At 33.0% G+C, this 72089-nt stretch overlaps 4 protein-coding genes and 1 long non-coding RNA gene across 5 annotated transcripts; 2 read left to right on the top strand and 3 right to left on the bottom strand.

Annotated features, from left to right (window-relative positions):
- Nucleotides 1-21379: 21379 nt before the first annotated feature.
- Nucleotides 21380-22271, bottom strand: LOC136783766 (uncharacterized). The gene is made up of 2 exons (XR_010824318.1): nt 22030-22271; nt 21380-21621 (listed from the first exon to the last, which is right to left on the bottom strand). It is a non-coding gene; the product is annotated as an uncharacterized lncRNA (long non-coding RNA).
- Nucleotides 22272-26330: 4059 nt separating this feature from the next.
- LOC136783736 (uncharacterized) lies at nt 26331-29056 on the top strand. The gene is made up of 4 exons (XM_066743994.1): nt 26331-26723; nt 26857-26991; nt 28298-28399; nt 28690-29056. Exons 1-4 carry the CDS (start codon nt 26654-26656, stop codon nt 28872-28874), a joined length of 492 nt encoding a protein of 163 aa, XP_066600091.1. The 5' UTR covers nt 26331-26653; the 3' UTR covers nt 28875-29056.
- Nucleotides 29057-29205: 149 nt separating this feature from the next.
- LOC136783735 (trypsin-like) lies at nt 29206-35377 on the bottom strand. The gene is made up of 5 exons (XM_066743993.1): nt 35339-35377; nt 30471-30853; nt 30297-30411; nt 29869-30077; nt 29206-29786 (listed from the first exon to the last, which is right to left on the bottom strand). The coding sequence occupies exons 2-5, from the start codon at nt 30783-30785 to the stop codon at nt 29613-29615; spliced, it is 813 nt and encodes a 270-aa protein (XP_066600090.1). The 5' UTR covers nt 30786-30853; nt 35339-35377; the 3' UTR covers nt 29206-29612.
- Nucleotides 35378-50924: 15547 nt separating this feature from the next.
- On the bottom strand, nt 50925-52933 carry LOC136783686 (uncharacterized). Its single transcript, XM_066743938.1, has 6 exons — nt 52782-52933; nt 52359-52710; nt 51853-52053; nt 51430-51793; nt 51074-51331; nt 50925-50953 (listed from the first exon to the last, which is right to left on the bottom strand). The coding sequence occupies exons 1-6, from the start codon at nt 52931-52933 to the stop codon at nt 50925-50927; spliced, it is 1356 nt and encodes a 451-aa protein (XP_066600035.1).
- Nucleotides 52934-53573: 640 nt separating this feature from the next.
- LOC136783685 (uncharacterized) lies at nt 53574-55462 on the top strand. Its single transcript, XM_066743937.1, has 5 exons — nt 53574-53725; nt 53797-54148; nt 54454-54654; nt 54714-55077; nt 55176-55462. Exons 1-5 carry the CDS (start codon nt 53574-53576, stop codon nt 55460-55462), a joined length of 1356 nt encoding a protein of 451 aa, XP_066600034.1.
- Nucleotides 55463-72089: the final 16627 nt, after the last annotated feature.

The raw sequence follows: 72089 nt of genomic DNA, 5'->3' as shown, positions 1-72089 counted from the left end.
TTCGGTATGACCCCCCAATCTCCAAAGTATTCAGTTTTATAAAAGTTTTTGGTTCTACAGTTGCGAGTTCATTAATCTTAGTTAAATCCATTTCTATAATAATAAAATAATATTAAGAATAGAGAATAACGTAAAAAAGAAAAAATAATTCTTACCTTCTAAAGATTATCTACGACAATTACGTGACAATAAAAAAATATTCTATCTGCAACGTGAAACTGGTACTTTGTACTGCTTGAAGCTTCAATACTGCTATTACACCACAATAAAATATTATGACTGCAGCGTTACAGACTTGAACTTTCGACTGCTTCACGCTTCTAATCGAGACTGAATGAAATTTCCTAATTGCTAGCGTGGGTGACTTTGAATAATATCCTAGGAGGGAATAAGATATACACACTTGGAAATTGAGAGTAGGGGAAGTGTTGCAGGCAAACGAAACTTGGGTGGCTTTGAATAATATCGTAGGAAGGGATAAGATATACACGCTTATTGGAAATTGAGAGTGGAGGGACTGTTGCAGGCGAACGACATTTTTGATGGGTTACTCACTCATGATTGTAGATTTCAAAGAGAATTCATTATTTTAAACCTGTTGATACATGTATTCTTTAGATCAAGTAGTTGTTAATTAAAATAAATAAATCCATTTAATTATATACACGTTCCTTATATAAAGTGACATCAGTCTAGAATATAAACTTTTCATTGTTTAAAAGCAAGTCGTGAGATACACGTTCTTCAGATCAAATAACCGTCATCTAAAACAAATATATTTAATTCAAACGTGTCATAACACGTACTAGATGGTGCAGATAGTCACGTTCCTCAGATAAAGTAATGACAGTTTAAAATATAAACTTTTCATTATTTAGAAACGAGTCGTGAAATATACGTCCATTATTACTTGGGTTGGGAATACTAGCATCTTAAGGACATATCCTGAGTGCAGCTTAAAATTTACGAGCGCATCAATTGCTTTTCGACAATCTTACGTCACACTGTGACTCTGTTTAGCACGTGGGATCATTTGTCTGCTCTGCTTGTGAGAAAAGTCTTGAGAAAAAAATAGCTAGAGGCTGAATGATTTGTCTGGTCTGCTTGAGGGAGGAAAAGTCACGAAAAAATAGCTAGAGGCTGGTTTAGAGGGTAAAATATGGTCAGAAAGTATCGAGCGCATCAATGGCTTCTTGACAATCTTACTTCACAACTGTGACTCTGTTTAGCACGTGGGCTCATTTATCTGACCTGTTTGTGAGAAAAGTCTCGAAAAAAAAATAGCTAGAGACTGGTTGAGAGGGTAAAATATGGACAGAAGGTATCGGGTCAGTTTTAGAGAGCCCTGGGAAAGCTCATAGGAGGAACATTGGGTGGTCCCTAGAATTTCACTCCCCATTGTTTCGCAAAAGGAAAAATAATGTCTGTTAACTATGTAACATGTAGAGCATGCTTACAGGAAGATGTAATGAATAATCTATTCATTTATAATATGCTTACAGTAATTTTTATTCAATATTCAAAAGATTTAACATATAATACTTTTATTCAATATATATATATATATATATAACTAAAAAGAGTTTTAACATATAATATTTTAAAATATCAAGCTATTCTTCTGCCCTTGCTACCTCCATCGTTGTCTCCTCCTCATCCTCCTCCTCCTCCTGCTCCTCCTCCTCTTCCTGCGGAATTATCCCTGCCTCTATCTCAATCATTCTGATACCTCTCATCAACAGTTGTATACAGCGTGTTACTGTAAAAAATCATCAGATTTTAGAAAAATGTATGATGCAATCTCATTCATAATAACTTACTATTTTCATACTCCATTCCATGCGTCTCGATTGTTTCTTCATTTACCGCTTGTGATAAATTTTGCATAATTTCATCTATTATTCTTGTAATTATATGAATTACTGGAGAATTCTGTCTATACGCTAAATTAATAATCACTTGATACTGCATATTTTTTCACTTTATATTTATCGACAGCTTGTATAAGAAAAAAGGAATCTGTACCCAAGGTTCAAAAAAGGTATAATGTGAAATTAAAAGAAGGACCCAAGGAGGAAAATAGTAGGAGGGAATAGAATGGGTATGTGGAGGGAAAAAGACCCTTCAATGGTGTAGAGGTAGATTGAGAGGGAAGAAAAATGGTTAAATGTGAAATCAAGTTAAATGGCGGGTCCATAGTAGGAAAATAGTGGGAAGGTCTAGGATAAGTATGTGGAGGGAGAAAAGACCCTCCGAGGGCAGGACTAAGAAATCAAAAATGGCAGTCCGTAAGATGCTTAGGACCCCTAGCGGTGTAGCTGCCCCAGTAATTTTCGTGATCGCTACCTAGTGGAGAAAAAAGAAACTTTTTCCTCCACCAACTAAAATACAAAAAAAAGTTCTCTGGGTAACTGTCAGGATAACTAACCATCCGGGCCCTAGGGTGATGGGAGAGGGGTAACCCTTAGGGAACTAGTGGACCCGTAGGATAACTAACCATCCGGACCCTAGTGACATGGGAGAGGGGGTATGCCTTAGAGAACTAGTGGACCCGTAGGATAATTAACCATCCGGGCCCTAGGCTGATGGGAGAGGGGTGAGAGACTCTAAGAGAGAAAGAGAGGGTGAGAGGGATCTCTCTCTCTCTCTCTCTCACTCCCCATAGCCAAAGCATTTCCTCCGCACACCCGCACCCTCCTCATCACCCAATAAACCCTAGCTCTTAAGAAGACACTTCCCCCCGCACACCCGCACTCCCCTCACCACCGTGTCACAGGAACCCAAGACACTTCCCCCGCACACCCGCACTCCCCTCACCACCGTGTCACAGGAAAACCCAAGACACTTCCCCCCGCACACCCGCACTCCCCTCACCACCGTGTCACAGGAACCCCCTAGCTACCACTACTATCGTCAGAAGAAGAAATTAGCGGACCTACTACGTCACAAGAGGTACCGCTTCCAACCAATCGTAAAAGAAACGCCAGACCATCGCACTGGCTACGCGATTTCTATACGTTTTATTGTTGTGAAGATGAACCGCTTACCTACAGGGAAGCTATGCAGAGAAGCGATGCAGACAAATGGTCAGAAGCGATCAATTCTGAATTAAGTTTATTAAGGGCAAATAATACGTGGTCAGAAGTAGATACACCGAAAAATAAAAATGTCATTTCGAGCAAATGGGTGTTTAAAATTAAGACTACCGACGACTGTAATAAACTATATAAGGCTAGGCTCGTTGCAAGAGGATTTCAGCAAAGGGACTTTATAGACCTTGCTGAACTTTATGCCCCTGTGGCCAGATTGTCTACACTTAGAATGTTTTTAGCAATTGCAACGAGGCTTTCCTTAAAAGTGTATCAAATGGATGTAAAAGGCGCATTCTTATACGGCGACATTAAAGAAGAGGTATACATGAGTCTGCCCGATGGTATAGAGCCTAGGAATAATAAAGTTTGTAGATTAAATAAATCATTGTATGGCCTAAGAAAATCACCAAAATACTGGTACGAAAAATTTAATGATGTAATCGAAAAACTAAATTTTATAAGATCGCGAAGTGATTATTGCCTATATAATAGACTTGAAAATGGTGAAACATTCCATATTTTGATATACGTGGATGATCTAGTTATGATTGGCACAAATGATAGGGAAATAGACAATATTAAAAGGAAATTGATGATTAACTTTAAAATGAAAGATTTAGGTCCAATCTCAAACTACTTAGGCATACGTATCGAACAAGATATAAGTAAAGGTGTAACTACGTTGAGCCAATCAAACTACCTAAAGGGTATTTTGTCTAGATTTAATATGTCACTCTGTAAACCAATGAGCACACCAATTGACAAGAATTTCGATTTTAGGGCTTTGACTTTACAGGAAAAGGATGAAAAGTATGTGAAATTATGTCGTCAATTAATAGGATCGTTATTGTATGCCGTGTCAAGAACTCGGCCAGACTTAAGTGTAGCTGTAAATTTCTTAGCCAGATTTCAGGATCGTGCAAATGAAACACTTTTCAAGGCCTTAAAACGAGTATTGCGATATATAAACGAGACAAAGGATTTAAAACTAGTATACACGAACAAAATTGATAGAGTTCTAGAAGGTTATGTAGACGCAGATTGGGGAGGAGACTTCATTGATAGAAAGTCTACTACGGGATATTGTTTTAAATTGTTTGGCTCGACAATAGTGTGGCCATCACGTAAACAGTCAAACGTTACTCTCTCGTCTACAGAATCCGAATACGTAGCATTAGGGTGTGCAATAACTGAAGCATTATGGCTAAAAGAGTTGTTCAAGGAATTCGGTTTAAATTATAAGATAGAGCCTGTCAGGATCCACGAAGACAATCAATCTACAATTAAAATAGCAAAGGCTCCAGAAAATAATAAAAGATTGAAACATATAGACATTAAATACCACTTTATAAAAGAAAATTTAACTGCGGGGTTAATTGAACTAGTCTATATTAAAAGTGAAGACCAAGTAGCCGATGCCTTGACTAAACCTGTACCTAAAGATGTATTAGTTAAGTTCAGGAAAAGTATTATGCTTTGTTAATTAATTAAGTTTATCTTTGTATTTAGTTATACGATAGGCAAAAAAAAAAAAATTGCCAAATTGAAGGGGCGTGTTGGTAACATAAGCAATTTGGCCATTTATGCCGTTAAGTTGTAAGCATTGCCTAGGTGGCGCACCGATCTGCGCGTATGAGCATAGAGCTGCTCGTTGCTCTTCCTTCTTCTCGTTCCTGCACCTTACCTGATCGTACGTAAGGCTACTTGTAACGTTTTGTGCCCACTTAGATACTGTGCAAATACCTACTAATAAAGATGGTTGCTACCATTACTATTCACTTAAATTTATAGTTTATTACCACCTAAATCTATAACAATTACATTACTATTGACAGTTAGCAAGTCGCCGGATTAGTTATATCGATTACATCGATTTATTTGCAAGTTCACAACTATAGTTTCGTCGTTGAGTATAGTTTGTTGGAAGCGATGTGAAAATGACGTCACTTTCCTTAGCAGCCAACTTCAGCCCGAAACATACAGAATCAGCCTGGCACATACAGAACACGGGAAGAAAGAAGGGAAAAGAATTTCAATTTCGGCATATATCTAGCTCAAAGAGTATGAGATCTCTGGATTGCGTGAACCGATTTTAATGTTTATGGGCTCAAATGGAAGGTTTTTCAAAACCATTTTAAGTAAAGCTTTACTTAAATCATGACAATTGATCATTCATAGAAATAAATCGGTTTGAAAATTGGGACGGCTAAACTTGCTGTATAAGTTACACGGTAGTGCTCGGCGGTATAGACATGTCATTATCTACTTTTATATGTACTTGCCGTCGAGGCATTACCGTGTGTCTTGATTGATTTAAAATAAGAGGGTAAAAATTTAAACCAGTTTTTAATCAATTGATGATTTTTAAATTATTTTGAATTCTAGCAAAAAGACCAAAAACATTTTTTATAAATAACTGAAAGTCTTTTACTGTGAATAAAGTAAAGAAAATCACTCGCGAGTAATTTACAAATTGTGTTAAAATTTAAAACATCTCCATTATCTATTTATTGTTTTCTATCTGAAGTATGTTTGATAGTGATGCTGATTTTCTTTGTTCTCGGTGATGAATCTCCTTTAGGAATCACCGTTTTTTTTCTCTCATTTGGTTTATATTGTAACGTTATTCCCGTCAGTGTGAGGGGCCACTCACACTACGGGTTTTACCATTACCTTCGCCTGTCCTTATTTATCGGTATCAGAGCGCCAGTTGGTCAGTTGGGTGGCCAACAAACCTACGTTATCATTAGAGTCTTTCGACTCCCTTTCTCTATGTATCTTATACGGCCCTGTGGCCATGCGTTTGGACGGTAGCGGTAGCCAGGGTCGCTCAGTATGCTAGATCATGGAGAGAGGGGAGGGTTCCTTGCGGAAGTCCGAGCCTCGCAGACCTATCTGCTGAGGGGCATACATACCACCCACGTACAGGTGGTGGTGAGGAGTGCGGGATCATGCGGTATCTTTGCCAAGCATAGAGTTTGCCAGGAGCGGACCACTACGGAGGCAATGTTCACGGCCCGTCCAGCCATAGCGCAAGCCTATGGGATTACGAAGGGCACCGAGACACATTCCAACGGGCTAACTACGCCCCTGCACAACCCACTATGCATTGGCCGACATTTTGTCGTGACGTACAATGACCGGCTGGCCTATAGCACACGCCTCACGTACGGGAACGGAGCCATAGCTGCTGAGTGCCACGTCACGCCGCACGCGCTCACCAGCACGCACGGACACATAAGCATAGTCCCATGGTCGCGTTCCGACTGCCTGCTATGGCTGCTATGGCAGTCTGCGGCCTGCGCACGACATTCGCGCAGCCTGCTTGAAGCGCGTAAACAGCTTTCAAGCCAGACTCGATGTTCTATCTCCCCTCCTCGTGGGGAATTATAGACACGGTCATTCTTTTTAGGACTCCCCGAGGCCGCTTCTCCTTATCTCAGGTTGCCTGGGTTGTTTGACATGGCCCTGCCTTACTTCCCAGGACAACCTGGACATCGTTTCCTGGAACGCCGGTCTTTTCATCCGGGCCTCTGCCTGTCAACGAGGTCTATCCTTGACTTTAGCTATAATCCACTCGTGAGCCTATCTCACGAGTCGGTAACGTAGGGATTAATAATATCCACTGTTCGGTAGCTTTTATATTCTTTATTCGGTATCTCGTATACGTAACGGGGAACTTCGTTACAGTATGAATTATGAATATTTGTCAAATCTTCTGTATTGAAAGGGTTCCATCCGTAGTGTCATGCTGTTGAACATAAGGATGCATTATATATCCAGATGTGTCATGATGTGAACCTAAAATATGTCCAACTTCGTGTAGTAAAATCCAGTACAAATTATTTAAATGTGAATTATACGGTCATAAACCAGAATACCATAGATGTTTATCCAAATATAAATGAACTTCTTTTCTCTGCTGTAGTTTATCGGGAAAGTATGCATGTCCTACAACTTGACCTTCTAATTTAGCATTACACTTTGTTGCATTATAGACAAAGTTATGGTTAGTTTCTCGAAATGAAATAATTATATCTGCTTTTTTTTCTTGTACTTCTTTGAAAGTTAAATTTGTCACAACTGCCCATTGACGAAACACTTTCTCTAGCAGTTGCCAAATTAGTTATACTAGCTAAATTAAAATGCCATGATATTTTATTTTTATTTCATCTGTTTTCTCCAAACTCATTATTTTGTAAAAAGCCCCCTAATCCACATCGAGGCTTTTTCATTAATTCAAGAATATCTTCGGTTGTAGCATCCTCGAATAAGTTAAAATTTTGTTTAAAAACTCTTAATCCATGTTCATAGACTTCAATATTCGATAAATTTAACAACATGCCATCATTATTATCGATGTTTTCATTATCAATGTAACCATAGTTCAATAAATAATTTGAAATAAAAGTATTATGAATATTTTCACAAGACATACAACCCCTAGAGAGATTAAGGATATATCGACGAATTTACGTAGGAAATTCGTTTTACAGACACAACAGCAGCATATGGAAGTAAATAATAAACTAAGATTGTAGCAATAAATTTTTTTATTCTTATACAACGTCAAACGTGTATTGGTATGTGAGCGTGTGTGTGTGAGTCACATCAAACACTGATTATGGATCTGATGAGTAAGACGGGGGAGGGGTGACTTTAATCTATAAAGAGAGAGGGAGAAAAAGAGAGTGAGATAATAAAATTATTTGAAGTTTTAAATTAATATTCATGTTTGTACAACTTACTGTAAGTTTTAACTTCATACATCATATTTAAAAATCTTTATTCCTTCTCCTTCTCTATCTACTCCTATTTCTCCTTTTTCTTCTCCAGAAGCTCCACGTCCTTCTTTATGTTTTCCAACTTTTTTTCTTAATATATATAGAATTTAAAATTTTTTCTCGTCAGATCTTCAAATTTGATATTCACTTTTTTATATTCTTCAAGTGTTTCACAGATCTCATCAAAGATCTCTGGATGATTTTCCAATCTGTTTCTACTTATTTTCTGTGGTAATCGAAGGCATTCTGCAGTGTTTAACATTAATTGTATTTGTTGACCATACCTCGTTATAACCTTTGAAATTTTAGTTAACTGATATTCATGGTACAGTCGAATATTTACTACGAATATGATTCTTATTGTATTTACATTTAACAAGAACAAATCTTTTTTGTTTGTGTGTGTTTTCACTCATTTTTCTCTTCTTCTTTCTTCAATATCGATGTCTCTCTCTCTCTCTCTCTTATGAGTAGATCTTTAGACTTTTTTCAATCGACTCAATCGTTTATATCTATGTATATTCGTCTTACTCAAAGTCAGTTATAACGACAACTGATGCTTAATTATGAAAATTGAATGGTTTTAGGGGTGTTTGAACCAGACAAGAAACGGGAGATTGCTCATGCGAGGTCCCGAGGCAATCCCTACCGGTAGGCGGCGCTGGTGATGGCAAACGCGTCTCAGGTCCATCTAACCCCTAACGCTATCTATCGGAAGAGACCACGAAGCACGAGCGTTAAGCTTAGAATAGGGTAAAACAGATATGCATTGTTGCCCAGAAAGCGGACCGTCGGTCTGCAGAATTTTCCCCTCCACTTACAACCACTGATGCAGGCTCGTTTGCGTGAGCCACCCTCGCTGCTACCGCCAGTGATGTTAGATTGCGGACGCTAGCACTCCCCACCAAGCGTCCATCTACCCACCAATACATGAAGCCGTTCAGAGCGTCCATGTGAAACCCTGCTACTCGCTGCACAAACACCATTACTTAGGTACATCTATGTTTCGGCCTTCGTCGCGTAACCTCGGTATGTCTCGACTGCGAGGGAGAGCGGTATAGTTTTCTCGGACCTCTCTCTCCCTCTCTCGAGTTCGCTTGTATGTACGGTATACCTATCCTAGCTTGAGTCAAATGACATAAGGTAGCGAGAGAACAACAATTATTATTTTGTATTTTGATTTGATTTCACGTGTTTGAAATTTGTTAGATTGTAACATATGTGTATTTATATTATTTAATATGTAGATTTACTTTAAAATTAATATAAATAATTGTAAGAATTGGAAGGTTTTAATAAATGCTAAAATAATCATATATATTTAAATTACTTAATTTATTATTTCTTATACATCCATTGAAAACCTGAAATACTAATTAAAAAGTTGGAAAAGGAAGAGAGAAAGATAAAATAATATAAATATATAAGACACGACTATTTTTAATTATTTTTATTAAAAATAATTAAAATTAAAAATAGGTTGCGGATTTCCGCCAGTACCACCAGCACTATTATTCGGTGCGCGTGTTACACCTCTTCCGCCCCTTCCACCTCTTCCTCCTCTGCTATTAACTTGGTGCCGACCCAAACTTCTTTCAGCATTCGGAGCAACCCAAAATCTTCGTGCCCGTCCTCCACGTATGCCTCTTTCTGAAATGAAAAATAAGTGAGTTACAGAAATATGCATATTTATATTTGCTATGTATTTAAAATAGAGTCATTAGAGTCTACTTACGATTTACATTGGGTTGGTCCTGTAATCCTACTCGAAGTCTGGATCGGCCAAGAATAGCAACCTGTTGTTGCCGTTGCTGTTGTCGTTGCTGCTGCTCCTGCGGCTGCTGCTGTTGTTGCTGTTGCTGTAGCTGCTGCTGTAGCTGCTGCTGTTGCTGGGGTGGATGCCTGGCCATCCACTCCCTCACCTCCCGCGTAAACCCCTGCTGCTCCCTGAGAATGGGCCCATTGGTCTCCATTGCCTCCTCCAGCCTCCTTAGGCGAGCTTCCAGGCTAAGGGGTTGCCTGTTATAAGCTGTAATAAATAAAAATTTATTGTAGATGCCTATTGCAAATGTTATTAATTAATTAATAAGGTTTCTATTTACGTACTTTCCATCGCTTGTCCTTCATTGGCCATTCTGTAAAATATTTTAAGAAATATTAATACAAAGTAGTTCGTTGGCTCTAAGTTATAGTTTTGACAGTTATTGTAGACGTAATCACAATTAAGTAAAGTTTGAAGTTATTTTAATGTAATGAAATATAAACAAATTTTTACACAAAATTTAACAATACATAATGTATGTTGTAGGTAAAATTACTTACATTGAACAAAAATTTGCAAACCCTGTGATGCGTACAAACGTAAGGACACTGATCGACTGTGACTTTAAACTTGTGACAGGGAACAAGTCAAGTTAAATTTTTTTTCATACTTCGGTTGCTGTAGCTTCCTTGGAGTTGCCAAGAAAGTGGTAGATAATGTTTGTTATTGTTAAGTAAATTTAATTGAAGCAACAATAATTAATTTACTTGCACATCAGTAAGGATGATTGGTGAAGTGGCAGAAAGCACAACGACAGAATTAGCGTTCATTGGATCGATTCCTACTTTTCTTTTTATTTTTTTTTTTAATTTCTGCTTTTAATTTGCAGTAATAATTAATAATATTAAGGAATTTATTCAAAATGTTCATGCAAAAATTGTTTTAGATCGCTTTTCTCTTTCTCTCCATATCAAGAGTTATATTTCTCTCTCTCTCTCTCTTATTTATATAGCTACATGGTTATCACGTTCTACACAAAGTCGTTTATGATGTATATTAGCCAGTATTGCTAATAGTGACAGGTACGAGGAATAAATACACAGTTCTTTTCGTTCAAAATAGAAGCAAGTGAATTCGTGTAATTAATTGGTGCATTTCTTTTATTGGTGATAGAGAAAAGAATTTATCGTGATAAGGGTATATGTCATTGTTTGAGTGATTCATTTTCAAGTGAATTTAAACACACTACTTGAAAATTATCTGTGTGAAAGTTAAGCACTTTTTGTGCTTTGGTGGCAGTGACAGGCGCGCTTTCTTGTTACAAAGGATATCCGCTTCTTGTTTGGCATCTGAACTGCAAATTGTGAGTACTGCAATATTGTTCATATCGTATTTAAATTATGAGTTCAAAGGATAAGGTCTCAAAAAATAGACCTAAAAAATTTAAATACGAATGGTTTGATGACCATCCTGAGTGGAGAGTTTGGTTGCAGGAAGTACCAAATGATGCCGATAAGGTGTTTTGCATTGCCTGCATAAAACATTAGCGTCTGGCAAATGGCAAGTCGATAGACATAGTAAAGCCCAAAATCATGTTGAAAACATGAAAAAATTAAATATTTCAGAAGTTCGGGATTTTACAATTCCTAGTACTTCTTCTGCGGAGGAAAAGCTTAGCTTTAACGATAGAGTTAAAGTGGCCGAAATTAAATTGGCAACATTTTTTGTAGAGCATAATATTCCTTTTTCTTATAGTGGAGAGTTATTAAATATCTTTCAGGAAATTGGTAAAGAGCCAGGCATTTTGCAATCTATATTTCTAGGGAGATTAAAATTATCAAATATTATTAATAATGTTGTATGACCCTATGAAACGAGACGAATAACTGGTACTTTGAAGCACCAAATGTTTTCAGTTTTGGTAGATGAAACGTCAGACAGTAGCAATGAAAAAAAGATGACTCTGCTAACTAGATATGTCGACAATAAATCATTGTGTGTTCAAAGTGATTTGCTTCAATTAATCAACTTGGACGCAAGTGATTGTTCAGCGGAAAAGATATTTAATGCATTTTCCAATGAACTTATTAAGAAAGAAATACCATTATCAAATATTATTGGTCTTGGTTGTGATAATGCTTCGGTGATGATTGGAAGGAATGATTCGTTCAAGACGAAACTTTTAAAGAACTCTCCACTATTGGTTACAATGCCATGCATTTGTCACTCATGTGCATTGGTAGCCTCAAATGCATCTAAAGCTTTGCCCTCTGCATGCAGCAGCTTCATACAAAATTTAGTAGGTTTTATAAGAGGAAGCCCAAAAAGAACTGCGATTTTTAAAGACTTTTAAATGTCTTTTATGGGAGAAACAAGTAATATACACGGAAAGAATTTTCGAGTAAAAATTACCGTTAAATTCACGGTAAACGTAGGACAATTGAACATTTTCTTGAATATTACATATATATTTAGTAAAAATTGTACTACCGAGTATTATTTCTTACTAAATATTCATGGTAAAAATTATTCAGTTCAAAAATTACTGTAAAGAATAAATATATTTACCAAGACCAATGGTAAAAATTATCTTTCACTAATTAAATTTTACAAAGTACATATATAATTTTTACCTAAAAAAATTGTAATGTATAATAATAAACAGCAAAAATTCATGTATACCCATTCCACTTAAGCATGAGGTCAAAACACATGCATGATGTGTTTACATTTTTTTGTCTTCAACCAACGATAGAGCGATCGTCAGCGCTCCACACGACGTGTTCTGCGTGCGCACATAGTCATTTGTTACGTGCGCATTTCATTTGTGAGAACCAATAATAAGTGCAGTGCAGCGCAGATGAAGATCCTATTTGTCTTTAGAAACAAATAGGAATATAAGTAAATCTTTGGTCTCAGAAAAATATAATGCACGGATAAAATTAAAAATGGACAGTTCTGAAGACTTTGTAAGTGCATAGCGGACTAATTGCAGATTAATTCTTTTCTTGAAAGCAATAATGTAAATGTTAAATCCAGATTTAAAAATATTAAAAACTAAGTTATTAGTTTAGCTTTTTCTATAAATATTTCTAATTATTCCTATAATTACTTTATATTCAATTTTAAATATACTAAAACAAAATAATATTAAAATATTGAAGGAATTAGACAGGTTATTAACAATATCACCCACTATTGTTGTTTCATCTCAAGCAAAACAAGAGAATGTAAGTATCATCCATTTTGAGATTAAATCATTGTTTTATGCTGCATAGATTATTAATGGCTGCGAAGTAACTATTTCTTCATGAATATTTTCACAGGAGATATATAAAATTTTAAACAAGACTGCTTATGGTCAAGGTATTTTGAAGCTGTATGAAGCCAAACAACATTTAGATAAGAAAAATAGAAGCCTTTTATCACGTCTAATTATACAAGAGGAAAGGGATATAGCATTCAGAGATGTGCTTGAAGAATTAAATGGTCAACTAGAGAGTTTCATGTAAGACTTAGTAGCAATTTACTATCTGTTATAATATCCTTAAATTTAATTTTCATTAAATAAATTTTTAGAATAAAAAGAGAGAGATTTGAACAATTATCCAGAGGGATTATAAGTTTGTTTCCAAGAGAGAATATAAATACTTATTATATTCCTTACAAACGACTTGGGAATAGGTCAGTTAATCCACAAGGAAGCTTGTATGACCATTACCTGTATACAAAGAAATTATTAAGAGAGAAACAATTGCTGAAACTTAGTAGGGCCCAAAATGTAATTGCTACAGTGGAAACACATGGTGAGTTTAACAGTAAATATTTATATGTAATGTAAAATTATGTACTTGTATTCCTACAGTAACATTTTAACCTATCGAATGGAAACTTCATAAAAATCATATAATAGAAATCTATGATTTAATTTTAAGTTTAATTTTGACCAAAAATTGAAGCAATATTATATGGTAAAAATCTTGTTTCAGACATTAGTTCATGTGAAACTAACAGTATTAATTGGCTAAGAGATCACAATGGTCCTGATAATGAAATTTGTAATGCTTGTTGTAAAACCTATGATGTCAGAAAACAATTATTAAAATCAGGGTTACCTATTCATGAGTATTATGAAAAGTTTCCATGTTTAAATAGGAATCTTGGGGCAAAACTTGTAAGCACACGCTATTAGATTATTTATTTTCTTGATATATTGATATTTGTAAAAGAATAAAATTTTAATTTGAATAGATAAGATTTGATTTTGAAAAACTATATCCCTTCAAACAAAAACTATTTTTTAAACCGTGGAGTACAATAAGGGAAGTATTTGAAAAGGAATTATCTGTATATAATGGCATTAAAAATTTGCAAGATAATTCTTACCGAATTATTTTACCTACTTTATTATCACGTTAGTATTAAATATGATATTTATTTCTAGCACAAATTTTATTTTTGTTTAATTAAACTATAAATTTCAGATAATAAAGATGCTATTATAATTTATTTATTACCGTATTTAATTACAAATACACAGAAGCGGAAAAGATCTGCAGACAAGTCAGGAGAATCAATTTTAAAAAAGGTTAGCCTGCAGGAACAACGAGACTGCATACTTATTCATGTACATGTAAGCCTTTCGTTTTTTATTTTAACGACATTTGTGTATATATAATAAAGACGAATTTATTATTTTTAGGTAGCAAGTGAAATTAGTGTAGCAATAAAGAAGCATAAAGAGCGTCTCCAAGCTGCTCATCTTTCCATGCAACCTGTGATAGTTGTTGTTGGACCATTGCCTGCAATCGAAGCATCATATGTGTATGTAAATACACACTGTTATAAAACAGAATCTGTAATAGATGCAGTGAACTTGTGCTTTAAACTTTATTTTGCATTAGACTGCAAATATCCAGAACGTGCGAAATCAATTTTTCCTTTTTTACAAATTGCTGGTTACAACATTAATTTGAGTAACGATTTCTGTAATCGATCTCTGAATACTTTGTTAGGCGAATTTAACTATTTACTCAAATTACGTAATACGGTTGAAACAGGATTAGTTGATAATGTTTAAGTGCAAAGAATGTAAAATCAATTTTGAAAATATGAAAGCTTATTTAAGCCGTATTTACTATTTTCATAAAAGTAACATTTACAGCTGTGATACGTCATCGTGTGGAAGAACTTTTGCATCATATGAATCATTTCGTAAGCATTTTCGTAACAAACATAATGCATTACGAATGAAACACCCAATTATTTCTGAAAATTGCCTACCTTCTAATTTAGAGAAGCAAAGTTCTGCAAAGGTACCATGTAGAAAAATGGATCACGATGAGTTTAAAAAAGAAAATACACTATTACAAAATGCAGATGTCTTACTAAATTTGCACGAAACGAGTTTAACTAGTAATGTGGAAAAGGATAATGAATCGGCTTCTCCTCAAAAATTGGTTACTAAAAAAGAGAATATTGAATTGGAAACAATGTTTGCTGCTAAGCTACACAGTTATCCTGATATTCCTCGTGGGCGAATCAATGACATTATAAGAGATGTCGAAAATTTGTTTGAAAATCTTGTAAACTCAATAGAAAAAGAAGTCTCTGAAATCATTTCGTCAAACGATATACAAGAGTTATTAATAAATGTGAAAAGATGTTTTAACAAAAGTCGTCAAAGATTTCAGAAAATTAATAGTGAATGGTTATGTTTTAAAGAATTTAAAAAATATAATACCTACATAGAGCCCGTGCATTATTGTTTAGGTGAACGTAATGAATTTAGACGCGAAAGTAAAAATCAGGTAATGTCATCAGTTAAAGTTACCGCTCAATTTATACCCATACGTCATGTTCTTAAAACTTTTTTTGAGCTTCCTGGTATATTTATAAATACTTTCAATTATATAAATACCATTTTAAATGATAAAACAGTAATTCTAAACTTCATTCAAGGAGATTTGTGGCAAAAGATTATAACACAATTTGAAGGAAAACAGGTGTTACCTTTGTTTTTATATTTTGATGACTATGAAAATAATAATCCATTAGGTAGTCATAAAGGAATTTCTAAATGTGGAGCAGTATATTTGTCAATTCCATGTTTACCTCCTAAATTAATTTCAAAAACTGAAAATATTTTTTTGTTTATTCTATTTAATACTCTAGATCGAATAGTCTTTCGCAACAATGTAATTTTTTCTAAAGCAATAGATGAATTACAGTTTTTGGAGAAAAGTGGTATAGAAATTACTATATTTGATGAAACAATTGTACTTTATTTTAAGTTATCATTAGTAATAGGAGATAACTTAGGGCTACACTCTATTTTAGGGTTCACAGAAAGTTTTAACCCTCGGTGCGCACACTGGGTTATAATGACCCGTGGTTTGGTTTTTCTCTTATTTTAGGTAATTATAAAGATAAGTAATGCCATAAAAGTACTATAAATTATTAGTTCAATATCTTAATTTTAATCACGTATGGTGTTTTTAACCGCTGCAACGTCAATACCCAAGTGCCATTTATATGTTGAAAAAAATATATTTTTTGAAACCAAACAAAGTCTTATTATTTTTACGTTGAAGAATATCTTTTCATCTATAGAAACCAAATGTTTGAGCTTTTAAAATTCAAATTTGAAATAACTACACAATTTTTAAGTAAGAAAGCCGTTGCTCTGCCATGCTCGTATTTTGAACAGTCTGCAAATAATTTATTATAATTTTGTCTAACAAGAACTATATAATGTAATAAAGAAAGGTTCAGGGTAAATACAGAAATTAATTTTTTTATTCTTGCATGCATGGTATACGAAAAACCGTAATTCAAAGCTGTTGGGTCAAATTGACCCAGTGTGTGCAGTATAGTATTTTCGGGATGTGTGCGCACCGAGGGTTAATTCTACATACTTTTGTCGTTTCTGCTGCATGAACAAAATTGATATCCAAACTGTTTTTGAAGAAAGTAATTGTCAAATAAGAACTAAAAGTAATTACGAAAGTGATTTTTTGAAAAGTAGTAAGGAAACTGGAATAAACGAAACATGCATTTTTCATAGAATTCAAGATTTTCATGTAACTCAAAATTTGTCTGTTGATGTTATGCACGATGTTTTGGAAGGTATCTGCCAATATGATTTGGGTAGCATATTATATAATTTTACGTATACAGACAAGTATTTTAAATTAGAAGATGTAAATATTCTTATAAAAAGCTTTGATTATGGTTGTAACAAGAATAAGCCCCCTGAAATTCTGTATAGCCACCTTAAAAAAAAAAGATTAATTATGTCTGCATCAGAAATGTGTGTATTGGTACGACATTTTTCATTAATTTTTGGTTCTTACATCGTTAAAGAGCATCCTGTATGGCAGCTTCTTATTCAATTGCAACAATTAGTGCAATTACTAGTTTCGCCTCATCATCACAATAATATCCAATATATTCTTAAAACAAAAATTACTGATTATTTAAGAACTCTAAATTCTGTTTTTCCTAATAGCTTAAGGCCAAAGCATCACTTTCTAGTGCATTATCCCCGAGTGTTTGTAGCTTCAGGTCCACTCTGGAATTTATCCTCTATGCGTTTCGAAAGTAAAAATCGAGAAGCGAAAATTTCATCACATGCTGCTGTTTGTCGAATTAACGTTTGTCGAACAATTGCAATAAAACATCAATGTCATATAAATTATCGTTTTCTTAAAAATGAAACTGAATTACCTGAAAACTATCATACCCAAACACTATTTTTAACTGAATTACCTGATTTTTCCTTTTTTCAACATACGCTTTCTACCAAGATTTCAAATGGTAAAAGCGTTTTGACAGTAAAAAAAATTAATTTGAATGGCACAGAAATTTGTAATAATACAATAATTATGATACCTTCTGAAGATGGACCTTTATTTTATATTGTAAACACTATTTTAGCTCTTCCTAATGAGAAGTTTTTGTTTATTACCAAACTTTTTAAAGATGTTTTATTTGATTACCATTTTCAGGCGTATCAAATTTATAGTAGCATTTACGAATGGGTAAGCATGGATGCAAATGATAATGTAGGATTCGTTAAAACACACTCTGTACGTTTAAACACTGGCTATGACTATATTATTAAAAATTGGTTTTAACAATCACAATATTTGGTTTGTTTTTATTTTACTATTATATTTTAATTGCGTTTATTCGCATAATTGCGTTTGGTTGAACAGGTGTGAACATTAATGTTTGTATATATATATATATATACACACACCCATTTTCAAACGCAAGCGCAGGTTCCTTAAAAAAAAATAGTAAATTTTACCATGTACAAAGTAAAATTTTACCATGAACATGGTAAATTTTAATAATAGGTTAGTAAACATTAGACATATGACAATATGTCCTACGTTTACTATAATTGACAGTAAATTTTACTATGAATTTAACGGTAATTTTTACTCGAAAATTCTTTCCGTGTATTAAAATATGCTGAAACCCGATGGCTATCGCGTCATCAATGTATCCAACGTATCTCAGAAGAGTGGGATACATTACATAAATTTTTGTTGGAGCAAGTAGCAGAAGAAGTAATTCAAGCAGAGCAGCTACTGGTTGTAATGGAAGATATAGAAACAAAAGCATATTTATTGTTTCTCGAACACGTGCTTAATAAAGTTAATTCTTTTAATGCTTTTTTCCAAGCACGCGAAACCAAAATTCATAGGTTGTACGAAGCTTCTTTTAAGTTGTTAATGTTCCTTGTACAAAAATTTATGAAGCCTGTTCTTATAAAAAACGAAATATTTTTACCTAATTTGCGTAATATAAACTTTTCCAGGATTGACAATCAGCTTCCCATTGAAAAAATAGATTTGAGTTCTGATTGCGCAGAATACCTGGAAAATAAATTAATAGAAAATAAACTTTCTTCAGATCAAATGACATTAATTCGTCAAAACTGTTTAGCTTTCTTGATAAAAGCAAGTCAAGAAATATGTGATCGTTTTCCTATTTCAGATAGTTTCTTTCAAAATTTGAACATTTTAAATAAAGAAATAGCATTATTTGATAACGATCGAGAAAATACTTGTTTAAAATTATTGCAAATTTCCCGTCGTTTAGGTATTTTCAATGATGAATGTATTAAACAAGAATGGATATCATTATATACAGAGGAAAGCTCAAGTGTCAAAACTTATTGGTCTAAATTGTCTTTCGATGATATGTGGAAGGTAATATGCTTTGTAAAAACCTGCAATAACAAAATAAAATATCCTCACTTACGATCATTGTTAAATATAGTCAGATCTCTTCCACACTCAAATGCAGAAGCAGAGAGGTGCTTTTCTATATTGCCAGACAACAAAACGAGAAAGAGAAATAAACTTGGGCACGAAACATTAAATTCCATTTGCGTTATAAAATATGCATTAATATCTAAAAAAGAAACATCTCTTACAATGACTGTCACAAGAGATCATTTACAGGCTATGTGTAGTGACATCTTATATTCATCAAAACCTCCAGGAAAAAAGAGTCAATTAAATTTATGTGCTCTTGATGATAACAGTAATGACGAAGTAAATATTGATATTAATTATGATTTGTAATATGAATGTCTCTCTATTTTAAATGTGTAATTTATAATCTTTGCATTATAATAAGGTGTGCTTTAAGCGCCTACTTTGCAAAGATAATAATTAAAGGATAGCTTGAAGCGCCTACTTTGCAAAGATAATAATTAAAGGATAGCTTGAAGCGCTTACTTTGAAAAGACATTTAAAATTCGAATTATCTAAGTGTGTAATCAATTGTATAATATTTATTTTTCCAGGAATTGTTAAGGGGGTTTTAGTAGGTATACATTGCAATAGTTACTTTAACTGATTTGCTATGGAGTCCTACATAACCTATCATGGGTATGCGTAATGCATTTCCCCCTTAACATTAAAAAAAAAAAAAAAAATGAGTAATAATTAGTCTTTATCCTTTCTTCTATTCCTTTTCTTCCTACATTGCGTAAGTATATTCGGTATATTAATGTTTCCGTAAGTGTTTAAGAAATAATAAACCGGATAATATATATATATATATATTTGATTGAATATTTATTAAAAAATTGCTGCTACGAGTCACGCTTTCGTCAACTAATTCAATTTTTTTGAGACTTGTAGATGATAAAATGATTTGAGAAATTTATAGTAGCTGTCGGAAATGATATGGAAGGGCGATACAACGCCGGTTTTGTGAAAATCTAATCCTAAAACCTACAAATAATTATATGTTCTTCCATTCCGCCACAGAATCACACCGACAGGCAGCGTTAGCCAGCCATCTTGTTGTGTGTAGGAGAGTTGGTTTGTTTAGCGGGGAATAGTGGGGAGAGAGTGGGTACCCCTTCTTAAGCGAGAGAGCTAATAGGCCTGTCCTTGTCTAACGCACTGTGAAACTTCTCCGTCGGTAAAACAGTGTAAAATTTGTCTTTCTATAGCTAATTTAGTTTTTCAAAGAAATCTTCCACAATTTTAGGTATATTTGTTTTTTCTTGGTCTCAAAATACTCATAGAACTTTTCTTTCGCGCTACAAGGCCTAATTTTCAATATTATTATGACCAACGAAAATACAAGTATTTATAATTTTTATGAAAATATTTTTTTATAATTTTGAGAAACCGTGTTTGTAACGCGCTTCAGTACAGTCAAAAGAGTAAATTTAATATCTACAAAAAAGTTCATATTCCTAATAGTTTGGAATATAAACTTGAATGAGTGTTTGAGTCGCCCAATGCATCCCCTTAAGCTCGAAACGGTCGTAACTCGCGTGTTTGACCCACACGCTGCATAACGATGAATCCATTTCTCACTCCACAGTTCCATACGTCACAACTCGGAAGTCTGGCCCACGCGTTGCGTGTTCGTTCCACACGACACGCGTATATTTTACAGGACATATACCAGCAAATGAAAAATGTTGAACTTTTTCGATATTATTTATGTTATATTTATTTTTGTATATTTATGTTTTATATGTTTCCAGACTACTGATAACGTATTATAAGGAACTAAGTGAATCTGAGGTTAAACATTTAATATTCATATAATGTTGAGTTATTTTGTGGAACTTTATTACCAAAAACCTTTATTTTAAAGAGATAATATATGAACTGAAAATGTCTAGAATATAAAAAACTGTATTTAGGAGAAACTTTAAATTCAAGAAAATTATTTAAATAATTTGTACTTTTACTTTCAGAAATTAGTACTATTTATTTTTGATAAAAAAATTGCACAAAATCAAAAGAAAATACATGACTTTTAGATCTACCAACAGTTAAAAATCTTATTTGATTTCGGAGATAAAAATATTTTTTCGATTTATAGCAAAATCATGAAATTTTGAAAAATCTATTTCCTATTTTAAACTAATTAAGATACGAGAAACATTGATTGGAAAAAAACACTCGGGCACAGTTATGTTTTATGAAAACATATATAAAAAAAAAACAAATGATAGTTTGTGATAATTTGTAATGCATATATTATTTGTTATAAATATTTTCAATGACCAATTTCTTATCACACTCTGACACTAATAAAAAATAGGTATCAGAGCAGAATTGTTGTTCCTAGCCTTTGTATTTTCACTGAAAATGTTAACAAAATTATATTCTATATATAGCTTTTATGAAACATACGACTACTCAACAATACACAACAAACTTTGGAATTCTAAGAATAAATAATTCACATTATTTATATCCAACAGGTTTAATTATTAAAAATACATAATACAGAAAAACTTCTGTTGTTGTTGTTTGGTAAAAGTAACATATTCTTTTATAAATTATTTTTTCCTATTTGTCGTAATCTGGACTTAGGTTGATATGTGTCTTGGATAGGTATAGAACGTTCCTCTTCTTCAATGACAACCACTATCTCGTTTCTAATTATGACAGTGATGAATGACGTAATTACAGCTTCCCTTATTAATCTGTAACCCAAATCAGTCCCCTTTCCTTAACCCATTCGCTGCCAAGCCTAAATTATATGAAGTCATTCCCATTGCCATTTATATTTTGAGTGTTATTGTAAGATTACTCTCTATAAGAAATGAAGTATTATTCTTGTAAAAAATTTTATTTGTAGTATTTTTCAAGTTTTTTACATATTTATATTATTATACTCGTCTTGGCAGCGAATGGGTTAATAATGCTTGATAACATAGCTACGAAAATACAGAGCTCTTTTCAAACTATTTTCTAGAACGTCTTAACTTGTATAATGAGTTTTCATAAGTATGCATTTGTGTGTCATGACGAAATGAAAGAAATGAACGTGATTGAAATAAACAAAACAGCTTTATGCTTTCCTGAATAAAAGCTAAATAAATTTCATATACCTATAGATATTTTTCTTCCAGCCATCTTCAAATTTAATTGTACCAGGTGAAAAATTTATTTCTTTGGGAGACCTTGGATAACGGGTGGTTCTGGAGCTGGGTTTGTGCCTTCCACTCCACCACTGCCTGCACCGACGCCCCCACCAAGAGAACCGGTAGCTACGGTTGTAGACAGCAAAGCGCTAAATAGCAGCAGTAGGAAAGCTGCCAATTTGTCAGACAAGTAGATTTTCATGACTGCTCGTGCGTTTAATAGTAACTGTACAATTGAGAAGCACCGAGCTGATTTTTATACTATGCAAATCGTGCGAATTTTTATCTATTCTCCCTGTCTCTTTTTATCCTTCTTTAGAGTACATTTTCTCAGTCACTCGTTCATGGTAGGCTCGATTTTCTAACTTTTTTCATCGAAACTTTTCAATGTGAAAAATATGAATACTGTTGCGTTCATATATTTTCAAAAAAACTGGATAAAATCATATGAAAAATTGCATGTTGTGATTATTTTAATGCAGTTATTGCAAAATTGAGTGTAAAATTTCATATATCTAATGTGTAGGAAACAGTAACAATTTTTGTTCTTCATATATATTTTATTACATATACAGTTTTATGTTATACAATTTGTAAGATCTTTTACTGTCAATAAGAGTACTTCTTATTTACCCTACACTACAAAATTTGTTTATAAGCACTCTTCACAGTCCTCCTTCTATTTGGTCTTACGTGTCTCTTTTTCTCCATTTACAACATTCATCTGTAAATATATATATATATATATATTAGGGTGGCCATTAAAAAAAAAATTTTCCGGTGCTTTTATTTAGTTAAGAATGATGAAAAAATAGAAATCGAATTTTTTTAGATTTTTTTGAAGCCGTTTAATGGTGCCGATATCGTTTTTAAAGTTAAAAATCCGATGCTCTTCCACTTTTTCGAGGTTAGATGTAAACCAAAATTCCAATAAGCTTTTAATTTGTCAAAAATTATGAAGAAAAGAGATTCTCGAATTTATAGAATTTTTTGAAGCCGTTAAATTGTGCTAATATCGATTTTAAAATAAAAAATTTACATTTATTGAAAACGATTTAACGAAATTATAAATTAATATTGTGCTTTGAAAACTCCTTTAGTTAAATTACAAGAAAATGTCATAAAAAAAACATTAATCCAGCACAATATTAATTTATAATTTTGTTAAATCGTTTTCAATAAATCTAAATTTTTAATTTTAAAAACGATATCGGCACCATTTAACGGCTTCAAAAAAATCTAAAAAAATTTGATTCCTCTTTTTTCATCATTCTTAACAAAATAAAAACACCGGAAAAAATTTTCTTTTTTTATGGCCACCCTAATATATATACATAAGTAGACGACTTCTCATCAGCTATCTTTTAATTTTTTTACACAGGAATGTTGAGTCTGCATTCTTTCCCATTATACTTCATTCCAGGTGGACATTTCTTCCCATGCGGTGGTACAACGATGAACCGATGATCTTTATGGTGAGAATGAGGGTGTTTCGTATCATGAGAAAATGCCATGGTTATTGACACCACAGAACTAGAAAATAGCAGAAGAAACGCTGTCAACGTTTCAAATTTGAAGAATCTCATGACTATTCGTAAATTTAATAGCAACTATATGATTGAGAACGACTGAGCTGATTTTTATACCACAAAAATCGTGTGAATTTTTATCTTCTTTCTTTACCTCTTTCTCTTTCAGTTTATTGTACTCGTTTTCTCAGCCGCTTGCTTTCAGTTTCTTAACTCTTTTTTACCTACCAAAGTTTTTAGAAATAAAATTCGAATACTGTGGCGTTTATAATTTTTGACAAATTCGTATAATATTATATAAAAAATAACATAAAATTTGAGAACTAATAATTATTATTCTTAACGATATACATGGTGCCCGAAAAGTTCAGTCCATTTTCAAATAATTTAAAAACAATGTTGATTTTAACATGATGCTTTGTTTATTATGTAAATTACCAAAGTAAAACAAAATTGCACGTTGCAATATATGATATTAATTTAACCCATTTCAGATTGATTACACACCGTGTGTGCAATAACAGTAATGTGCAATTATCAGTTCTTCTTTGTAAACTAATTGCGAAATAAGAATTTCTGGAACTAATGAAATCTGTGAAGTACAGGAAAAAAAATTTCGATCCTGTGAGGACCGTGTTCGAAAAAAATTGTCGTCTCGAATGGGTTAACAAAATTATTTCAAGTATTCGTTTCATTGCACAAATTGAAGTATAAAATAGAACAAAAGTTTAAAAATCTCAGAAATAATTTTAGGCGAGAAATCAGAAGAATCCTGATGACACCATTTTTGGAGAATTATAGGAACATGTTGAAAAAAAAACATTAATTCGTGTTAAGATATTGCACTATTTTCGCTGCATTTTGCTTAGTATTTTTTTAATTTATTGTCAAACCGCGTGAGCTTTGAAAAGTCTATTTCCAAACTAATAAAGATACAAGAGTTAATGATTAAACAAAAATACTCGAAAAGAGTTATATTTTATGTGAAAACGCATATAAAAATGTTTAGATTTGCGATAAATTGTTAATAAATATATTTATTGTTTTAAATAGTTTTAATAACTTGTAACGAAGTTCCCCGTTACGTATACGAGATAACGAATAAGGAACATAAAAGCTACCGAACAGTGGATATTATTAATCCCTGCGTTACCGACTCGTGAGATAGGCTCACTAGTGGATTATAGCTAACGTCAAGGATAGACCCCGTTGACAGGCAGAGGCCCGAATGAAATTACCGGCACTCCAGGAAACGATGTCCAGGTTGTCCTGGGAAGTAAGGTAGGGCCATGCCAAACAAACCAGGCAACCTGAGATAAGGAGAAGCGGCTTCGGGGATTCCTAAAAAGAATGATCGTGTCTATAAGTCCCCACGAGGAGGGGAGATAGAACATCGAGTCTGGCTTGAACACTGGTTACGCGCTTCAAGCAGGCTGCGCGAAAGTCGTGCGCAGACTGCCATAACAGGCAGTCGGAACGCGACCATGGCACTGGGCTGATGTGTCCGTGCGTGCTGGTGAGCGCGTGACGCGACACGCAGACAGCCATGGGTCCGTTCGCGTACGTGAGGCATGTGCTATAGGCCAGCCTGCACGTACGTCACAACTGGATACCGGCCAATGCATAGTGGGTTGTGCAGGGGCGTAGTTAGCCCGTTGGAATGTGTCTCGGTACCCTTCGTAATCCCATAGGCTTGCGCTATGGCTGGACGGGCCGCAAACATTGCCTCCGTAGTGGTCCGCTCCTGGCAAACTCTATGCTTGGCAAAGATACCGCATGATCCCGCACTCTTCACCACCACCTGTGCGTGGGTGGTATGTATGCCCCTCAGCAGATAGGTCTGCGAGGCTCGGACTTCCGCAAGGAACCCTCCCCTCTCTCCCCGACCTATCATACTGAGCGACCCTGGCTACCGCTACCGTCCTAATGCATGGCCGCAGGGCCGTATTAGGTGCATAGAGAATGGAGTCGAAAGACTCAAATGATAACGTAGGGTTGTTGGTCACCCAACTGACCATCTGGCGCCCTGTTAACGATAGATAAGGATGGGCGAAGGTAATGAAAATCCCGTAGAGTGAGTGGCCCCTCACACTGACGGGAATAACGTTACAAACTATAATGTCTTTTAATAGTCTAATGATAAAAATTAGAAATATTTCTTAGAATGTTATCTAAAAATATTTTCGATAAAAGAGTCGAATCTTCTTGGTATTGATAATGAAGAAATTTTCTATACGTTACAATGATGCTTGAACCTTAATCCAAGTATCACAGCTATAATGACGTATAGCATTATTAGAATACAAAATTAATATAAAATTGACGTTCTTTATTCTAAATAATTTCTAATCAAGGAATTTTTTTAAAAATACGTAAAAAAGGGACTTTAATTTTATATGATTCAGATGCACGAATGACATGAGTTGTTACTGTAATTATGACGTTGAAGTAAAATTTTCTGTCATTATGACGTATTTCTTCATTATTTATTAATCAAGAACTGACTTTAAGGTGACTCACTTTACCACATGAGAAAATATTCATTTATCAGTGATATTTAATTTTTGACACCTTCGTTGTATAGTCGAGAATGACCACATCGTCATGGTACGTTTGATAGGAAAGAGTACGATAAGGCTAAACCAAAGATGAGAGAAAGATAAGAGAAAGATAAGAGGTAAAAACTTAACTGTATAAAAGCATATTGATTCTATCATTTCTTTACTGTCTATGGTCAGAAATAGACAAACTGCGAAACTGGCAAGATGAAACTCACATTATGATAAAAAAATGTTAAAATGAAGGCAAAGTTCTGCTGATGAGAAAGTTTAGATATGATTTTTTTTTAAACCATATCAACGAGAAGATTGTCTTGATAAGAGGTTCAAGTTGCAATAACTGTGGTATATTGGATCGACAAATAGAATCAAATAGGATTTGAATACCTTCTGTATAGGACTAACACTTTTGCAGCCTTTGTTCTCTACGTTCATTTTGTATTCAGTGTATTAGTGATTTTTTTTTTTGCAACGACAACAAAGTTTTTGTAATTTTCACCAATCATGGCAAAGATATTATCTATTTTGCAATTAATATTTGTGGTTTTAGTGATTTTACCTGGATTACAATCAGGTATATTATTTGTGATACATGAAATGATATAAAATACTGCTAAAGTATTCTGTTTTATTTGATTGATTTAAAATATAATGCTGTGATTTAAATAATATAATATATTATATTTTTGTTTTCTTTTTTGACATAGCTAAAAAAGAAATAAAATGCTATTTATGTAGTGGAGAGTGTTCATGGCCATCTCCACAAATAAAGTGTAATACTGATTTTCCTAATGGTACCACCACGTTAGAAGCTGCTTCTATGATATCAAAAATGGATGCAGGTAATTCTCTTGATATACTATTAATAAAAAGTCATCTTTCTTTATTGTAATTAAAAGCAAAATAATATGTAAAAACATCTAAGTTAAACACACGTGTCCCTTTAGTCAATCTCTCTTTGAGTAGATTTACACCATTAATCAATTCTATAGATATGTTAATAGTTCGCTTTTAACGGGATCCCTCACGCGTGCTTGACCGACAGTACAAGTCAATAAACATTTCGTTTAATAAAAGTCAAATCCGAAGCAAATTGCAAAAATGGGCTTCTTTATGACAAGGTACCAATTCTAAGGAGTCAATCGAGCTTAAAAAAATTCAAATCGGATGAAGAATAACGCTGTACCACTGTCCCGCGTTCTTGAAGTGGAAATAACCAAAAGTAACCTCTCTTCAAGAGCGCAGTACAATTGTACAGCGTTATTTTTCAACTAATTTGAGTGTTTTTAAGTTCGTTTGACTCGTTAGGACTGGCACATTGTCCTGCGAAGCAAATTGAACAATCGGGCGTTTGTTGGACAATGTGCCAGTCATAACGAGTCAAATGAACTTAAAAACACTCAAATTAGTTGAAAAATAACGCTGTACAATTGTACTGCGCTCTTGAAGAGAGGTTACTTTTGGTTATTTCCACTTCAAGAACGCGGGACAGTGGTACAGCGTTATTCTTCATCCGATTTGAGTTTTTTTAAGCTCGAGTGACTCGTTAGAATTGGCACCTTGTCATAAAGAAGCCCGTTTTTGCAATTTGCTTCGCATTTGACTTTTATTAAACGAATTGTTTATTAACTTGTACTGTCGGTAAAGCACGCGTGAGGGATCCCGTTAATAAGAGAGAAACATAACAAATAAATTACCGTATTTACATTATCGTTATCACTCAGATATTGATCTCATAATTTGTTTTATATGTAAAAAATATTTTATTAAAGCCAGAATATATCGAGAATGTTCTTAATGCATGAATCATATTTGATAATCTTATCAGTTATCAATAACTCGAAATAGGATAACGAATAAGGCATATATCTTATCATGCGAAAGACCTAGGTCCAAGATTTACAGGAAAACAAATTTTTCTTTAGCGGAAGTATATAAAATCATTAAGAAAACAATAATAAAATGAATGTAGATTTTATTTAAGTGGAAAAAAATTGCAATATATATTGATGTATAAAAAAATAAAATTTTACTAATAAATCATTCACATATTCTAAATTTATTATAATTTAAATTCTTATTCATATTTTAGTAAAACTTGTCTATAACATGTAGCAATTCAACTTAGATGTTTTAACTATATTACAGGTAATAACAAGGAACAAAAACAAGTTTCAATTATAAATCAACCCAGGCAAGCTTTGCCAGATGACACTGAGTTTATTTGCTTCAAGTATGTTAATAAAGTTGGTAAGTATTTGTTTCCTTATTATATTATGCAAAATAATAATAATAGGATTTAAAAGATAAAAATCTTGCAATTTTTTATATAATGATTCTTAATAACATATAATTATCATTGACTTTTAATGAGTATAAATTTTGGAATTTAAAAATAATAACAGCAACAGATACAACTTGTTCAATAATTTTCTTTGATGTACAGAAAAAAGAGATATAACTGATTCAATGTGATAGTAAAGTGAATATATTCAATGGTGTCTTATTTCATATGCAAATGATCATATGTGTTTTTACAGCAGGAAGCAAGGACCTCGTTATCAAGGGTTGTGCCACGAAATCTTCTATGTTAGGTTGTGGTACTCTGGTAAATGAATGTAACGTTTGTGATTCTAATTTTTGCAATGCAGCAGGCTCAATGAAATTCATGTTAACTATGTTAATTGTGCCCTTAGTTGGGTTTATGTTCAGTAGAGCTTATTAACACAAAAATCCAAGTGTTGAGAAGTGTCTAACGTGGAGCATTTTATTGTATAGAAAACGGACAAGTGTTTTAACACTAAAGGTTAAACAGTTATTTTATAAAAGGGATAATATTACAATATTATTAGAATTATCATTCGATTTGTACGAATGTAAGCAGAAATAAACATTGGATATAATCTTCTTGAATCTTTATCGTGAAGCATTGTCAGAATTACAGATTTCATTTGAATTAATTAAAGAAATAATTAGATAAATTTGTAATTTTTAAGGATTTTTTGTAATTTTCAAAGTAAAAATTAATTTAACACATATTTTCACCCTACACTGTTATAATCGGTAGTAAAAATGTTTAACTGTAATCCAACAATCGTAGGCCTTTTACATATGTGTCTATGATTTATATTTTTTTCTGGCAAATAATTGTTAAGAGAAATTATAAAAAATAAGTGTGTAGTCACCCAGTGTCAAGGTTTCCTTTATGTTGAATTACAAAAAAAAGAGAATTCTTTGTGTAAATTTTGAGTCTACACGAAATTGATGCAAAATTTTCCGGATACAAAGGTGGGCCAACTTAAATTATCACAAAATATTATTCTAGGTTAGTGTTCAGTATTCAAAGATATTTAATTAGAAGTAAGGCGTTATCCAAACCTCATCCGAATAAATTCAGTCAATCAATATTTTCACATTATTTGTATGTTCAAATTACAATAATTTATTATTTATATTATTCATTCTAAGAGTAATAATCTGTTACTGTGGCATTTATGAAAGATTCCAATTTCTTGATATAAGCGAAGATGGACCCGTAAGTCAGACGCTGTTTAACACCGTTATAAAACTCGTATCTGTAATGGATAGCTACGCCAACTAGGGAATTATCGTAGACTAAAACAGCACCATCGTTACCCTACAATATTAATAAAATAAAATATGAAACTGTACAGATTTTAATGTGATTTGTAATTAACGATTTTTTTCACAATACTTACAATTTTCTCATGAATGTAACCACAAATTTCATGACCATTAAAGGGTATACCATTTTGTTCTATAAATCTTTTACAGCGAGGAACTCTTTCAATTACCACGGTTTCTTGCATTTTTCTAAGTGTAAAGACAGTGTATTGTGGTGGTGGACTAACATTAGTTGCTGGTCCTAGGGGTCTTTCTTTTCCCCAGCCAACAACTGTTCCATACCCTGTAAATTAATTATATGTAAATATGCTAATTACTTAAGGATCTTATTTAATAATTCTAATAGCATATACCAGATTTAAAAATTATAAATAAAACGTTTCAAATTTATCAATGTCAGTCAAAAATGAGATGGCTCTGGATGCAAAAGGAATTCACAATTATTTTTTTTAAATACTATGCAACGAGTTCAATTTGTGTTTTTTATGTAAAATATTCTTACAATCTCCAGAGAATGCTATATCGATTTCCCAAGGATCACGAATTATAATAGCTTCAGGTAAGGCAGCAAAACGAAGAGGCTTCTGGTTATTAGTGACCTTTAGACGTTTTTTTAGCTGAAATAAAATACTATATTTAATAATCATAATCAACACAATAAATAATTAAAACTTACCCTGTAAACACCGATTGTATACACCACAGTTATATGCGAATCGATTCTAGTCATGTTATGAACATGGTAACTTTGTACTTCGTGAGTTTCACCTTCGTTATCCCAAAGGCTGTTCGTTCCAGTACGTATTCTAATCTTGTCTACTTCACTTGTTTTATTAAGAATACAGGCTGCCGTGGTAAGCACAAATCGACGACTAATAATGACGCCATTACAGTGAAAATCGTGTGATGGATATAAAGGTCTATATTTATTTTTCAGCCAATCATAAACTTGCGGTATTGTTCTATTATGCTTTAGCATAATAGCGGCCATATAAGGAAACTCATTAGGTTCTGCCAAATAGCTACCGAGGAGTCTTTCAAATTGAAAACCTAGAATGCCTAAAAGTAGTTATACAAGTTCATTTTCGAAAGATTTTTTTTAATAGTTTTATGCACGGTGACCGTCACATTTGGCAGCCCTTTCGAGAGTAAGATAAATGCTAATTATCTTAAGAGACTAATGTAAGGCAGCATTTTTTCTACACTCAAAAGGAACATCATATATAGATGTACACTCCGGGAAATATATTCTGTCCAAATTATAACTAATTGTTTTAAAAGGCCGTACTTCAATAGCGGTCAATACTTTTCCACATCACGCTGGTTACCCGGTCTAGCAACGAGTCCTGAGCAATAAACTGAGAACAATCGAAGAACCCTAATATACCTGATACTCTAATCACTAATCTAAATTTACAATTTTTGTATTTTTAACCAAACATATTTGAAATTATTATGAATACATTCCTTGTATTTTTAACATGAAAATGAGTCCAAATACAACATTAATCGAACTATTATTTCTTTTAGTTATACCTTGCAGTTGCTACTTTATTATCTATAAATTCTAATAAACATTCAATTTTACTATATATTGTGACGGAATATTTTCCCGTCACAGAATTTTGTTGTTTACGGTAAAGCTAGGTGGGCGCGGTCGGTAATTGGGTCACCGTCGCGCGGCCCACTGGCCTAATTCCGTTAGTGAGTTGTCCGCGGCAGCACGTGCCTGGATCTAGGATCGATTACGCAATAATCCGCGAGGAGCGTTGATCGATCCCGGCACGTGCCAATTGTCGCCGCGAGGACTCACTCTCTTCCTTGGATAGCTTTGACGAGGACGGACCTCCTTCGCTTCGCGACTTTTCGTGTAGGTACCAGCTACCTGTCGTCGGTTTATGGGTTTTATTCCCCCCCCCCCCTCCCAGTTAGTGTTTTCCTCCGGGCTTTTTCGCGAGTGCATGTGCCTGCGTCGGAAGAAGGCGAGGGACCTAGGAATGCTGGTGGAGGAAAGAGAGGCTGCCTGAATTCGTAGATAGTAAAGCAGGTAACGTGGAAACCTCACATCGGGGAAGTACACGCTTTTCTCTTCGTTGCCGTGGGGTTCTCGGGGCAGCGGCGGGTATAGGTGGCAGAAGAAAACCGTCTTTCTGTCAGGAGAGAGCCGGCAATCGGTTTCGTCGTTAATTAGACATTTTGATTGTTATTTGGATGCCGGTTCTTAGGCGGTCGGCCATGTTGAAGGCGGCAGCCACCTAAGGAATCGATTCCTAATATTTCGGGATTATTGTCGTGTGTTTCGGTTGATATTTTTCGGGTTTTCAGGTTATCCAGGACCAGTGCCTTTTTTCGAGTTTTTCTTGTGTTTTGTCCTATTATTTCCAGGTCACAGGTTCACCTAACAAAGAGCCAAAAGCAGAGTGTATTCCGCTGGTTTTTGTTAGATGTTCCTAAAAGTATTTTTATTTAGGTGATCGTAATTTAGGTTCCTAAAAGCATCGGATTAGGACCTGGTAAATGAAAGTTATGTACGGATTCGGTAAAGCCAATTCTAGCACGACCTGAGACGGTCTCAGCCGGTCAAGCCGCGGAATGAAATGGGATGCCTGGCGCCCAAGTAAGAGTTTTTCACCTATGTAGTTATTAATTTCAATAAATTATTGTTAAAGATTAAATCGGCATTCATTTCTTGATTACATTCCGTGTGCCTTGTGCACCTCACGTTCGAACTCGTTTCCCCTCGCGAGTAAAAGGCGAAGAAGTCTGTCCTCGGAAGGTTGTAGTCACAATATCTTCGTTGTGCATTAAGTTAAAATAAATCTCCAAAATATTGGAAAGGACATAAACATTATTAAAAAATTAACAAATATAAATTTTAGTTTAAGATATAATTGACAAATAAATGTAAATATTTTAAAATACTATCTTCAAAAAAAAGGTTAATCATTTCATAAAATTAAAAATTTCAATTTTTTTAGTATGATTCTGCTACGGGTTAATTGATGCTTATTTGGATTATTTATAGACATATTAGAATAAAATAGATTTTGTTTTTTAACAGATTTTAATAAAATGAGAGATGCAAGATATAACTAATATAGAAATAATAATCCGAATAACGTCATATTTGGATTCATTTTTATGTTAAAAATACAAGCAATGTATTCATAATAACTTCAAATATGTTTGATTAAAAATATAAAAATTGTAATTTTAGATTAGTGATTAGAGTATCAGATATATTAAGGTTCTTAGATTGTTCTCGATTTATTGCTCGGGACTCGGTGCTAGACCAGGTATCCAGCATGATGTGAAAAAGTGTTGACTGTTATTGAAGTACGGCCTTTTAAAACATTTGGTTATAAGTTGGACGGAATATATTTTCCGGAGTGTACGCTGATCATACACAGTGGGAAATTGAATCGTGTGTGCTTTTAACTATAGTGTAGTATATCATTTTCCATCTTAAATTACAGAGTGAAACGAGCCGAACCACACACGATTCAATTTCCCACTGTGTACTAATATTATAAGCAATTCCACCAATTCGGGAACTGGTTTACCGACGCACATCCCAGATTTTTTTTATATTCTCAGATCTTGTACTTTTGATCGAAAAATGATTCTCTAATTTTTTTCAGCATGTTTTATCCATTATTTACGACGTGGTTATATTGGAAACTTTTTGATTTTAAGTACCTCCTATCTTTTAATTTATTTTCTATACTTCCTCAAATAACTTAATAAATTTTTTTCTCACATGATTTCCATGTAGAAAAATCTCACCTTTCTAGTGGAATAATTGTTCTTCTAATAACATCACTTTATACCGAGAAATTAGATTTTAACGGGATCCCTCAAGCCCTCTGTAGCCAACATTACGGAACGAAAAACAAGGGAGAATTGTCCAGCGCTATTTTTCGACCAATTACAATGTTTTTGGGCTTGTTGGAATCGTTAGGTCTGGCACCTCGTCATAAAGAAGTCCGATTTTTCGATTTGTTTTGCGTTTAAATATTATTAATGCGAATTTTTAAACAATTTTATTTTTTGAAAAATAAGGCTTAATTATGACAAGGTGCGAGTCCTAATGGTTTCAACAAGCCCAAAATCATTGAAATCGGACGAAAAATAACGCTGGACAATTCTCCCTCGTTTTTCGTTCCGTAATGTTGGCTACAGAGGGCTTGAGGGATCCCGTTAAAGTATAAAAATCAACTTTTCAGGAAATGCGTATTTTTTTCGTAAAGTTGCGAAAATTTCACATGGAACCTGTAACTTTAAAAATGGGATTCCTATTAAAACTCGTCGAATCGATAATAATAATAAAAAGAAAAAAGAAACAATAAATAGTTTACCGCAAGTATTATTGACTATCTCGATTGTTAGGGATGTTTTTTCCAAATATGACATTAGAGCCTCTAATATTTATTCGAAATGACTTAATTTTATTACTGTAAGTGCCGGTGTCTTTGCGTAAAAGTCAAGATTACGTATAGGAGTACCAATCTAAATTTTTTGTTCCCCAACCCTAAATATACTTTTGTTTTGAAAGTTTAAAGTTTAAAATTTGTAGTTTTGAAGTTGATTTAAAAATGAAAAATTATATACAGAGTAGAAAAAACACATTGGGGGAGCTATTACTGCAATTAAAAAAATTTAATCTGGTACTCCTACGTATAATCCCGATTTTTACGCAAAGACACCGGCACTTACAGTAATAAAATTAAGTTATTTCGAATAAATATTACAGGCTCTAGTATCGTACTTGGAAAAAAAGTCCATAAGAATCGAGATAGTCCATAATACTTACGGTACTCTATTTATTATTTCTCTTTTTTTCTATTATTATCGATTCGACGAGTTTTAATAGGAATCCCATTTTGAAAGTTACAGATTCCATGTGAAATTTTCTCAACTTTACGAAAAAAATACTGAAAAAAACGCATTTCCTGAAAAATTGATTTTTATAATTTAAACGCTAATTTCTTCGGTATAAAGTGATGTTACTAGAAGAACAATTATTCCACTGGAAAGGTGAGATTTTTTTACATGGAAATCATGTTTGAAAAAAATTTTTTAAGTTATTTGAAAAAGTATTGAAAATAAATTAAAAGATAGGACGTACTTAAAATCAAAAACTTTCCAATATAACTACGTCGTAAATAATGGATAAAAAATTCTGAAAAAAATTAGAGAGTCATTTTTCGATCAAGAGTACAAGATCTGAGAATATCAAAAAAATCTGGGATGTGCGTCGGTAAACCAGTTCTTGAATTGGTGGAATTGCTCATATATACTATGTTGCATATAATTGTTACTTAATTAAATCACCTAAATAGATCTTTTATTTGTAAGGTAAAATTAAGCTGATAAAATGAATAGAGATAGAGATATTTGAAAAGTCATTAATTTTATTGAAAAGAAATTAAATTTTAGTTAATGCTATTTTGGCTGCTTTCAATACTTTTTGAAAAGATAGCGGTATTTAAGATATTTAATTTAGTTAAAAAAATGCTATATTTTATAAAGTCAGTTACTTACCAAAGGCAGTTGCACTCAAAATGACAAAAACTATTGCAAAGTTTTTAAACATCGTTGCTTCTGTTTATAATTATAAAACTTAGAAAGTGTATTTATATATTTTTTTGTTGTAATATTTTTATATTGCAACACTCACGATTCACTGGAATTTATAGGACTTTTATGATTAATTTATTATTGTTAATATCATTTTTACGTGTCTGTATGTCATAATTCTGAGATTACTTTGTATAGAACACTAAAATATTGTGATATGCTGATAAAATTTTAGTACTTGGAGTCATTTGACGTCTATAGATGTGAAATTTTATGATATATGTATATATATATATCTTCGTTTTTATTATAAAAATAACAAGTAGGAATTTTCCACTTCGAAAAATCTTTTCCAAAAAAAGTTTATGTTGTTTAGCATATTTGTCGTAAGAATTTTTCAGGCAGCTTAAAACTATTAAATAAAATTACTTATCGTAAGAAATGATGTCAGATCAGTTTCTCTTTTATCAACACAAAGCAATAAATAAGTTAAAAACTAAGTTTTCAGTTGAAAAATATGGTTATCTGTTATTTTTAAAACAAAATCACATATAGTTTATTGTATATTTTTGTAGTTTATTTTTAAAGCGTGCAAATCAATTTCTGCTTTATCAGTATCTATATTTTTAGTAAAAATATGGTCGTTTGAAAAAAAAAAACATTCCCCCCTGTTTCCCTACTATTTATAGAATCAGTATAATCATGAGAACATGATATATGTGTGCTGTAGAATAGGATAAGATTTAAAAACTGCTGTCTGTGTCTTCAAATAGTTCGTATGGGGAAAAAGAAATTTTTATAGGATCTTGTTTCAAATTGGGATTCTTTTTGGGAATTTTATTATTATTTAAAAGGTACCCTATACTTTCTTAGATAACCAAAAATATTATAGTCTTTGGATCATTGGTCCTGAAAATTTCACTCTTATCTGAAAACTCATGTCTTCTTGAGCCACTGTTTTAAAGTCCGACTAGACCACTTTCGGTCGTCTTGAGCCTGCTTAGACAACCAACTTGATCATATCCTCTAGATAAATCAACAGAATGGAAGCGGAAATAAACATTCAATTGTATTTTCTTAAATCTTTATTGGTAAGGCATTGTAAGAGTTACAGTAATTTTCAAAGTGAAAATTAATTTAATGCATATTTTCACACACCACATTGACAATCAGCACGTTAAAATATTTAAGTGCAATCCAGTAATCGTGAATCTTTTAGATTCTCTCATAGTTTCTTCTTCTTGCATATAATTGTTAAGAAAAAAAAAAATATCAGTTTATAGTCATTCTTAGTCACAGGTTTCTTTAGGATGGATTACAGAATTAAAGGAATTCTTTGTATAATTTTCAGCTTGCACACGAAATCGATGCAAACATTTTCCGGATAAGAAAATGAATGGACTTTAATTGTCACTAAAAACTATTCCGGTTTAATGATCAGTGTCCCAAGATTAAATTTAAATTGAAGTATTACGTTATCAGGTTCCCATACGAATAATTTTAGCTAAACAATTTTATCACATTATCAGTATATTCAGATTATTATCATTTATTATTTTTATTTTCATTCGTATATTTAATAATCCGTTACTGTAATACTTATGAAATCTTTCAGTTTGTCCATATCAGCGAAAATGTGGCCGTAAGGTTTTTTCTCTTTAGAACCGTCAATCGAAACCTGAACAGGGCCGTTCAAAATTTCATATCTGTAATGGGTAGATATGCCAATAAGAGAATTATTGTAAATTATAGCAGCACCATCAGTACCCTACAATATTAGGATACTAGTAATTGTACAAATTTTACTGATCTATATATATGTCAATAACAATTTTTTTCATAATACTTACTACATCCTGTGTATTATAAGCACATATTTCATGACTATTATAAGGTATATCGAACTCTTTCATCAATTGTGTACAGCGAGGAATACTTTCAATTATTGTTTATTGGATTTTTCTGACTTTAGCAGTAAAATATTGAAAAATTGAGCCATTTCCCATCTATGATGTGTCGGTGTGTATTCCCCAACCAACAATTGCTCCATTTACTGTAAATTAATTTTTTGTGAATGTGATAATTATATAAGATTCCCTCTTAACAGTTTTAACAGTTTAAACCTGGTTTAATGTATTTGTAAACTATGTTTTTGAATTTATCAGTGTTAGTCAAAATAAGGTATTAACTCATATTTTAAAACTGCGATATCATATGAGAAATGTAGTATAATCAAAGAAATTTTTGTCTACGCCTAAAAGTTAAGATTTCAACCCAATTAGAAAAAGAAAATTTGTATCTCATTAGCTGTAGAAGATGTTAATTATTTTTAATGGGATCTGTTTTAAATTATTTTTCTTTTGCAATTAAAACGCTGTCATTCATCAAATTGATATCTCTTTGATTCAGGAGGATAAATGAATTCTTACTTTTTTGCTATGTGGCAATTTAACCAACTCACCCTACACTTATCATCAGCGATAGATTTATTATGAAGTTCTATACGCCCACAGCAATTGTATACTTTTTTGCTAAGAATTTGTTTCGATGACATGGAACTTTTCAATATTGATTCTAAATATTATAGTCTGTTCTATAAAGGTGACAAATTAAATTGAACGAAGCATATTTTCAACTTTATTATAATATTTATAAAAATATTTTGAAAGGAAAAAAATGCTTAAATGGTGTCTACAAAAAACTAGACGATTGTGCTTTTCTATAAAATATTCTTACATTCTCCAGAGGATGCTGTATTGATATCTCCAGAAATACGAGTTAGTATATTAGGTGGTAAGGCAGTAAAACGTATAGGCTTCTGCCCACCATTGATCTTCAGAGAAACTTTTAGCTGTAAAAAAATTCTGTAATTAATAAAAATAATTAATCTAGTAAATAATTAAATCTTACCTTGTAAACACCGATAGTGTAATCCACCACAATTTCGCCTGATTCCTGTTTAGTTTTGTTATGAAGATGATAAATTTGTACTTCGTGAGCTTCACTATCGCCGTCCCAAAGAAAGTTCGTTCTAGTACGTATTCTAAGTTTATCCAGATTATTTTTGTTGTAAAGAATACATTGTGCCGTGGTAAGCACAAATTGAGGACTAATAATGACACCATTACATTGAAAAGTGTGTGATAGTGTTACATTTCTCCTTGTTGATTTACTCAGGTCATCACTAATTTTTAATAATTGTTGATCATTTTTCATCATAATAGCGGCCATATAGGGAAATTCATTAGTCTCTGCCAAGTCGCTAGAAATGAGCCTTTGAAAGTAATAAAAATCTGATGTGCCTAAAAGTAATCATGCATGTACATTTGCGAAAGGCTTTTTTAAAGAAGTTTTATATAAGATATCAGTCACATTTAGCATCCCTTTCGAGAGTAAGATAGCTGTTACATATAATAAAGGAATCATGGAAGTCACCATTTTCCTACGCTCAAAAGGGTCGTCATTATATATATAAATATATATACAGTGATCGTACTATGTATTTCATTTTGTACATATATAATAATGTTACTTACTAAATTACCTAAATAGATCTATTGCTTTTGTAAGATAACATTAAACTATTAAGATAGAAAGAGAAAGAGAGAGAGAGAGAGAGATTGGAAATATCATTAATTTTCAGTTCATGCCCCTCTAGCAACTTTTAATACTTTTCGAAACCAATTTCAAAACACAGATATTTAAGCAATTTAATTCAGTTTAATCAAGATGTAAAATTTCATAAAGTCTATTACTTACCAGATGCAACTGCGTTCAAAGCGAGAAGAAGTATTGCATAATGGTTAAACATCGTTGCTTCGGTTTATGATTATGAAACTTTGCAGGCGTACTTATACAGGGTGAGGCACTTAAGCCGCCCCAAAATACGAATGCCGAAAGAGGTGTATCTCTTTAACTATAACAGATATTCAATTTTTCCATAGGACATTTTCGAAGCCTCTTGTTATTTGCTTTCAGAAAGGTTCTATGCAAAAATTGAATATCTTTTATAGGTGAAGAGATACGCGCCTTTCTGCATCCATATTCTGGGGCGGCTTAAGTGCCTCACCCTGTATATGGGGCATTCCATGTCAAATCACTGAGTCGCGGACCCGACCATTTTTTATTTTCTTGTAAATTGTTTGTTTTGAAATAATCACAAAAAAAAGCTATTATGCAAATTTTTAGAACTTTTCATTAAACTTTAAGAAAGTTACGAATTTTTGAAAATCTCAGAATCTTTAACGTTTCCGAGTGTTCAAATGCTTGTAACTTTTTGAAAAATAAAGATATTTACATGATCTAAACGCCATTTTTCTCGTCTTGAATTGAAGTTTCTTCGAGAAAAGTGAAGCAAATGTAACTTTTTTTTATCTATGATTTTTTTCCATTCTAATCAAAGATTTATGTTTCCGACTACAAGCATCATTTTCAATATTTTTGAAAAAATTATTTAAAAACTCTATGGTTTAAAACTTAACTTTTAAGCCAATCGCTCCTAATGAAAAGTTCTAAAAATTTGCATAAAAGCTTTTTTTTGTGATTATTTCAAAACAAAAAATTTACAAGAAAATAAAAAATGGTCGGGTACGCGACTCAGTGATTTGACATGGAATTCCCCAAATATATATATATATATATATATATATAGGGTCTTTTCCTAACAGCGGAGCATAGGAGATTCGTGTTACTTGACTATAGCACTCGGAATGATCGAATCTGAGAGCGCTGATTGGTCAATATTACGTAGTACTCTGGGAAATTGAATCGTTCCGAAACGTCAACAGAAATTAAATAGGCCTAAGTTAGCTGGTGGACAATTCTTTTCCACATCGCGCGGCTTACCTGCTATTGTACCGAGCCCCAAGCAATAAACTGAAGGTAATAAACCGACCGAAAATGACGAATCCTTATATACCTGTACTCAAATTGGCAATCGAAAATTCTAATTTTAATATTATTAATTAAACATTTTTTAAATTGTTATCAATGCATTGCTTTTATTTTTAAGATGAGAATAAGCCCAAACACGAGACTAATCGGACGATTATTTCTATATTAGATGAATCCTGTAGTTCTTATTTTATTAAAATCTAATGATACTTTATTTTATTTTGTATTTCTTTTATTTAGTAAATTAAGATAAATGAAAAATAGCAGAAATAAATCATTAAAAATTATCAGCGTTAATACGATTTCTAAAAAAATAAGAATTTTTCATCCTTTATCAAATTTCCCAGCTTAATATGTTTCAAAGCGATAAGCGAAAAACATCACCTTCTTTATTCATAACTGCTTTCGGCTACTTTCCAACGCTTGAAACGTAAACAAATTCTGATCAGCTGCTAATATGATTGTTGTTGATATTCTTGAGATGTAAACACAAATAGAGCAGTTTACCTTATTTAGAATACCTTTTAACGGTTATATAATATAGCCATGACATAGATCATACATATGAAATAATGTGTGTTGATTCGGTTTGCTAAAATTTGATTGTTTACATCTCATGGAGAAACAAGACAATAATATTACCAGCTGTCAGTCGTGCGTTAACTTATATAGAATCCAGACATATAATAAAGTGAAATTATATATATATATATATATATATACAAAATGAATGATAACGAACTATTGTTGGTGAAAAAAGGAATGGTTATTGGTATGTTTTTATGTGGTGTAAACAACAGAGTGATATCAGAACAGACGGAAATGAGGGAAAGGTTAGTGTCAAAATGGATAAATAGATATAAAGAAAATGGATTAGACGAACTGAGAGACAAACGCAAAAACAATTTTCGATTGAGCAAAACAACAGCGGAACAAGACGCAACAATAGTAGCAGCAGTGGATTTACAACCGTTTGAGCCATCAGCTAGAGTTTTAGATACAGTGGATAATTTAAACATTTGTGCAAGAACTGTAAGAAATAAGTTGCACAAAGCTGGAATACACTGTCATCGTCAGCGAAAAAAATTAAATTAACAGCCCAGCACAGAGAAAAAAGAATTTCATTTGCAACTAATTATTTAAGAGTGGCACCAACATGTTGGGACAATGTTGTATGGACTGACGAAAAAGTTTTTGTGTCAACGATGGATGGCAGAATGCACGTGTGGCGTCCAGACGACAAAAGATTTGACAACAAATACACATTGTAGAGAGACAGAAGCAGCAGAATCTCTATTGCCTTTTGGGGCTGGATGACGAAAGATGGAGTAGGAGAATTACATGAAATTGAAACGAAAATGAATTCAGAAGTTTACTGTAACGTTTTGGAAACTGTCATGCTTCCTACAGTGAGAGCAGTTTATCCTGAAGAAGATGTTCCAAAAATTAAATTCGTACAAGATAATTCCAGCGTTCATAGTTCGAACATGACAAAAGAATGGTTCGCCGAACATCCGGAAGTAGAGCTAATTGACTGGCCAGCTAAGTCACCTGATTTGAATGGCATTGAAAATATTTGGGGCATAATGACAAAGCGATGGAGGCCTGAGCAAGAAAGATCGACGGCAGCATTAAGAAACCACGTTTTACAAACATGGGACGATTTGAGAAACGACCCATCGTTTTGTAAAAACTTGGTCGACTCGCTCCCTCGACGTCTTAATGCTGTTATAAATAGTAATGAATACTCTATTGGCTATTAAGGTAAGTTCTTTCATTTTCTAATAAAATTATACAATTTCAAATTTGTAGAGCTTAACCTTTTTCTTCGATTGTGTGTGTGTGTGTTCATTTTAATTTAGCGATGTTTTTTGCTTGGTCCTTGCCGTATTGTCATCATGGCCCATCTATACTCAATATTTTCAAACGGGTTGACGCTGCCAGTTCATTGGATCTGCTTTCGGAAGTTTGGGAAATCATTCTTTTGGAGTTCGACCATCTTGCACGAATTTAAAATTTGGGGCATCATCTTCAAGAAATTCTGTGTTCACTGTGGAAACATGAGTTTCCTACCTGTTGCAGTAAACTTTTGAATTTATTTTTATTTCAATTTTATGGACATTCTCTTAATTCCATCTTTTGTTATATTCTGCTGTTTCAGTCTTTCGGAAATATTCGTTACAATACATATGCATTCTGTTATCCATCATTGAAACAAAATCTTTTTCTGTCAGCGCATACAACATTTTCCCAAAATTATGTTGCGCTCTTAATTATTTAGTTGCAAACGACATTCTTTTTTCTCTGTGTTTTTGGTTAGATTAATTTTTTATTACATGATGGCAGAATATTTTAGCGATGTGCAACTTATTTCTTACAGATCTTGAACAAAAATTGTAATAATCCACTGTATTTAAAACTCTAGCTGGTGAATCAAATAGTTGTATATCCACTGCTGCACAACAATTTTAATATTATAGCTCACTAATTTTAAACTATGACAAGGCCTCTATACAGCCGCTATATATATAATGTATTTATTTTAATTTTTGACCATATAGAACTTATTTATTTATTTATATATTTATTTAATGTAAGTTCAATATACTTTTATTATATGACAAGGCCCCTATACAGCTGATAAAGGAGAGATATATTTTTTTAATCTATGACGAAATTGAACTTATTTATGAATATTTATTTATTTATTTATTTATTGTAAGTTCAATACTTTTAATATATGATAAGGCCCTTATACAGCTGTTATAAAGATAATGTTTTTTCTTTTACATTTGCTGGCGATATGGTCAACAAATTATATTATGTTAATATATATGTATGCTTGAAAAGATTAATTATAATTCTTAATATTTATTTATTTATTAACGAAAAATTATTTATTGGTATATGTATTCAGTGATACTTATTAAATCTTAAAAGAGTCCGTATATTTTAAGAAAGAGCGAAAAATTAAGTTTGTAATAAAAATGTTATTAAAAGATAAATAAATATTTCTTTCATGTAAATATACAATTAAAAGATGTGTAAATACTTTAAATTCCTATCTAAATTGCTCAAAAAAAAGTTTCATTAGAATTTAATAAAATAAGAATTACAGGATACATCTAATACAGAAATAATCGTCCGATTAGTCTCGTGTTTGGGCTCATTCTCATCTTAAAAATAAAAGCAATGCATTGATAACAATTTAAAAAATGTTTAATTAATATTATTAAAATTAGAATTTTTGATTGCCAATTTGAATACAGTTATATAAGGATTCGTCATTTTCGGTCGGTTTATTACCCCCAGTTTATTGCTTGGGTCTCGGTGCAATAGCAGGTAAGCCGCGCGACGTCGAAAAATCTTGTCCATCAGCTAGATTAGGCCTATTTAATTTCTGTTGACGTTTCGGAACGATTCAATTTCCCAGAGTGTACGTGCAGGCTGGCCTATAGCACACGCCTCACGTACGCGAACGGACCCATGGCTGTCTGCGTGTCGCGTCACGCGCTCACCAGCACGCACGGACACATCAGCCCAGTGCCATGGTCGCGTTCCGACTGCCTGTTATGGCAGTCTGCGCACGACTTTCGCGCAGCCTGCTTGAAGCGCGTAACCAGTGTTCAAGCCAGACTCGATGTTCTATCTCCCCTCCTCGTGGGGACTTATAGACACGGTCATTCTTTTTAGGAATCTCCGAAGCCGCTTCTCCTTATCTCAGGTTGCCTGGTTTGTTTGGCATGGTCCTGCCTTACTTCCCAGGACAACCTGGACATCGTTTCCTGGAGTGCCGGTAATTTCATTCGGGCCTCTGCCTGTCAACGGGGTCTATCCTTGACGTTAGCTATAATCCACTAGTGAGCCTATCTCACAAGTCGGTAACGCAGGGATTAATAATATCCACTGTTCGGTAGCTTTTATGTTCCTTATTCGTTATCTCGTATACGTAACGGGGAACTTCGTTACAAGTTATTAAAACTATTTAAAACAATAAATATATTTATTAACAATTTATCGCAAATCTAAACATTTTTATATGCGTTTTCACATAAAATATAACTCTTTTCGAGTATTTTTGTTTAATCATTAACTCTTGTATCTTTATTAGTTTGGAAATAGTCTTTTCAAAGCTCACGCGGTTTGACAATAAATTAAAAAAATACTAAGCAAAATGCAGCGAAAATAGAGCAATATCTTAACACGAATTAATGTTTTTTTTTCAACATGTTCCTATAATTCTCCAAAAATGGTGTCATCAGGATTCTTCTGATTTCTCGCCTAAAATTATTTCTGAGATTTTTAAACTTTTGTTCTATTTTATACTTCAATTTGTGCAATGAAACGAATACTTGAAATAATTTTGTTAACCCATTCGAGACGACAATTTTTTGCGAACACGGTCCTCACAGGATCGAAATTTTTTTTCCTGTACTTCACAGATTTCATTAGTTCCAGAAATTCTTATTTCGCAATTAGTTTACAAAGAATAACTGATAATTGCACATTACTGTTATTGCACACACGGTGTGTAATCAATCTGGAATGGGTTAAATTAATATCATATATTGTAACGTGCAATTTTGTTTTACTTTGGTAATTTACATAATAAACAACGCATCATGTTAAAATCAACATTGTTTTTAAATTATTTGAAAATGGACTGAACTTTTCGGGCACCATGTATATCGTTAAGAATAATAATTATTAGTTCTCAAATTTTATGTTATTTTTTATATAATATTATACGAATTTGTCAAAAATTATAAACGCCACAGTATTCGAATATTATTTCTAAAAACTTTGGTAGGTAAAAGAGAGTTAAGAAACTGAAAGCAAACGGCTGAGAAAACGAGTACAATAAACTGAAAGAGAAAGAGGTAAAGAAAGAAGATAAAAATTCACACGATTTTTGTGGTATAAAAATCAGCTCAGTCGTTCTCAATCATATAGTTGCTATTAAATTTACGAATAGTCATGAGATTCTTCAAATTTGAAACGTTGACAGCGTTTCTTCTGCTATTTTCTAGTTCTGTGGTGTCAATAACCATGGCATTTTCTCATGATACGAAACACCCTCATTCTCACCATAAAGATCATCGGTTCATCGTTGTACCACCGCATGGGAAGAAATGTCCACCTGGAATGAAGTATGATGGGAAAGAATGCAGACTCAACATTCCTGTGTAAAAAAATTAAAAGATAGCTGATGAGAAGTCGTCTACTTATGTATATATATTAGGGTGGCCATAAAAAAAGAAAATTTTTTCCGGTGCTTTTAGTTTGTTAAGAATGATGAAAAAAGAGGAATCAAATTTTTTTAGATTTTTTTGAAGCCGTTAAATGGTGCCGATATCGTTTTTAAAATTAAAAATTTAGATTTATTGAAAACGATTTAACAAAATTATAAATTAATATTGTGCTGGATTAATGTTTTTTTTATGACATTTTCTTGTAATTTAACTAAAGGAGTTTTCAAAGCACAATATTAATTTATAATTTCGTTAAATCGTTTTCAATAAATCTAAATTTTTTATTTTAAAATCGATATGAGCACAATTTAACGGCTTCAAAAAATTCTATAAATTCGAGAATCTCTTTTCTTCATAATTTTTGACAAATTAAAAGCTTATTGGAATTTTGGTTTACATCTAACCTCGAAAAAGTGGAAGAGCATCGGATTTTTAACTTTAAAAACGATATCGGCACCATTAAACGGCTTCAAAAAAATCTAAAAAAATTCGATTTCTATTTTTTCATCATTCTTAACAAAATAAAAGCACTGGAAAATTTTTTTTTTAATGGCCACCCTAATATATATATATATATATATATATATATATTTACAGATGAATGTTGTAAATGGAGAAAAAGAGACACGTAAGACCAAATAGAAGGAGGACTGTGAAGAGTGCTTATAAACAAATTTTGTAGTGTAGGGTAAATAAGAAGTACTCTTATTGACAGTAAAAGATCTTACAAATTGTATAACATAAAACTGTATATGTAATAAAATATATATGAAGAACAAAAATTTTTACTGTTTCCTACACATTAGATATATGAAATTTTACACTCAATTTGCAATAACTGCATTAAAATAATCACAACATGCAATTTTTCATATGATTTTATCCAGTTTTTTGAAAATATATGAACGCAACAGTATTCATATTTTTCACATTGAAAAGTTTCGATGAAAAAAGTTAGAAAACCGAGCCTACCATGAACGAGTGACTGAGAAAATGTACTCTAAAGAAGGATAAAAAGAGACAGGGAGAATAGATAAAAATTCGCACGATTTGCATAGTATAAAAATCAGCTCGGTGCTTCTCAATTGTACAGTTACTATTAAACGCACGAGCAGTCATGAAAATCTACTTGTCTGACAAATTGGCAGCTTTCCTACTGCTGCTATTTAGCGCTTTGCTGTCTACAACCGTAGCTACCGGTTCTCTTGGTGGGGGCGTCGGTGCAGGCAGTGATGGAGTGGAAGGCACAAACCCAGCTCCAGAACCACCCGTTATCCAAGGTCTCCCGAAGAAATAAATTTTTCACCTGGTACAATTAAATTTGAAGATGGCTGGAAGAAAAATATCTATAGGTATATGAAATTTATTTAGCTTTTATTCAGGAAAGCATAAAGCTGTTTTGTACATTTCAATCACGTTCATTTCTTTCATTTCGTCATGACACACAAATGCATACTTATGAAAACTCATTATACAAGTTAAGACGTTCTAGAAAATAGTTTGAAAAGAAGTCTGTATTTTCGTAGCTATGTTATCAAGCATTATTAACCCATTCGCTGCCAAGACGAGTATAATACTATAAATATGTAAAAGTCTTGAAAAATACTACAAATAAAATTTTTTACAAGAATAATACTTCATTTCTTATAGAGAGTAATCTTACAATAACACTCAAAATATAAATGGCAATGGGAATGACTTCATATAATTTAGGCTTGGCAGCGAATGGGTTAAGGAAAGGGGACTGATTTGGGTTACAGATTAATAAGGGAAGCTGTAATTACGTCATTCATCACTGTCATAATTAGAAACGAGATAGTGGATGTCATTGAAGAAGAGGAACGTTCTATACCTATCCAGGACACATATCAACCTAAGTCCAGATTACGACATATAGGAAAAAATAATTTATAAAAGAATATGTTACTTTTACCAAACAACAACAACAGAAGTTTTTCTGTATTATGTATTTTTAATAATTAAACCTGTTGGATATAAATAATGTGAATTATTTATTCTTAGAATTCCAAAGTTTGTTGTGTATTGTTGAGTAGTCGTATGTTTCATAAAAGCTATATATAGAATATAATTTTGTTAACATTTTCAGTGAAAATACAAAGGCTAGAAACAACAATTCTGCTCTGATACCTATTTTTTATTAGTGTCAGAGTGTGATAAGAAATTGATCATTGAAAATATTTATAACAAATAATATATGCATTACAAATTATCACAAACTATCATTTGTTTTTTTTTTATATATGTTTTCATAAAACATAACTGTGCCCGAGTGTTTTTTTCCAATCAATGTTTCTCGTATCTTAATTAGTTTAAAATAGGAAATAGATTTTTCAAAATTTCATGATTTTGCTATAAATCGAAAAAATATTTTTATCTCCGAAATCAAATAAGATTTTTAACTGTTGGTAGATCTAAAAGTCATGTATTTTCTTTTGATTTAGTGCAATTTTTTTATCAAAAATAAATAGTATTATTTTCTGAAAGTAAAAGTACAAATTATTTAAATAATTTTCTTGAATTTAAAGTTTCTCCTAAATACAGTTTTTTATATTCTAGACATTTTCAGTTCATATATTATCTCTTTAAAATAAAGGTTTTTGGTAATAAAGTTCCACAAAATAACTCAACATTATATGAATATTAAATGTTTAACCTAAGATTCACTTAGTTCCTTATAATACGTTATCAGTAGTCTGGAAACGTATAATACATAAATATACAAAAATAAATATAACATAAATAATATCGAAAAAGTTCAACATTTTTCATTTGCTGGTATATGACCTGTAAAATATACGCGTGGGGTGTGGAACGAACACGCAACGCGTGGGCCAGACTTCCGAGTTGTGACGTATGGAACTGTGGAGTGAGAAATGGATTCATCGTTATGCAGCGTGTGGGTCAAACACGCGAGTTACGACCGTTTCGAGCTTAAGGGGATGCATTGAGCGACTCAAACACTTATTCAAGTTTATATTCCAAACTATTAGGAATATGAACTTTTTTATAGATATTAAATTTACTCTTTTGACTGTATTGAAGCGCGTTACAAACTCGGTTTCTCAAAATTATAAAAAAAAATTTTCATAAAAATTATAAATACTTGTATTTTTGTTGGTCATAATAATAGTGAAAATTCGGCCTTGTAGCGCGCTAAAGAAAAGTTCTATGAGTAATTTGAGACCAAGAAAAAACAAATATACCTAAAATTGTGGAAGATTTCTTTGAAAAACTAAATTAGCTATTGAAAGACAAATTTTACACTGTTTTACCGACGGAGAAGTTTCACAGTGCGTTAGACAAGCACAGGCCTATTAGCTCTCTCGCTTAAGAAGGGGTACCCACTGGTAGGGGGTCAAATGGCCTACTTTTCGGTGGGGATAAAATGGTGGCCAGATGAACTCATTTCGCTAAAGAGTGTCATATCTATGTTTTTCACATGAAAATGTTTGAAATTGAAAGATCTTGCAATCACGTGGTTTCCAAGTACATTCAATGCCAAAAATATAGTACAAGTGTATAAATGTCATTTAGAAGTTCATAAACAATATTTTGAGAAAAATATAATTGCTTAAAATTTATTGAAGGCAATTAATTCGGATCACATAACAAGTGACACAATGGAATATAATTGTTAGATAAGTAATTTAACACTGTATAATACATTAAATTTATCATACTTAGGAATGAAAACTTTGTGATGCCTTAATATTTATTATGTTTTAGGAAAAAATAATGATGAATCAAAAGGGATTACCAACTCTCTCTCTCTCTCTCTCTCTCTCTCTCTGCAAACTTGCTCCAGATAATTGTTATATCAAAAAGTATGAAATTAAAAGGGTGCGTCTATCAGATGAGAAAGTAAAAAATACAGCTGTTCTATCAAAAAATACTTGTTCCAGAGATGAATTTAAAATTATTAAAGTAGGCCAGAATATACCAGCAGTTCTGTATATTAGTATTTAAAATATAGACCATGGTAATGTATTTTCTATTTTGTTTAGTTTCTTATGTCTATCATATTTAGATTAAATAATTAAATCTTCTTGTTGGTGCATGAATGTACATCACGCAAAACCATATGAAGTTTGTTCGAATGAATTGTGCAGTTTTGGTACATTAAGGGTTGATGGTTTTACCCAGACATCTGCCAATAGATGGAAAAATCGGTCCTAAGGGATTTTAATCCTCCAGATGCTCGACAGGTAAAGGGATTATAAGAGTCTTTAAATAATTCACCTATATCGACTAATAGAAAAGATTTAAAATGAAAAAGAGTTTCTTAAATTAAAAATTATATTTAACTTATTTTGAGAATGGTGAAACTTGTAGGTTTTAAATGCAGAGTGTATATAAATTGATTAAATTATACTTTTTAACAGCCCTGCCTGGTAACTACAGCATCTTGGATAGTGTGGCTGACATTCTTTTTGCAGAATCACCATATCAGATTAAAATTATAGATAGTGGGTATGAATTGCTAATGCTAACACAGTTATTTTTTTAAATGGGATCTATACACTATTAATATAAAACTTTATAGAATCAGCAGATACAATGTGGATGCTACAAAACAACAGCTCCTCTTCTTCTTGTATTTAGCAATGCATACACGGTATTCGAGGTCATCATCATAGAGTCATCTAATGGCGAGGATGGCGAGCTATTTAACACAAATCTTATATAAGAATGGTACGCTATTATTATTCGCGGATTAATAAATTTTTAAGTTTTTAATTGGTATGCTACTTAAATCATCCCACAGCATGTACATAAAAATTTGCTTATATAGCAGTCATTGAAAGCTTATAGGATATTTCTCAGAATGCAAATAAGGGAGGGATGAAATTTCAACAATTTTCTATAAATATTTGTTAGTTTCCATACTTTAGGGCAATTTAAACAGCGCACTTTATATTAAAACGTGGAACATTTTTAAAACAGTGATAAATGTAACTATAGATATCCAATTTTTCCAAATGGTACTCTGAAGCTTGATTAAAAAGTTTAATCGGGAAACTCATGCAAAACATTAGACAATTTTGATTCTTCATTCCTAGTAAAATTATTGAAATAAATAGCTTACGTGCAATTAATATCATACTCTTCTCGTTAGCTATAGGTGATATGAACTCCGCCAGGCCCAATGTCAAGGTTTCATCTGCATAAAACCAAAGAAGTATTAATTAGATATGATGGATATTGTAAAAATCTAGAACCAAAAAAATAACCCGAAAACTGTATGTATTTAAGGAGAAAATCTGTAATAAATATCTACAATGTAGTTTCAAAAATCAATTAAATGACTGTATACTGATTTGATTTTCAGAGAAGCGCTGAAGGAGAAAAAATATTATTCCCTTAAATTTTGTAAATGAAAACTATCATTTTTCATATTTCCTCTGAAGAACTTCTAAAAGCAATATGTGTAAATTTATCATTTAATCAAGGCGTTTACGAGATATCTGAATTTCAGATTAGAGAAAGGTGAGGAAAATATATGCTTATATGAATAATTTAATTGTTTTTTTACCTTTGTTCTTTATGATTCCTTTAATTTCTTTCAGAACTCTTTCATTTTTAAACACTGACGTATAAAGGAATTCATCAACTTTGTGCCTCTTTATGTCATCATCCAATAGTTCCAACTTCTCTAAATTGATCTGACCTTTTTCCAGCCACTTATCAAAATTGATGTCGCTTCTCCTTCTGTTACTATTTTTTATATTTAAATTATTTTTCAATTGGCTTATTTCTACTATACTCCTCGTTATCAAATCTTGTAGTTTTACTATGGATGTTAAATGAAATATTAACAAATTATAAAGTCTATAATTGCGTACTCAATAGATAGTAAATCCATTAAGTTAGAAGGGGAAATATACTTACGTATAAATTTGTAAAATTTAGGCCTTTGTTTCATTAAATTATTTAAGGATCTGTGGTAGCGCTCCTGATTATTGTTGGTCCTTACTTCAGTTTTAAAAACGCTAAGCACATTTGTGTCTACCTTGTTTAGCCAAAAATTTTCAACATATTTAAATAATTTTTTCAATAAATGTATTGCAGCTAAGTCCTCATTTGCATTGAAACTATCTTTTATTATTGCGTATCCTAATTTCATGGAGAACGAAGGAAGTAGGGGCAAATTTAGAATTTTGCGCAAAAGGATAACTCCTTTAATTCGCGTCTCAATTTTGGTATTTTTTAAGGCTTTAAATATACACAACATCTTAGCGTATTTTCTAACATTCTGAAAAAAACATATTTTTTAATTCCAACTGCATCATTTAACAATCAATGTCAACTTACATGTACGTAATGAAAGAAACAGCCTTTAATTGTACAATATGGGTAGACTATGTGAACAGCATTCTGCAATGCTAGCTCATAGTCTGCCATAAAACTCTGCACATGGAAATCTTTCATTATTGATTTTTTTACAAATTTAAAAACTTCTAAATAACTTTCTTCCGTTTTGTTTGTCATCAAAACCCAGACGCATGGTACAAACTGAAACATTTTAAAATGCTTTAATATTAACAAAATACCTAATCTAGGTGTAATATATGTTTAAAGACTCTATGCACAAAGTGGCCGCTTTACATGCCTAAAACATTAAAACATAGACGTAAAAAGAGTTTATCTTGTTAACTATAGAGGAAATAATAATATTTTTTATTTATGAATTTTTGAAGTCTTTTCCATTTGCATTCAAAAAGAGGTCTTAGATAACAGAATAATATTTAAAATTACGCTTATAATTGCATCTTTACGTTCTACGTTCTGAGACATCGGAAATGCCTCGCTATACATACCTTATTATTGAATTTACCCATTATAGTTAATAATTGATATGCGTCTTTTAAGTTAGGCCTTGAATAATACGTGGCATCTAGACTGAAATGTACGGTTTCTTTCATCATTTCTAATAATTTTATGTCGTATAAAAAAACCAGATATCCTGAGTTTACTTCTTGCACATCTACTGATATTGTGTGCATATTATCATCTATTATAAAATTGAGTGCATTACGCCAAGCCTCACTTTTGCCAATTAACCTTATGTCTTTCAGATTTTTTGGATTGTATGGGATTGTTTGATTTCTATTTCTTTTCAATGTGCTTTTGATACTTTTGAAGCTAATCATTGCACACGCTTCGATATCTCTACATATAAAGGGAAAGGAAAAAATGGAATCTTTTATGGGGGAACGTTAAAAAATAATCAATGCTCTTACTCTTTCATTTTACAATCATAAGCATCTCTTAGGGAAACGGGTGTCTTTTTTACAAAGTCGATTAGCTCTTCTCTAAATATTGCTGATTTTACATATTTACTCTCCTTTAAATGATTATGAATTCTTATAGCACTGAATTCATTATTAGTCATCTTTGCGCTTCCAGAACAATTTCTTCTTTTACATTTGAGATAACTACAAACACAGAAAATATTAAACCACTGTAACTCTTTAGAGATTTTTTGATTAAAAATATATAAATTACTGACACCACTTCATTTCCTGTTTTATCTCTTTTTTTGACAGTTTTATAATAGCAAAAACCATCCTCATACACAATTTTCGTGGTTTTTTTTAAATTATTCATTGTAGGTACTCTTAATTATAGAAATAACAAACAGAATTATCTTTTTGTCTTCACACGATAATAGGCGAAGAAATAGCAAATGAGAAACGCAATAGTAATAAAATAATTGAATGATCTTTCTTTATTGTCATTTGCTATTTCTCCGCCTATTATCGTGTGAAGACAAAAAGATAATTCTGTTTGTTATTTCCATAATTAAGAGTACCTACAATGAATAATTTAAAAAAAACCACGAAAATTGTGTATGAGGATGGTTTTTGCTATTATAAAACTGTCAAAAAAAGAGATAAAACAGGAAATGAAGTGGTGTCAGTAATTTATATATTTTTAATCAAAAAATCTCTAAAGAGTTACAGTGGTTTAATATTTTCTGTGTTTGTAGTTATCTCAAATGTAAAAGAAGAAATTGTTCTGGAAGCGCAAAGATGACTAATAATGAATTCAGTGCTATAAGAATTCATAATCATTTAAAGGAGAGTAAATATGTAAAATCAGCAATATTTAGAGAAGAGCTAATCGACTTTGTAAAAAAGACACCCGTTTCCCTAAGAGATGCTTATGATTGTAAAATGAAAGAGTAAGAGCATTGATTATTTTTTAACGTTCCCCCATAAAAGATTCCATTTTTTCCTTTCCCTTTATATGTAGAGATATCGAAGCGTGTGCAATGATTAGCTTCAAAAGTATCAAAAGCACATTGAAAAGAAATAGAAATCAAACAATCCCATACAATCCAAAAAATCTGAAAGACATAAGGTTAATTGGCAAAAGTGAGGCTTGGCGTAATGCACTCAATTTTATAATAGATGATAATATGCACACAATATCAGTAGATGTGCAAGAAGTAAACTCAGGATATCTGGTTTTTTTATACGACATAAAATTATTAGAAATGATGAAAGAAACCGTACATTTCAGTCTAGATGCCACGTATTATTCAAGGCCTAACTTAAAAGACGCATATCAATTATTAACTATAATGGGTAAATTCAATAATAAGGTATGTATAGCGAGGCATTTCCGATGTCTCAGAACGTAGAACGTAAAGATGCAATTATAAGCGTAATTTTAAATATTATTCTGTTATCTAAGACCTCTTTTTGAATGCAAATGGAAAAGACTTCAAAAATTCATAAATAAAAAATATTATTATTTCCTCTATAGTTAACAAGATAAACTCTTTTTACGTCTATGTTTTAATGTTTTAGGCATGTAAAGCGGCCACTTTGTGCATAGAGTCTTTAAACATATATTACACCTAGATTAGGTATTTTGTTAATATTAAAGCATTTTAAAATGTTTCAGTTTGTACCATGCGTCTGGGTTTTGATGACAAACAAAACGGAAGAAAGTTATTTAGAAGTTTTTAAATTTGTAAAAAAATCAATAATGAAAGATTTCCATGTGCAGAGTTTTATGGCAGACTATGAGCTAGCATTGCAGAATGCTGTTCACATAGTCTACCCATATTGTACAATTAAAGGCTGTTTCTTTCATTACGTACATGTAAGTTGACATTGATTGTTAAATGATGCAGTTGGAATTAAAAAATATGTTTTTTTCAGAATGTTAGAAAATACGCTAAGATGTTGTGTATATTTAAAGCCTTAAAAAATACCAAAATTGAGACGCGAATTAAAGGAGTTATCCTTTTGCGCAAAATTCTAAATTTGCCCCTACTTCCTTCGTTCTCCATGAAATTAGGATACGCAATAATAAAAGATAGTTTCAATGCAAATGAGGACTTAGCTGCAATACATTTATTGAAAAAATTATTTAAATATGTTGAAAATTTTTGGCTAAACAAGGTAGACACAAATGTGCTTAGCGTTTTTAAAACTGAAGTAAGGACCAACAATAATCAGGAGCGCTACCACAGATCCTTAAATAATTTAATGAAACAAAGGCCTAAATTTTACAAATTTATACGTAAGTATATTTCCCCTTCTAACTTAATGGATTTACTATCTATTGAGTACGCAATTATAGACTTTATAATTTGTTAATATTTCATTTAACATCCATAGTAAAACTACAAGATTTGATAACGAGGAGTATAGTAGAAATAAGCCAATTGAAAAATAATTTAAATATAAAAAATAGTAACAGAAGGAGAAGCGACATCAATTTTGATAAGTGGCTGGAAAAAGGTCAGATCAATTTAGAGAAGTTGGAACTATTGGATGATGACATAAAGAGGCACAAAGTTGATGAATTCCTTTATACGTCAGTGTTTAAAAATGAAAGAGTTCTGAAAGAAATTAAAGGAATCATAAAGAACAAAGGTAAAAAAACAATTAAATTATTCATATAAGCATATATTTTCCTCACCTTTCTCTAATCTGAAATTCAGATATCTCGTAAACGCCTTGATTAAATGATAGTAGTGGTAGCTAGGGGGTTCCTGTGACACGGTGGTGAGGGGAGTGCGGGTGTGCGGGGGGAAGTGTCTTGGGTTTTCCTGTGACACGGTGGTGAGGGGAGTGCGGGTTTGCGGGGGAAGTGTCTTGGGTTCCTGTGACATGGTGGTGAGGGGGGTGGGGGTGTGCGGGGGGAAGTGTCTTCTTAAGAGCTAGGGTTTATTGGGTGATGAGGAGGGTGCGGGTGTGCGGAGGAAATGCTTTGGCTATGGGGAGTGAGAGAGAGAGAGAGAGAGAGATCCCTCTCACCCTCTCTTTCTCTCTTAGAGTCTCTCACCCCTCTCCCATCAGCCTAGGGCCCGGATGGTTAATTATCCTACGGGTCCACTAGTTCTCTAAGGCTTACCCCCTCTCCCATGTCACTAGGGTCCGGATGGTTAGTTATCCTACGGGTCCACTAGTTCCCTAAGGGTTACCCCTCTCCCATCACCCTAGGGCCCGGATGGTTAGTTATCCTGACAGTTACCCAGAGAACTTTTTTTTGTATTTTAGTTGGTGGAGGAAAAAGTTTCTTTTTTCTCCACTAGGTGGCGATCACGAAAATTACTGGGGCAGCTACACCGCTAGGGGTCCTAAGCATCTTACGGACTGCCATTTTTGATTTCTTAGTCCTGCCCTCGGAGGGTCTTTTCTCCCTCCACATACTTATCCTAGACCCTCCCACTATTTTCCTACTATGGACCCGCCATTTAACTTGATTTCACATTTAACCATTTTTCTTCCCTCTCAACCTACCTCTACACCATTGAAGGGTCTTTTTCCCTCCACATACCCATTCTATTCCCTCCTACTATTTTCCTCCTTGGGTCCTTCTTTTAATTTCACATTATACCTTTTTTGAACCTTGGGTACAGATTCCTTTTTTCTTATACAAGCTGTCGATAAATATAAAGTGAAAAAATATGCAGTATCAAGTGATTATTAATTTAGCGTATAGACAGAATTCTCCAGTAATTCATATAATTACAAGAATAATAGATGAAATTATGCAAAATTTATCACAAGCGGTAAATGAAGAAACAATCGAGACGCATGGAATGGAGTATGAAAATAGTAAGTTATTATGAATGAGATTGCATCATACATTTTTCTAAAATCTGATGATTTTTTACAGTAACACGCTGTATACAACTGTTGATGAGAGGTATCAGAATGATTGAGATAGAGGCAGGGATAATTCCGCAGGAAGAGGAGGAGGAGCAGGAGGAGGAGGAGCAGGAGGAGGAGGAGCAGGAGGAGGAGGAGGATGAGGAGGAGACAACGATGGAGGTAACAAGGGCAGAAGAATAGCTTGATATTTTAAAATATTATATGTTAAAACTCTTTTTAGTTATATATATATATATATATATATATATTGAATAAAAGTATTATATGTTAAATCTTTTGAATATTGAATAAAAATTACTGTAAGCATATTATAAATGAATAGATTATTCATTACATCTTCCTGTAAGCATGCTCTACATGTCACATAGTTAACAGACATTATTTTTCCTTTTGCGAAACAATGGGGAGTGAAATTCTAGGGACCACCCAATGATCCTCCTATGAGCTTTCCCAGGGCTCTCTAAAACTGACCCGATACCTTCTGTCCATATTTTACCCTCTCAACCAGTCTCTAGCTATTTTTTTTCGAGACTTTTCTCACAAACAGGTCAGATAAATGAGCCCACGTGCTAAACAGAGTCACAGTTGTGAAGTAAGATTGTCAAGAAGCCATTGATGCGCTCGATACTTTCTGACCATATTTTACCCTCTAAACCAGCCTCTAGCTATTTTTTCGTGACTTTTCCTCCCTCAAGCAGACCAGACAAATCATTCAGCCTCTAGCTATTTTTTTCTCAAGACTTTTCTCACAAGCAGAGCAGACAAATGATCCCACGTGCTAAACAGAGTCACAGTGTGACGTAAGATTGTCGAAAAGCAATTGATGCGCTCGTAAATTTTAAGCTGCACTCAGGATATGTCCTTAAGATGCTAGTATTCCCAACCCAAGTAATAATGGACGTATATTTCACGACTCGTTTCTAAATAATGAAAAGTTTATATTTTAAACTGTCATTACTTTATCTGAGGAACGTGACTATCTGCACCATCTAGTACGTGTTATGACACGTTTGAATTAAATATATTTGTTTTAGATGACGGTTATTTGATCTGAAGAACGTGTATCTCACGACTTGCTTTTAAACAATGAAAAGTTTATATTCTAGACTGATGTCACTTTATATAAGGAACGTGTATATAATTAAATGGATTTATTTATTTTAATTAACAACTACTTGATCTAAAGAATACATGTATCAACAGGTTTAAAATAATGAATTCTCTTTGAAATCTACAATCATGAGTGAGTAACCCATCAAAAATGTCGTTCGCCTGCAACAGTCCCTCCACTCTCAATTTCCAATAAGCGTGTATATCTTATCCCTTCCTACGATATTATTCAAAGCCACCCAAGTTTCGTTTGCCTGCAACACTTCCCCTACTCTCAATTTCCAAGTGTGTATATCTTATTCCCTCCTAGGATATTATTCAAAGTCACCCACGCTAGCAATTAGGAAATTTCATTCAGTCTCGATTAGAAGCGTGAAGCAGTCGAAAGTTCAAGTCTGTAACGCTGCAGTCATAATATTTTATTGTGGTGTAATAGCAGTATTGAAGCTTCAAGCAGTACAAAGTACCAGTTTCACGTTGCAGATAGAATATTTTTTTATTGTCACGTAATTGTCGTAGATAATCTTTAGAAGGTAAGAATTATTTTTTCTTTTTTACGTTATTCTCTATTCTTAATATTATTTTATTATTATAGAAATGGATTTAACTAAGATTAATGAACTCGCAACTGTAGAACCAAAAACTTTTATAAAACTGAATACTTTGGAGATTGGGGGGTCATACCGAATAACTGAATTATCGAAAATTAAAACCAAATATGGGGAGAGAATAATAGCAAAGCTGCTTACGAAGGAATGGTTCTTCTTGCCTGCGAGGATGATGGCATTACTGGAAAAACCAGAACAATTCAAGAATTTTCAAGATGCAGCTTCAAATCAAATATTAACATTCACGTATCATGGTGGAAATTACAATAATATGACATTTGCAATTGTTAGTCAAATTTCAAAAGATTAATTTAGAAAACATTTGTAAGGAATAATTTAAACACAAATAAATGATTATTATATCTTATTTATTATTTTTTTCCTTCATTATAATGATAAGCTTAACTATAGTCTATTAGCGATTAACATACATTTCTAACTATTAGCGATTAACTTACATTACTAACTATTAACGATTAACTTACATTTCTAACAATACTTGTAAGCGGGTTATATTCAACAATTTTATCATGTATAATTAAACAATACGCAGTAGTATTACTTGCAATATTTTTAGAACAATCGATCTCTATTTTAACGTCAACTGTGCCAGATTTAATAGATTCGTTTTGATGCGAACAGTCAATGACAAAGAGAGGGCCATATTCTAAGAAATTGTTGTAATCAAGCATTGGTTTCGACGGTTTTTCTCCAGCATAATAGGATTGGATAAATTTAACATACATATCATATAGTACAGAAAATCGTGATTTTTCAGTATCAGTATCAAGTCGATCATACGGATAAAATTCAGAATTAAGATAGACTTTAATATCACGAACAAAACTATCATCGAAGTCAAGCACCTTCATATGCTGCGTATTCTTCTTATTTGTTCTAAATGCTAGAATAACGTATCGAGGCTTCTCCAATTGTGTTGCAGCTTTTACAGCCCACGTATGCCTCTGTGTTTCTGGTAGAAGCGGGTATTCGTAGAGTTCCCAGGATCGAAAAGCCATGGTGAGGCTTTTGTTTTGGTCGATAATACGTAGAAATTGAAGTTTTGTGTATTCATTCAATGATATATGAGGAATTCTCCATTGCACTTTTTGAACATCAATTTTGGAGTCGGTGATTTTCGTTGAAGAATATATCGAATTCGTATCATTACGTGCTCGAATGAGAACGAGCTCATGACGTGCATTTATTATGACTCTTCTATAGTCTTCACAAAAACCCAACAGCATTTTCAGTGGTACGCAAAAATTAAAATATTTCGTAGGCTTATAATCTGATAGAAACCATCCTGAATGGTGTAGACTCGTACTCTCCTCCCCAGTCAGAGAAATGAGATTCTTCATGGAACTAGTAATACCCACATTCTTACTGCGGTCAATCTCAATACCATTCAATTCATAGCGAATTTCATCGAACAAGAATGCCATGGAATTGCAGTCAAGTCCCACTGTATCTTGAACTGTTGCACCCTGAGCACGAGTGCCCTCGATTAATTTTCCCTCTATGTATAGGTAACTCTCACATGGTAGAAGAATTAAATCTTGCTGTTGTATTGGAATTCGAATTTCGTCACTATTTCCCAATGATGCATTTGCATACGGATTGTAAGCATGTATTTCCATTTTAGTAATGCGATTGTCGTACACAGGTTGTGCGGTTACGTCCAACAGGTCCATTTTTATTTCTGACCTTGAAACCCAGTGATTGAAGAAAGGTTATATTTTTTCTTGTTAGCGGTCTTCTAACGTAATCCCCACCCAATGTATCTGCTCCTGCAGCAACTGTTGGACTGATGATAGGCTCATCTGGTATCGGTGATTTATAAGTATTCTTGTAAATTAGCATTTTCTAATGTGTAATCGAATTGTAATTTCTTCCCCACCGAAATTTACTAGACGGTTTTCCTGATCGAGAATGCGCAAAGTAAGACGGTCAATTACTTTCACAATGACTGGCAAGTAAATAACGTTTTTCGGTGTTTCCGAGATTTTATAGCCTGGTGGCACGCTTGGAAAAAATTCATGTATAACATGTTGAGGTTTGCCGTTTGTATATGCACCAGCAGTAATATTACATTCAATTCGTAAAATATTCACCCTTATAATGTTTACGGGCTGGTCTGATTCGGCTAGAGTGTTCGGCTGAATAATTCGATCTGACGAAAAACCTAATAAAGAGCCTATATTATTAGGTTTTGTAAAATCGATCAGATATTTACACTTTATTTCACTTTTCAACGTATTATTATTAGCACGTAGAATAATGACATCTTCATTATCCGCCTCATGCATCAATGTACGCAAAAGATCATTTATAGCACTCAATTCATAACAACCTGTAGGTATAGTCAGATCTTCAGTATCGTAGTAAAACTTATTGTTCGACTCATCAACATTAGCGATTGAATTGAAGCTCTGAAAGTCTACGAGACCAAGTTCATATTGCTCCTCCCGAAGATTGATCGGTGGGAAAAAATCTGCCTCTAATATGGACTCGCGGTCAGACAGCGTAACCGTTAAAGACATTGTTCACGTAGAAACTTGACACACAACTGACCGCATATGCTTGTATCATACGATTGATATTGATCGTGGTTGTAGTAGATTATAGCAGAAGGACCAAAATAATCTAAAAGTTCAATTGGAGGTTTCAAATTTCCAAAGGAGTCGAAATACTTTACGTAATTATTACGTTTAACGTAGGCAACCCAATGTGTACCAGAACCTTTATCTTCATCAAGATTCACGATTGCACACTCATTGCATAGTACGGTTTGCGGTAGAGATGTGCGCATAAAAACTCCACGAAAATGTGGTATATCCTGACATGCATGTAATAATTGAATATTACTAGTAGCTCCAGATTTCGGGAGGTTGCTTATTTTTTTTTTTTTTGCGAGGTTTTTTTCCTCCTTTTCAAACCCTCTCCCCTTCGTCCGTAAGGGGTTAGGTATAAACCATGTCCACGCCTGCCTTCTATTACACGATTGTGACGCTGTATCTCTTCCAATTGTCTCTTGGATGCTTTCGCATCGTTTACAGCTTTTGTTATACCTGCTGCGCCCCCAGCTAATGCGCCCACTGCACTCAACAGTGGGAGCAGAGGTAATAAACCCCCCCGTTTTTTTTGTTGAGTAAATTGCTTTTTCCTCAATAAACCTCCTCGTTTCTTCGGTACACGAATTTTTCTTTTCTTCATGCTTCTTCCATGCACTTGTAGGCCTAAGCCAAGTTTTCGTTTTACATTCATGGATGCCCAGACTGCTGCTGCAGCTGCTCGTTCACGTAAAGATGAGTCACTAGCAGTGATACGTTTTCGTGCACGCTGTGCAAGAACTTTATCAGCCTGGTGACGTGGTGGCAGATCCTTATATATTGAATATGCGATATCGTGTTCACGACAGGCTTCGTCTAGAGGATTTATACCAGGATCACCACGTGCTAACCGTTCTCGAAGTCGAGTACCTGGTCCGCAATAATTGTAGCCAGGTATGTGTACTTCGAACGGTAATTTATTCAGTATTTTATTGAAAAAAGTTCCACAACCGTAGCTTACCATGTGGAACTTTCTTTCTGTTTCTCACACAGAGTTTGCTGACAAGTCCAGCAATCTTTTATTGAAGGGAGCGGTCCATCAATGTGATCTGTATTAGGTAGATTATGATGTTTAAAACACCAGCGATATTGTTGTACTTCAGGATCTGCACGAATATGTTCAGGCAATTTATTCCAAACCTCTTGAATACTACGCGGAAAGTACTTTAAAAGTAAAATTTTTGGTATGTATTCAAACTGCTCAGCGGTTAATACCTCCAAACTTGACACATCTAACACTAATAACGGCATGATGAGAACTGATCAAACAATTCATTTCATTCCTATAAATAGGTTGTATGACCACAGAGTTTTCAGTCATGGACTTCGTAAAGCAGCCGCTCGGTATTCGTGTTTCTAATATAGATTACCGAACAACCGATAAATGCATGAGACGTCACGGACCTCTACTCCCATCAACCATACGCTGTATAGTTTGTGGCCCTTCAAATTGTGGAAAAACAAATGTATTGCTGAGCCTTATAGAAAGCCCTCAGGGTGTGAGATTTGAAAACCTATACGTTTATTCAAAATCGTTGCAGCAACCAAAATATCGATACTTGGAGCGACTATTATCGGACAATGAAGAAATTAGTTATTTCCAATTTTCTAATAATAGTGAGGTTATAAAAGTAGCTGAAGCACTACCAAATTCAATTTTCATATTTGATGATGTTGCAACCGATAAGCAAGACAATATAAGAGACTACTTCTCCATGGGTAGACATTCTAAGATTGATTGCTTTTATCTTTGTCAGACTTATGCAAGGATACCAAAACATCTAATACGTGATAATGCAAATTTTTTAATTATTTTTAAACAAGATGGAACTAACCTAAAACATATATATAACGAACATGTAAATACAGATATGGCGTTTGAAAAATTTTATGAATTGTGTTCAAATTGCTGGAAGCGTGATTATGGATTTTTAGTAATTGATAAAGACAGTGCAATGCAAAATGGACGATATCGAAAGGGTTTCAATAAATATGCTGTGATTAAAGAGTGATGTTAATGGTCAAAAATGTTAGTTTAACCTTGAACGTTGAGCAAGTCTATATATTGAATAGAGAATAGCTTTACAAAATGAAGGAGAAAAAGCTTCTAAAGAAGATTGCTGAGGCAAGTGAAGTAATTCGTCAAAAATATCGCGCACTCAAATCAGACAGAGTAATGATGGAAGACAGTTTAAATGAAACTTTTAAACCAATAGTTGAACCATTAAAGAAGCTCACCGAAAATAATCAAGCAATTTTCGTTGCACCGAAACATGAGATGAAAATGGAACCTATAAAGAGATCTCTCTCACACGAGGAATCTTTCATAATTCCGATGAAACGAAGAAAGTCTTATCTCACATCGACTCCACAGCGGAAAGATTTCATACGCAGCTCCAGAATTAACGTTCAAGGTCATTCATCGGATGATGAGCAGGAATATCCACAGTCGCACGAAACACAGTACCTTTCTCTGGAAGATGATGAAGAGGAGGAGGAGGAGGAGAAGGTGAAGAAGAATAATGAATATGGCACGCAAGATTTAGCGAGACAAATAGAATTACCTGTGCATACATCCATCGAGGATGTAAAAGATGCTAATCGAAGTACGATAAAGTCTGGTTCAATTGCATCCAAATATATAGAATTGTTGACGAATAATGCTAAGGATAAAATTGACAGTAATTTTGGAGTTAAGTTAGATAAAGTGACGAATAAAATGTGGCTTGCGAAATGTGCTTTTAATGTTGATGATTACAGTAATTTTATTATTATCGATAAGGAGTATTATCCTGGCACGAAAGGTCTATTTGAATTGATCTTCATGAAAGAACCTGAAGATTATACTAAAGATGATTTAGACACATATAAAAGTATTCTTTCTCAAACTAATGTGCACAGAGCAGATAACATTAGTACAGGAAAGCTTCGTGGGAATAAGGGACATAAATGGAAGAAAATAATTAGTGAATTATTTCCACCGAAGACAAAACTTGTACAAGGCAAGGGATATATGCGTGTTAATAATAATCCCGTGAGCTATGTACATTGGAACGATCCAAACGAACTGGTCGAGCGATTAAAACTATTAATTGCATCATCTGCTGCTGGTCATACGAATCACCATAATGAGATACAGTCAATAATTGAGGAGCTCCATGAAGAAGGTATCATCTTATAAAAGAGATTGCAGTTTCAAGATTTTCTCAGTTCAACGTACTACTTCACTATGACGATAAATAAATTTGGAGCTGGTTTCAATACTGGTAAAGTGAGAAATTATTTTCACAAAATTGATGATGATACGTGAAAGTTTGATAAATATAAGAATGCATTTAATGCCAAGAAGAAAATAATTTCAAACTTGGGATCTGATGTTACTGATGAGACAAGTGCGGTGAATATCAGTGTTCTGATGAGTAATTTGACACCACTGCGTGATAGCTTTACAAAAGAAATGAATGAATATAGTGTGAAGCTGAATGAATATGCATTAAAATGTGAAATTCTTGAGGAAAAAATGACAAATCTGTTGAAAAAACGTATCGACGAAATTGATGAAAGAATCGAAAAATTGAATGATAAAATCGATCATAATAGTTACAAATTGGCAGGATCTAAATAAGAGAAGAAAGCGTTATTCTATATAAAAGAGATTGCAGTTTCAAGATTTTCTCAGTTCCACGTACTACTTCACTATGACAATAAATAAATTTGGAGCTGGTTTCAATACCGGTAAAGTGAGAAATTATTTCCACAAAATTGATAATGATACGTTAAAGTTTGATAAACAAAAGAATGCATTTAATGCCAAGAAGAAAATAATTTCAAACTTAGAATGTGATGTTACGGATGAGACAAGTGCGGTGAATATGGCTGCTCTGTTACGTAATTCGATGACTGTACGTGATAGCTTAATGAGAGAATTGTTTGAATACAGTGAGAAGCTAACTCACTATTACCTAAAATGTAACATTCTTGAGGAAAAATTTACAACTCTAATGAAAAAAATCGATGAAATTGATGAAATTGGTATAAGAATCGATAAATTGGTTGATAAAGTCGATCATAATGATTATAAATTGGATCGAAAAGACAAGGAATTACGAAATGATATGATTGTTGGATTGAAAATTGTTGTAGAATATTTCTCTAATCAGCTGGCAAAAAAAGATTTTGCAAATGAGAAGAATAGAGAAGACGATATAAATTATGCCTTGAAGAAACTTATACTACCGCCAGTGCTTGATGACCTGCTGTAAACATAACACGTAGTGGAATAATTATGAGTAGTGAGGAGAAGAAGCAATTGGTAGAAGAGTTGCATGTGCCTGCCAGACGGAACTTTTTACGTAGACGGGTAATAATACGAGGCTTCGATGACCTCTGGCAAGCAGACCTGGTAGACATGAGAAACTATGCAGACGCAGGCTACCACTACATTCTCACAGTTATTGATGCATTGTCGAAATATGGCTGGGCAATAGCCCTGAAAACCAAGTCAGGCAAGGAAGTGACAGCTGCATTGCTGAAAATCCTGAAGAGTGGGAGATGTCCGAAAAATCTACAGACCGACGATGGCAAGGAATTTTATAATAGTGATTTCCAATCGCTTATGAAAAAGCATGGAATAAATCATTACTCAACATACAGTGTATTGAAAGCAACCATAGTCGAGCGTTGGAATCGAACGTTGAAGACAGAAATGTGGAAAGGATTTACGTTGAATGGAAATTACAAGTGGAGAGCTATGCTACAACAACTGGTTGGCAAATACAATTCAAGAAAACATCGTACTATAGGAATGCGTCCAGCCGATGTGAAACCTGAACATGCTAATAAGCTCTTAGCAACAGTATTCAGTAATATAAAGATCGTTGGTCGTGCCAAGTTCAAAGTCGGTGATTTTGTACGAATCAGTAAATATAAGAATGTATTTGCAAAAGGCTACACACCAAATTGGACAACTGAAATATTTGAAATTATAAAAGTGCAGAAAACAAATCCTGTTACATATTTACTAAGGGATTCTAGTGGTACAGATATATATGGTGGATTCTACGAACATGAACTTTTAAAAACTGCTAATCCTAATGTATATCTAGTTGAGAAGGTATTACGTAAGAAGGGGGACAAAGTCTTTGTAAAGTGGTTAGGATTCAATAATACACATAATTCATGGATAAATAAAAACAATATTTTGTAACATACAATTTATTAATAAAGAAGCAATTATTTAATCTTCATTTAAATCTACTTCACTTAATTCTATTTCATTTATCCTATAATGACCCCATGGTAGAGTTGATACAGTACCTTGTACAATATAGCGCTTATCATCATGTGGACTGAGAGAAATTTTTTGCTGTACAATTGAATAAACATTATGCAATTTTGAACGAATTAAATTTTGATTATGGATATGAACAGTAAAATTTTGTAAGCAGTCTCTATAATCTTCAAACGTTATTTTTCTAGCGATAACGCAACTCTTAACGCCCTTAGCTTTTTTAAAAATTTTATCTTGTATTTTAAATGTATACATTTTCGATCTCAGCCCAATAAACTCAGTCATAACTCTCCCGTTATTCTCATCTTTCATCAAACCAGGCACTTTTTTATTTACTAGAGGTAAATTATACTGGTTATTAGGCGAATAATCACTAGTATCGAATCTTGAAAGATTTTCTCTCATGATCGTGTAAATGTCATCGCATTCGATACTGTATATCAAACTATCTGTATCGGTATACAATGCTCTACATTTACTACCAAACGTTGGAAGCATATATTCATAATGGAATTCGTATAAACATGTTTTTGAAATATCTAGAATACTCATACCTACATATATAGGTTTATCAAATTTCGCCGTTAATTTTTTTAATTCTATCGCAACCAAATTTTCGTTGAATATGGCGCTACTGTGAAAATTTGGTTGGGATATCAATGCTTCTGCTCCATATCTTCCTTCCCACTTACTAACTAGCCTCACATCAACTCTATTTCTTACATTTTCCATCGTCTTACCGAACACTGCATTGTTCATTAGTTTGAAAAGATTTTTCTCAAACTCATTTTTAGATGCAGCTCGCAAACGTGTGTTTAAGTCTATATATTTGTTTAGCCAGGCAGATTGCTGGAATCTTAATCCGCGATGGATACGTTTCAGTACCATTCCATGACGAATACATTGTTGTAAAGCCCGATAATGTATAACATAACGCTCCTTATTTTCGACAGTTGCAAGTAGCTTCTTCTGTCGTGCTCCGGGCGGAGCCTCACGTACCGGACAAAATGGCAAGTCAGAGTGATTATCATGAAGTACGCTTGGATACTCCAAGTCTACCTCTAAAATAAAACCCTCAGATGAATCTATAGGTATGCTAGAGATATCAAAGTTGTTAGTATCTTCCATCCAGCGAAATCCATGAGTAGGTAGAGCTTGACACATTGCCCATCCGTATAGATTATTTACATCATAGTACATTAAATATTTGCTTGGTTTTGTTGAGTCATAATCATTCATATACCGATTGTTTGCTTTTTCATAGCGGTGAGAGCACTGACTCAAACCACCACGTATTCCGCGTTCTACGAAAAGCAACATTTCAACATCAGTGAAAAGTTCCAATTTTATTCTAGTATATTTAAGCATTGCATCCCAAGTGAAGCCTGAGAGTGTAAAATAATGTGCAGGATCCAAATTATAATTTTCCATGCAGCTATCGCGAAAATTTTCAAAAACGTCTGTCAGTAATAATACGTCAGTTTTTAAATAGAGATCGCTGTACTCCCCAAGTGTTTGTATTTGAAAATTGATCCATACCTCCTTAGCATGATTATATGCCTCTTCACTAATATCACTGTCAGTTAATTTGTTATAGAATAACTTGCGAGGCGGTAAAGCATTTTCTTCCAGACGATTCAGATTATCTACGTAATCATAAGGAAAAATACCTTTTCTTGTTAGTAGATTAAATTGTTCCGTATTTAAATTCGAAAATTCTGACTCTAAGTTTTGCAATTGAGATCTCTCCAAGTATGAGCTCAATTTGTCTAAACTTGATGCAAGAAATTTAAATGAATCAATAAATCTGAGCTGAATATTATATTTCCGTATGTATTTTGTAAATGAAATATACTTTTCCTTATGTACAGGTAGCAGGTATACTGAACCCTCATACATGTTAGCGATCGCATTGAAGATGAAATGTGCATCGTAATTAGATAAATTATGAAAAATTACTGGAATAACGTGCGAATCTTTATAGTTTAAATTACAATTGTTGTGAGAGGGTCCTCTATATTTACCTGTTAAATGATCATGATCGCGAACACGTATTTGATTTGGAAGAAATGGCTTTTTACATATATGACAGTCGGGATCATTGTTATGACGAAAATTTTCGCTAATACTTAGCGTTCTCATAGGCACTACAGTCTTTAGTTTTTCGCTCGCTATGCTAGCAATTTTATCGAGTTCTCGCACAAACCATTCTATACACTCGAGTCCACGATATGATTTATAGGTTGAGAGCGATGAATCACGAACGCTTTTAAAATAATATCCTACACTAAAGGGTAAATGTTTTTGATAAATACTACTATTACCGCTCGTTTCATTCACTTTCTCTAATAAACATTCAATGTCTGCATATACGACGAATGGGGTCCTCTCATTGTTCTTGTCATTTTTAAAGGACACCCAACGGTCCTCTTCAGGTAGCAGTATACGGACGTTTATATTGAGCTGACTGCAATCACGTTTATGAGATTGAAGTTTATCCTCATTGAAGAAATAGTGTAAACATCTAAGAGAAAAATCATATTAGTATATAAACATTAAATAAAATTATATTAAAATATAAACAGTATAACATACCGATTACAAATAAGATGAGATTGTTTTTTTCGAGTCAGTTGTTTCTTTAGCAAGCGAGAAAGATTCGTGATACATAAAAAATGTGCTGCACCTTGATTTTCGAGAAGAAGAAGATTCGCATGTCTCGATTTCTCACATTTTGTGAGTTGAAGAGGTGCAATAATTTTATTCTCCTGCCCTTCCTGCTCATCCACCATGGTGAAAACATTAATCGACACATCATTATCTTCTTCAAATTTAGGTATCTGCCTTAATGTGGTTGGAAATGTTATACTTCTGACGTTGAAAACAAATTTAAAATGGGGGTATGAAGATTGTCGTTGTGGGTTTTTAGTTGAAATAGTCGGATAGAGTGCAGCCGTTACAGCCCATGCAAAACATGTATTATCATCACTCTGTATGTTTATCACTGCATGTTTGTTCTTAATATATTTTGGAAGGTCGATTCCACAGCCTGCATGTAGTGGATTATAGTGATTAATATTCACAATTAAATTTAATATTTTTTCCAAAGCCCACCCACTATCACGCTCTTGAAATTCACCTAATTTTGTTAAAATTTTATCTATGACGTTTGTTTTATACCAATCACTAAAAGTATCAGTCTTGAATAAAATCACATTTTTTGTGGAAATATGTTTGATATCACTAATTTCCTTGCAAATAAATTGTCCGTTGAATACCATATTTATCTTAACAGCGCTTACTTTACTGAATACTTTGTTCATGTAGGATTGCAGCATTTCTGATGCTGCCAATAGAAATTCATGTGGTTCGATATAATTAGTGTTTACTATCATACCACTACACATTCGACTTTTAAATGATGAATCAAGATCTTTCCAAATAAGCTTTTCCGCATTAATGCCCGCTCCAATTGAATTTTTATTTTTCGCTGCATGGAGAAGTAACTTTCGAATACATTTTATTTCTGCAAGATTTTTCTGTATAGCATCTGGAGTTGCATTCCGGTTGGATTCTCTCAAATCTCGAATATAATCACGACACTTGCAAACCCACTCGCGATAATCATGCTGAGTTCTTAAATCGGGATTCTTAAGAGCGTGATTTGAAGAATAACTTTTTTCTCTTGCTGCTCTGATTAATCGGCACTGTATCTGAGCAATTTCCGTAAATATTTTCTGCCTTGCCCCTATACGTGCATTGCGGCTAGCAACTCTCAATTTTTTAATGTAATCGCGACAATCACGTACCCACTCACGATATTCATCCTAGCTACTTAAAACTCTATTTAGAAGCGACATCGTAGTTCTTTCCGTTTAAATGATCAGCGTGAAACTAATGAAAAATCTTAGATGGAGAACCCTTCAAATAATCAGTCTCCGAGACACTTCAGTAACATAAATACTTTACGGATCAGGTTTCGCGTTGAAGTAAAAAGAATGCATTCAAGTTTAAAATATACATATATTCTAGATTTTTGATTCATACATATATTTCATATAATATACATTTCTCAGTGCGCATATACCTTCATGATTCATGCAAATAGGAAGTTGTGAATTATATAAACCATCTTCTAAATTATAATTTCCCCACACATATTCATCTACATTACTAATTTCTAAATCACAAATACTCTTTAACCAATTTAACTTTTCCACCCCTTTTACAAAAACCGTATCCTCATATACATATTTTTTTATAATATCTTTATATTTATAATATGGTGAAAAACCATCCATCAAATTTAAGCCATGATGATTGAAAAAGATTGAACTGAAAAAGAAATTCCTTATTCATTGAAAATAATAATTCGTTGTTTTTTATAAAATATACTTACTCTGTTTTCTTTCTCTCCTCTACACTTAACCAAGTATGTGGAAAGGGGGGTGAAAATAAAATATGATGCACTTTTAGTTCTTGTAAAACTGCAAATTCTTTAACTATAAATGTCTTATCCATTAAATGGAATCCTTGAAAATCGACGAACGTTGGGATCATCATGTTAGCGTTTTTAATACTAAATTTATTACACTTTGCCTTTATTTTAAATATATTCTTTTTTTGTTTCTCTAAAGTTTTCCCCTTCTCTTCAAACCAAGTATTTCAATTCTCCCACTATCCTTAACTATTCACTCTTTGGACCAATGGTGTATCTAAGAGTGTCTGGTTAGTCACCTCCCACCACAGATCAAATTTTTCACATCCCTTACAGCATTTAAAAAATCTTGAGATGCGTGTAGGGTAGTCTTCAGTTCAGTTTAAGCCACAGAATCTTCAGCTCAGTTTTAGTCACAGAATCTTCAGGTACTCTGACATTATGCATCATTTAAGAGATATCACGCACATAATAGATGTGGATGGATTTATCGTTAATAAGAAGATAGTGTACAAAGAAGTGGCTATTAAAAATATATACTCTAACTTAACACATTATGGTGCGTTTAAAGTTTGTGGATCAATGAACACTTTAAGTATTGCTGACCGGAAAACTGCATCTTTTGTGTTTAATAATGTGCACGGAATTGCATATGGAAATACGGGAAATGAAAGATATTCACAAAATGAAATATATGATTTTCTAAAAATCATTGAATGTGACAGTGTGCAACCAGTGGTTGCATATAAAGGTGGACACTTCGAACGTGACTTATTAAATATAATGAATATTAATAATGTCAATTTAGAAAATTTTAATTGTCCAAAATTCGATTGCTTAATTGAATATATAAAAACAGACATTATTCCTTGTGAGCTGCATAAAATTAAAATTACGCGAAAAACACAAAAGCCTATCCACTGTGTGAAACAGGAGGTAGATGTTTTCGCAAAGTGGGTGCGGAAACAAATAAAAGGTAAATATTAAAAATTAAGTTCGCAATTTACTTGATATTAATAAATTTTTTTATGTTTCAGAAGCTGTTATTAGCTGAATGGGCTAAATATTATTGTATATTCGTTTTTATATAAGTTTCAATTGTATTAGTTTTTTATATAAGTTTCATGTTCGTTTTTAATTATATGATAAATGTTATTTAATAGTCTCTTTCTTTTCCCCTACTCCTATTTCCCTTAATTTAATCCGTAAAAGAAAAAAGAAAAAAGAAAAAAGAAAAAAATGAAAAAAGCACTTTATAATTGTTACTAACTCATAAAAGAAAAAAATCTACCTAGTGCTCATTGTTTAAGGAAAAATGTGAAATCAAGTTAAATGGCGGGTCTATAGTAGGAA

This window comes from Prorops nasuta, unplaced genomic scaffold, assembly GCF_024137725.1.
Source record: "Prorops nasuta isolate Cenicafe-Biocafe unplaced genomic scaffold, Cenicafe_Pnas_1.2 PNAS00035, whole genome shotgun sequence".
NCBI lineage: Eukaryota > Metazoa > Arthropoda > Insecta > Hymenoptera > Bethylidae > Prorops > Prorops nasuta.
The sequence above is the reverse complement of the archived record's forward strand: the minus strand, read 5'-3'. Positions and strand labels throughout refer to the sequence as shown.

Excerpts from the sequence above, each read along its gene's own strand:
- LOC136783685 (XM_066743937.1), top strand. The coding sequence starts at position 53,574 with ATGACTAATAATGAATTCAGTGCTATAAGAATTCATAATCATTTAAAG. Across the intron at positions 53,726-53,796 it reads TATGATTGTAAAATGAAAGA|AGATATCGAAGCGTGTGCAA; the intron begins GTAAGAGCATTG and ends CTTTATATGTAG. Across the intron at positions 54,655-54,713 it reads GTTTCTTTCATTACGTACAT|AATGTTAGAAAATACGCTAA; the intron begins GTAAGTTGACAT and ends TGTTTTTTTCAG.
- LOC136783686 (XM_066743938.1), bottom strand. The coding sequence starts at position 52,933 with ATGACTAATAATGAATTCAGTGCTATAAGAATTCATAATCATTTAAAG. Across the intron at positions 52,711-52,781 it reads TATGATTGTAAAATGAAAGA|AGATATCGAAGCGTGTGCAA; the intron begins GTAAGAGCATTG and ends CTTTATATGTAG. Across the intron at positions 50,954-51,073 it reads AGGAATCATAAAGAACAAAG|AAGTTCTTCAGAGGAAATAT; the intron begins GTAAAAAAACAA and ends TATTGCTTTTAG.
- LOC136783735 (XM_066743993.1), bottom strand. The coding sequence starts at position 30,785 with ATGGCCGCTATTATGCTAAAGCATAATAGAACAATACCGCAAGTTTAT. Across the intron at positions 30,078-30,296 it reads TATAGCATTCTCTGGAGATT|GGTATGGAACAGTTGTTGGC; the intron begins GTAAGAATATTT and ends ATTAATTTACAG. Across the intron at positions 29,787-29,868 it reads GTTACATTCATGAGAAAATT|GGTAACGATGGTGCTGTTTT; the intron begins GTAAGTATTGTG and ends TTAATATTGTAG.
- LOC136783736 (XM_066743994.1), top strand. The coding sequence starts at position 26,654 with ATGGCAAAGATATTATCTATTTTGCAATTAATATTTGTGGTTTTAGTG. Across the intron at positions 26,724-26,856 it reads TTTACCTGGATTACAATCAG|CTAAAAAAGAAATAAAATGC; the intron begins GTATATTATTTG and ends TTTTTGACATAG. Across the intron at positions 26,992-28,297 it reads GATATCAAAAATGGATGCAG|GTAATAACAAGGAACAAAAA; the intron begins GTAATTCTCTTG and ends ACTATATTACAG.